This window comes from Bos mutus, chromosome 13 (assembly GCF_027580195.1).
Source record: "Bos mutus isolate GX-2022 chromosome 13, NWIPB_WYAK_1.1, whole genome shotgun sequence".
Taxonomy (NCBI): domain Eukaryota; kingdom Metazoa; phylum Chordata; class Mammalia; order Artiodactyla; family Bovidae; genus Bos; species Bos mutus.
The window spans coordinates 41,536,607-41,608,483 of NC_091629.1; the positions used below are offsets into that span (position 1 = coordinate 41,536,607).

The window sequence follows — 71,877 nt, forward strand, 5'->3', positions numbered from 1 at the left end:
CAGAGAGTGACAAACAGCCCAGCGCCTTGGGCAGGCCACATTAAATGTTCATGTCCTCATGCCTACTTTTTGTTCCTTATGTATTTGTTTAGATTACAACATAATCCCTGGAAAAGGTAAAAGGCCGTTACAGAATACATGTTTAAGATCCATTAGGAAAACCCTGCCGTATTCAAATGCAAAAACAGAACCTCAGTGAGTGACCTGCTTACCTGTGTTTATTTTATCTTGGTGTCCTAGGGTGTCAGTGTTGGTAGCAACCTGGATGGCCCTTTCCTTGTGTTTTACAGAGGAGGAAGCTGATGCTTTCTGGACAGTAGATTTGTCACTGTTAGATGGCATAAGCAAAGAGGGGAGGTGAAAGTGATCCATGAAGTAGTGGGTTATACTTGGAGATACAATAGGAAATTTCAGTAAACAGCTACCCTAGGTTTTCTAGCAGCTCAGCCACTGTCCATCAAGAGCCTGACACATAACAGGTATGTGCTAGGTGCTTGGAGGAGGGAGGTTTGGTGTTTGAAAGGCCTAATGTAGCCTCTGTCCATAATCTGTCCTTTGGTTTTCAAGGTCAAGTGTTACTATCTTCCCTTTTACCACAAGGAAAATGAGGCTCTGAAAACTTAAGTGACAACTGCCAAGAGGCAGGAGAAAACCTGACCTGACCTGAAGTCCATGCTCGTGACCTTGATGCCACACTTTTTTACAGGCCTGTCCATCTTTCTGGACACCATTCTCTCGCTTCTCTGCCTCGTGGGTAAGCAGAGTTATTATCGACATTACAATGGCAAAGTCAGGACTCACGAAGTCCTGAGGGTGGCAGTGGGTCCAGGCCAGGATTCAGGACTCACCTGCCCACACTCCCCTGAACTCCCCTTTGCTTGGCAGAGCTTTGATTTCCAGGGGCCATGTGGACACAGAAGAGCATTCACATCCATTGCCCTCAGTTGCACTTTCTAGAACTGTGAGCTCCTCCCAGCCGCGTGCTTCACCAAATGAGTTTTGCTGTTACTCCAATTAGTGCTGCTTTTGGAATCATTGTCTGTGTTGTGTTTCTCTCGCCTTAGTGCAGCCCAATATGTTCATTTCTATGAGCCAGAAGCCCCCACGCGGTGCTTAGAAACAGAGTCTGAGCTACAAACATGCCTGATGTTCTCTCACTGCTCAGCCTGGGAGACAAGGGCCACTGCAGAGACTCCGGGCCATGAGCAGTCAAGACGTGATGCTGCTTCTTTCTCTGGTAAGTTTTTTTTTAGGTTATTGAAACAAACCTCCTATTGACTCTGGTTCTGTTATTACAGGGACTGGCTCTACTGGAGCTGGAGTCTACACTCGGGACCCAGCATCCACCAGTTGTGTGATTCTGGGTTGTCACACAGTGACAGGTATCTCCTCTGTCTCCTGTACATCAGATAGCATTTGCTGCATAACAAACAAGCCCCAGACTTGCTCCCTCTGTGTCTACTTCCTCTCATCTTCCAGGAACACCATATCCCTAAATATGAATATGCATCTGGGCCTAAAGGTGGCCAGTGCCAGGAGGTCCTGGTGTTTGCCTTTACCTGATTGGTGGGCTACCAGCGGGCACTGAATTGCTCTCAACTTTCCATTGTTCACCGGGCCTGGGATGGACAACCTTGGGCTTATATGCCTGCACTACTGAGGGGTTTCTTCCTGGAGGTGAACCACCGAATCCAAGAATACACCAACTCCACGTCTTGGCCCCAGCCACTGATGACCCTCCAGAAAGGAGGCCATCACTCCGGCTTCTCCCAGCTGTGTATCAAGGTGTCTACCTCCTCACACTCTTTCCTACAGCATGCAGGCAACTTTCAAGACCCCTGGGATTTCGCCCCATGACTGACCTTTTGAACAGCCTAACCTGAATGCAACCAGTGCCTTGATAATGTGGAACAGGAAGGGGCTGAAGGTGTATGGAAATCCCCCAAGACTAACTCAGGCTCTGAGGCAGTGCCAGTGAAACAAAATATGAATCAGAAAGGCACATGCAAGTCTCAACCCTTGGGAGACCTTTGCCCACAGCCTGACCATGTCAGGCATGTCACAGCCCAGCAGGTCAGACCCACAGGGAGGGTGGGTGCTGGGGATGGGTCGGAAGAAAGGGGGCAGTGGGAGGCACTCTGCGGTCACCTTAGCCTCCCTAAGGCATGAGTTCTCAGCCAGATTGATTTTGCCCCCAGGGCACATCTGGCAGATCTGCAGACATTTTGGTTGTCACAAGTGTTGGGGGGTGCTACTGGCATCTCATGGGTAGAGGCCAGGGATGCTGCTAAACACCCTGCATACACAGACAGCCCTACGACGGGGAAGGACCCAAAACAAAACATCAGCTGCAGCGGAGCTGAGAAACCCTGGTCTACAGAAGTGGTTCAAGGTCCACAGTTCAATATTAGCCCCTACCCGTTCTCCTGAATCCCTCTCCTTTCCTGTTTCCTTGCCTATGAGACATAGATGGGCTTCCCAGGTGGTGCTAGTGGTAAAGAATCCACCTACCAATGCAGGAGACATAAGAGACGAGTTCGATCTGATGAAACAGGCAGCTGGGACCTTAGCCCAGAGCAAATGACGAGGACCCCCATCACCAAGACCCATGTCTCTGAGCAGATGCCCAAGGCTGTTCCTGGACAAATGTGCAGCTCACGCGGCAAAGTGAGAACAAGGCAGACTCAAAGCAGATGCCACTGCCCTGTGACCTCCCCAGGACACCTCGTCCCCATCTTTGGGGACAAGCATCTTGAGGCCACACTAAAGGCTGCCTTCTCCAGGAAGCTCTCCGGATGCCTTCCCCCAATCCCAGGGCAGAACAATAACAGGGAGCTTGTGCAAGTTTTCCAAACGCTAAGATTATTATCTCATTTAACCTTCACAAAAATCACAGATGAGGACACTAGCACAGAGAAGCTGAGTAACTTGCCCTAAGTCACAGAGCCAGTAAGTGGGGAGCCCAGCCGCCCATCAGATGGCGGTCACCATGCTGCCAGGCGGCATTTTCTTTGACAAAGGAACTCGGGGCTCTGGAGTTTTCTGGGAAAGAATCTGTATTCCACGTGCACCTGAGTTCAGCAGCAGCCAAGCTCCCTCCACATGGGATAGGCCAGGAGAGAGACACATCGCATTGTGACCCATGGACCTCTCTTGAGCAGACTTGGGAGCTTGCCAGCAGCCCCCCGCCTTTGTCACCTTGTACCCAGCTGGACTGTTGTCGCAGTGCCCTAGGGTCTCTGGGGCTCTGTCTAAACCCACCACCACTGGTGAGGAATCCCAAAACCGCCCCTTCTAGAGTGAACCTAACTTCTCTCCTCCCCGCTCCACTTTATGGCTGCCCAAGGAGGCTCATCCTTTGAGGCCTCACTACAGGCTGCCTTCCCACAATCCCAGGGCAGAGCAATAACAGGGAGCTTGTGCCAGGTTTCCAAACACTTAGATGTAGTACCTCATTTAACGCTCACAAAAACCACCAGCACAGAGACGCCGAGTAACTTGCCCTAAGTCAGAGAACCAGTAAGTGGGGAGCCCAAATTTACGCCCTGGCCATTAGGCTTTGGGCTTAGAGGCTTAACAACTGCCCTATACTGTGGTCTCCAGAATGCTCATCACCCTGCCCCCAAGTCCATTGCTGTCTCTTAAACTTTGATCACGCTCCCAATGGCTCCTGGATACTGCTGTGGGATTCTAGTAGGCAAGGCCCAGCCCCAGAGCCCCAGGGCCGAGCCCAGAGCCTGGCGCCCAGTCAGTTCTGAACTGTTTCCACCAGGCCCTCTGGTTTATGTGTGATTCTGAGTTGTTTGAAGGACAAGCTGGAAGACTCCCCTTTCATCCACATCCATCTCCCCAGCTGCTCCAAGGCAGGCACCCCAGCCTCACCACAAGGCTGAAGCAGCACACTGCCCTTTATGAGCGAACCCCAGCATCCCTCGAGTGAGCACCCTGCCTCCTGCTGGTCTTTCAACACATGACTCTTTGCAGAGATGACCAGTCAGGGATTCCTGGTCTGCCACGGTACACATTGTTCCCATAATCCAGATCAGGCTGGGGCTTACCGCGGCCAGAGGGAACTTCTCAGGCCACACAAGGTGGGCCACCAGATGATGGAGGGCTGCATGGCAGACACATAGAATGCTACGGGCACAGACCCCGGCACAGACCCTGCTAAGTGCTTACAAGCACCAGCTCCCATAGCCCTCATAACCATCTTACAAGGAAGTATCCTTACTGACTCCACTTTACAGATGGGGAAACTGAGGTAGAGAGCGGTCGAGGAGCTTGCAGTGGGCACCCAGAGATATGAGGAGACCAGGTTTCCAGTTCCGAGCCCTTGGACCTCCTGGGGTGCTGCTGATTAAGGTGATGCTCGGATGTTTGGGCTGCACCCCAGCCCAGCTTTTGACGGCAGGGCATCAATGCTGCCTCCTGGCTTCTGCCCCCACCTGCACAGGTAGAATTTCTCGGAGTCCCCACGGTCCTCTCAAGTTTTACAGACACAAGGCCATGCACAGCCTCTAGCAGGACACCGGCCCTGCTTCCTTTTCCTGAACTTCCAGGAGAAAATCCATCCTCAGAGAAAGACCTTGCTGAGCAGATGTTGAAGGTGCCCAGAACCACGTGATGGTTTTAGTGGGTCCCAGGCACTTTCTCCTTACTGGTCCCCTTCTTCTATAAAAAAGTATGGAATAGCGTATTTTACAACTGCGTTGGTGTAAGGATGAATGTAACCCAGGCGGGATGTGTTATTAGATACTTATTTTCCTAATGTTCATTTTTCTTCTGACTTGAAATGTCAGCATTGTCAAAGGGACCTGGAAGCCTTACATGCCCCTGCGCTCTGCTCACTGTGTCTAGTGGGGGTGCTGGCCCTGAACTCTGGGCTTGCAGCACAAATGGGGTAGAAGCCCTATCCTGAACCCTGGCCCCCGGGGCTGATTCCACAGTCTTGTGAAACTGCAGCTCGAGTCCACAGGGCAAGAGAAAGAGAGATCAGGGAGACCCCACAGAACCCTCCTGCCTTGTTTCTGCCCTACAGGAAAGCCTCTGTTGCCCCAAACTCTTTCACACACATCAACGTTATAGGGAACCCACAGCCCATCAACTCCCCAAACATGAGGCAATGCTTTAGATTCCAGCCTCAGCTTGGCCAGACCACCGTTTACCGCCCCCCTTCCCCCGTCCCCCAGCATTCCAGGATCTGGCAAGCCTGTGACTGCTTTGGCAACAGGGAGCCTCACCCCACGCTGGAATTGAAACCACAAGAGCACCCTCCCAGTGCACTGCTGCCAGCCTGACCTGAGCCTGTCTGGAGCCCTTATACCACCTCAGACGTCATTAGGCAAAACTGTTGTTCCTGATGGGTTATTCGTGAAAGGAATTTTCAATGCATTTTATATGTTTCCTAAGACACCAATCCAATACTCTGATTTCATTTCTATGAGCGTAAGTCGCTCGGTCAAGGAATCAGCTGATGGTGTGTGAGTGAACTCTGAATGGTAAAGGGGCCAGTGCATCTGCAGGAGGAACCCCTCTGAACATGGACAGTCACCTCCAAATGTCCATCCCCAAGATGACAACAGCCCAACCAGAAGACTACATCATGTTTTTTTTCTAACCCCACCGAAATCTTTGATAGCCATCATCAGATTCCTTGCTTCTTGCTAGAAAAATTTGGGGAATATTTCAAATTATGCAACAGGTTTTTTTCCCCTCAGGTTTTTTGCTATTTTGAGTAACATAGTGATGAATACCTTTGTGATCAAAGTTCAGGGTATGAACATTTGCAAGTTCTCCTATCATTTCGACAGACTGTTTACAGATGGATCGTTCCAGTTTGCACTTCTGCCAGGATGCGATGCAAATGGTAATTCCTCTGTATTCCTGTCAGGTTTGGTAATTGCCCAAGTCAGTTCTATACTCAGAAAACTGCTGTTTTGTTTTGTTTTCCAATTAGGGAGTAAAGGGGCTGAACCAGGCCAGAGACAGACATCTGTTGGAAAGTGTAGAACGAAATCCCCTCGATCTTGGGTTACCAGAAGAAATACAGGACACACAGTTCAGTTTGAATTTCAGATAAACAACCAGTAATTTTTCAGCATAGTATGTCCCAACGATTGTATGGAATAGACTTCTACTAAAAATGTATTGTTTATCTGAAATTCAAATTGCACTGGGTTTCCCACACTTTAGTTTGCTAAATCTAGCAACTCAATCCCCCATTTATCTGCTCTTTTCCTTCACACATCAGAGTGAAGCTCACTACCTCTAACATTTACACGCTCTTACACTATGCTAAGACCATCCTAAGCACTTCTCCAACATTGACTCATTTCATCCTCAGACTAACCCTATTGGTCAGTATTACTATTAGCAGTATTTTTTGGCTTACAGTAATTAAGCAGTTTATTATCTTAAAGTTTTTGGTTAAGAATCCACATTCTAATGCAGGAAACACAGGTTCCATCCCTGGTCAAGCCCCACATGGCTTGGACCAACTAAGCCTGAGAAATGCAACTAAGGCCCAATGCAGTCAAATAAATTAAAACTTTTTAGAAAAGCTTCTGGGAGTCAGGCATGTAGGAGGGCTTAGTTGAGTGGTTCCTGCTTGGGGGTCTTTCCTGAGGCTGCCATCAGGACTGGCCCTTGGCTGCAGGCTTCTGACTCGATGCTGGAGGATCCACCCCCAAAGTGGTCCTTCTGGCCAACCTGGCACATTGCTTATGACTGTTGGCAGGAGGCTCTATTACCCCCATTTTACAGGTGGAAAAGTTGAGGCTCAGAGACGGTAAGGACTCAACCAGGGCAGCAGGTAGCAGAACTGAGGCTGGAACCCAGGCCACCTGACTCTGGACATGAGCCCTAAATTCCTTATCAGCTTCACTGTGGATTTACTATTCCCAGTGCATCAAAAAGGAAACAGTTGTAATGAGCTACATCAAGTGCTTCTGTGTGTGACTCAAGGCACAACCAAAACCAAGAGCATGTCGCCCACCAGAATCCTGATCAACTTGGAAAAGACTCATCAGTAATTACCCTATTAATTTACGACACAGTAACAGATGTGCAGAAAGGGCATGGACTTTCTTTCTATAGGCACGTCCCATGCCATCAGGATTATGCTCTTAATTTGCTTTTTCACAGATAATTGGAAAATCCAATCCGTTCCCTACTAGAACAATTATAAACTTGAAATTTATGGAGCCCACATTACCCAGTGCGGGCCACACAATTCTGCAGGTGCAGAAAATCTGACATCAGGGGATGATTTAATTCAAACCTGAGTGCAAAATAGTGCAAATTCTCCTGTTCCGGACCTTATTGCTAATTAACCCTGAGGCTCTGGGAGGCTTGCAGGCTGAACACCCATCTCCCTAATCCTCTCAACATACAGTTGCTTTCCAGCTTCCTCTGTATTCCCCCACAACTCCCCAGTGGGAGATGGCAGGCCACTCCTCCCCAATGAGGTTGGGGTAAATGTGAGAACCAGAGCAGGTGGGCACCACTTGTGGTTGGCTCCAATTCCAGGCACACAGCTGCTGCCCAGCTGCAGGGAGCCAAGTCCCAAAGTTTTCTGAGGATTTTCCCAGCATTTGCGTTCAGGAACTCCCAGGCCTAGAAGCTTTCTCGTGAGCCAAAAGGGTCCAAGTGTCCCATTTCGGATGTAACCAGTGCCTTTCCCAGCCCATTCCTGACCCCATGAACATTTTAATCCTCTCCCACTAAAGCCCCCGGCCCCCGCCACCTCCCGTAGCAATGAGGCCCCATCTGTCCTTCAGCAAGGACTGTCCATCAGAAGACAGGCTTCTGCCCAGACCTTCATCTGTGCCTGGTTCAGAAAGAGCTTGGAACCTCTCCAGCAGTATTAGGTTACCCTTTGCTGTCACTGTGGTTTTACGTTCTATCAGAGAAAAGAAGAGCTGACTCATTGGAAAAGACCCTCTTGCTGGGAAAGATTGAGGGCAGGAGGAGAACAGGGTGACAAAGGTTGGATGGCATCATTGATTCAATGGATGTGAATTTAAACAAACTCTGGGAGATGGTGAAGGACAGGGAAGCCTGGTGCGCTGAAGTCCATGGGGTCATCAAGAGTCAGACATGACTGAGCGACTGAACAACAACAAGAGAAAAGCATCATCTCAGATTTCTCAGAAAAAGCCCTTTTCCCATCCTTCAGAAGCCTCGGGTTATTCACCCATTAGCTTTGTAGCAGTCCAGACATTCGACACACAACAGGGTACCAGGGTTCTGTGTCGTTCCTCAAGAGACCCCTGGAGCCTGGCCAACCGTCCTTGCCTTCTTTTTCTGGCCTGCACTCTATTGCTCTGCTCTTGAGGAGCAGGTCTCAAATCATTTGCTCATTCATGCAACAGACCTCCCCAGCCACAGACATGGTGCTGGGCTCCAGAGGGGGCCAGCAAAACAGCAAGAACAGTTATATTTATTGAAGACGTTAATGAGCATGTCAAGCCCTCAGCATATATCACCCAAGTCCACATGGCAGCCCTCTGAGGGAGACAACACTGCCACTCCATCTTGAAAACAACCGGAATTCAGAAGATCGATTCATTGGCTCAAAGGCAGATGGCTAGTGAACAGCAGAGGTACAAACCTCAGAGCCCAAGTCCTCTGCTAAGACTTCGGAACCAACATGAACGCTTGACCACCACGCCACTCGGTGCTGGCGAATGCACAGGTTGCATCTTTGCCACTTGACATAAGGTCCAGGCAACATAAATTGCATCATATGGGACAGACAGAATTGGGATAGAGTGAGGTTCCATTTCTTGCCAGAGCTAAAGGTTTTGTTGAAATATGAAACATGAATGAGGGATTTGCTGTCCATCTCTGATAAATACACAACTGTAACTCCAATTTCCCACCTCTCTCCATATCCACGCCCTTTGCAATAGGATTTTAGGGCCCCTAATATCCAGAAAGAGAGTTCGTTTCTGGACTCCTCGAATACAAGCCACCTTGTGCTTTGCTTTCAGAAGCTGATGCACCCCCAGACACCCAGCATCACCCCTCTCTTTCACACTCCTGCCTCCAGCAGGAGGCCAGCCTGTGGAAAGACGAGTGACCACATGGAGAGGAGCCAGGTCAGCTCAGCCAAGGCCATGCTGGCTCAGACAGCCCTGAGCCAGGCCACCAGCTGATGGCACATTATAAGCCAACCTGCGGACAGCAGCCAAGCCTGGTCAATAGAACCACACAGATGGTTCACAGACTTGTGGGGAAAATAACAAATGACTATTTTTTTAATCCACTAAATTTTAGGATGATCTGCTACAAAGTAGGCTTTCCTGGTTGCTCAGACAGTAAAGAATATGCCTGCAAGGTGGAAGACCCCCCCTAGGTTGGGAAGATCTCCTGGAAAAGGGAATGGCAACCCATTCCAGTATTCTTGCCTGGAAAATTCCATGGACAGAGAAGTCTGGTGGACTACAGTCCATGGGGGTTGCAAAGTAATGGCTAACTGAACTGTTCACAGAAGCTAACCCCCAACTTGAAGCATGTTGCTTTATTTCCAAAGACTGATCATTTGAATGTAGGCAGTTCTTGGAGCCGTAATAATTAAGAACCCAAGTAACAAAAAGATAAAGAAAAAAAGAACCCAAATGGCAATCTGGAGCCATTTTACCCTGAAGCACTTCCTTATAGGAACAAGGTTTTGGGTGAGAAAACTTCCAAGGGATCGCATTTCAAGGCTGGAAAAAAAAAAATCTACTGGCTCAAAAATACAAACAAACCTTGCAAAACAGAATTGATAAATGCTTCATTACATGCCTTCAAAACATAGCATTGTGTCAACTAGTAAGTACAACTCTACCATATCCGCACGTAACTGTGTGAATTAATTCAAATTCAACACGCCCAACCCAAATGAATAATTGCTTCTTAATAAAACACCCAAATGTTGAAAATCATGAGAGTTTGCATTGTGATCTTTTCCACCTTCACTGAACCTAATTCCAGATACCTGTCCAAAGAAAAACAAAGCTTTTGGGGAATTTTGCAGCCCCCGTAAAGTCATCCTGTGCGGCTGCCGGTGCACTTCCTGTAGTCGGTACATAGTAACCCGAGTCTGCTGACCATGACCGTGACTGAGGCCTGTGGAAGCCTATGAACAGCTCTGGGAAAGCATCCTCACTTCTCAGATGAAAAAAGTGAGAACTTGAGAGGCTAATTGCTCCTAAGGGGACATTAGCACTGATCTGAATCAATAAACATGCCAGAATGTGGGGACTCTTGGTGAGAGAGTGGAAGAGCCCCGCGGTTGGCAGGTACCTGTTAGGTGCCCCGGAGAAGAGGTCTGCTTGGCCCTTGCTCCTGTAGCATCCTACAGGTCACCGAGCTCCCAGGCTGATCATGCTCGGTCTGTTGGCTTGCTTTCTGCTGGATGGTGCACCCTGCAGGCAGGGACCAGGCGGTGCTTCCTGTGAGCGCTAAGTGGTGGGCTGAGTGCTGTGATCACGCCGTGAACACGGCAGACTTCAGCTCTACCTGATGAAGGCGACAATAAGCAAAGTGACAAAGGAAGTGTGTGCAGGGCAAAGTCCTCATGAATGAACAAGGAGGCCTGCACCCTCAACTTTACCTCTCCCTCTGGCTCCTTGACCGACCCGCCCCAAAGGGTGAACCCTTCACAGGCCAGCTCTCTGGGCCCTCTGGGGGGTGACCCTGGGGAGGGGCTCTCAGCTCACTGGAGATGTGGAGAAGGTGCGAGCAGGGGCAGGTGTGCGGGGAGATGCTCACAGGCATCCATCTGCTCAGTCTCCCTTCCCCACATCTGGGAGATTCAAGTAAAGGACTCAAGTCTTTCTGGTCACTGAGTTGTGCCTCTTTGTGGCTCCCTCCTGAGACAGGACCATGTGGATGAGGACTTGGTGTGCATAGTGAAGGTCACTAGGAGGAGAGGAATTCAGGAAGCTGCAAGGAGTCTTGTGTGGCTGGAGCATCAGGAGTAACTGGGCAAGATGAGGTTGTTATATTAATAGATAAATACCAGGTATTTGACTATAGGTCCCCAGGTATTGCACGGGGACCTACAGTCAATATCTTGTAATAACCTATAATGGAAAACGATCTGAGATTGTATACCTGAAACTAAGACCATGTATGTTGTCCATCAATGATAGTTAACTTTTAAAAATAATTAAAAAGATGAGATTGTGGATGAAGAAGGACCAGATCAAATATGGGCTCACAGCCACATGAAGGATCTGCACTGACTTTACCTTAAGAGTATCTGGTAAATAGTGCATTCTTAGGAACTGACCCCCCCCCGCAAATACTGACTTAATGTTTATAGAAACCAAGTCAAAAGTGAAACTGTTAGCTGTTCAGTCGTGTCCAACTCTTTGCAGCTTCATGAACTGTAGCCTGCCAGACTCCTCTAATCCATAGAATTCTCCAGGCAAGGATACTGGAATGGATTGCCATTCCCTTCTCCAGGGGATCTTCCTGACCCCAGGATCGAACCCAGGTCTCCTCCATTGCAGGCAGATTCTTTACCATCTGAGCCACCAGGGAAGACCAAGAGAAAAGGTAAAAACCTCTAGAACTCATCCTATCCCAGTTCTAAGCTGGGATCACAATTAAACTTCCTGAGCCAGTTGGAAGTCCCTCTGTTACCAAATAACTTTGAAGAAGATTCAAGAGTAATTCTGATTCATACTGCTGCTTTCTTATCTCTAACCTCTACCTGCATTTAGGACTCCTTGATCCCAAGTAAATCTATTAGTTACTAGGAAAATGTTTCCCCTGATTTTTGATTCAAGCAACTGAGTACACAAGTACTTAAAATATGAAAGGTTTGACTTTGAAACTTGACACTCTGACCCTGGGTATGACTTGGGTATGGCTGTAGGTGATAGTTTTTTGGGCGACCCTGTAAAGTTTCACACACACACACACACACACACTCATTGATCTCATTGCTGTTTGAGAGGCAGTCTCCTCTAATATACTTTTCTTAAAAAGAAGGCATATTTTCCCTTTGAGTTTTCTCTTTCCCCCAATTAAAGTCTAAGGGTCTTTCTTGGGTCACAGGGCATGGAGAGAAATAAAGATGGCACCAAGTCTCTTCTGATGAGAATTGCTAGAAGATGTGCCTAGAAAGAAGTCCCTGAATAGGATGGGGGACACATGTACACCCATGGCTGATGGATATCAATGTATGGCAAAAACCATGACAATATTGTAAAGTAACTAGCCTCCAATTAAAATAAATAAATTTTAAAAAATAATAAAAAAAAGTTCCTGAATATATCCGTCAAGATGCATTTCACATGGGCAGGCTGGAAATTGATGAAAACCATAGTTTCTCTTGCAAGCACTTAGTTCCCTTAATTCAAGGCAGACATGATGTCTTAATCAACACCCTTGGGTTACAGCCCCCTGTAATAGAGCCCTATGCATTTAGCTGCCCATATCTCATTTCCCTCACTTTCTGAGAAGAGCATCTACACTTCCTTTGGTCCATGAGCAGAGAGAGTATCAGAGCCCAGGCCAATTCTTATACTGTATCCTCTTGACCCAGTAACTGGTTCAGCTATAGACCAATGATCCAGTTTGGTCCAGTCCCAATGAATGCAAGACTTTATAGGAGCAATGGACTCAAACCTCTCTCTTTTCCCTTGGACTTGAAGCCATAAGAACTGGTAATTACTGGATCCTCTTTGGTAAGTTAGAGGAGGATGCCCACATTAGAACTTGTATCGCATTACATGAGCTTCAGGAACTGGAGGGATTTTTCTAAGAGAAGAACATGCTATTTTATGAAATCCAAGTGTAAAATACAGCCAACCAGCAATCACAACAAGTAGAGCCAGAGACAAAGCATCACCAAGAACCAGGCTTCATGCTCTCATGTCTCCTGGTAAGGACTTCATCTGAGGGAAAAAAAGGGGAGCCCATCTCGAGAATATCATAATTCAAGAAAATAAATGCACCAAAGAACTGATGGTTTTGAACTTTGGTGCTGGAAAAGACTCTTGAGAGTCCCTTGAACTGCAAGGAGATCAAACCAGTCAATCCTAAAGGAAATCAACCCTGAATATTCATTGGTAGGACTGGTGCTGAAGCTCCAATACTTTCACCACCTGATTTGAAGAGCTGACTCATTGGAAAATGCCCTGATGCTGGGAAAGATTGAGGGCAGGAGGACCAAAGAGGATGAGATGGTTAGATAGCATCACAGACTCAGTGGACATGAGTTTGAGCAAACTCCAGAGATAGTGAAGGAAAGAGAAGCTTGGCATGCTGCCGTCCGTGGGGTCACAAAGTATCAGATTCAACTTAGCAATTGAACAACAGCAACAACAATGGTCATAGCAGCACTATTTACAACAGCCAAGACATGCTGCTGCTGCTGCTAAGTCGCTTCAGTCGTGTCCGACTCTGTGCGACCCCATAGACGGCAGCCCACCAGGCTCCCCCGTCCCTGGGATTTTCCAGGCAAGAGTACTGGAGTGCGGTGCCATTGCCTTCTCCAATGCGTGAAAGTGAAAAGTAAAAGTGAAGTCGCTCAGTCGTGTCCGAGCCTCAGCGACCCCATGGACTGCAGCCTACCAGGCTCCCCCGTCCATGGGATTTTCCAGGCAGGAGTATCGGAGTGGGGTGCCATTGCCTTCTCCGAGCCAAGACATGAAAGCAACCTAAATGTCCATCGACAGAGGAATGGATAAAGGAGATGTGGTACATATACACAATGGAATATTACTCAGCCATAAAAAAGAATGAAATAATGCCATTTGCAGCAACATGGATGAACCTGGAAATTATCACACTAAGTCAGACAAAAACAAATATAGTATATATTTGTCTTACAGTATCATTTACATGTGGAATCTAAAAATCATGATACAAATGAACTAATATCCAAAACAGAAACAGACTCCCAGACTCTCTGAAAAAAAAAAACTTGTGGTTACCAAAGGAGAAAGGGAGGGAAAGGGTAAATTAGGAGTTCTGGATTAATGTATACGTACTACTATATATAAAATAGATAGCCAACAAGGATCTGCTGTATAGTACAAGGAACTATACTCAGTATTTTGTAATAACCTATAAGGGAAAGGAATCTGAAAAAGAAAATATCTATATCTATATATATAGATATGTGTATATAATGGACAACTCAATCATTTTACTATATACCTGAAACTGTACAACGCTGTAAATCAAACTATACTTTAATAAGAAATATACCTTAAAAATGAAATTCAATTAATAGGCACTCCTGAGAAACAGAATGGCAGAGCAGCAGTATTGGGGGCAGAGCAAAAAGCCTTCCAGAAACTTTTAAAATAGGAGATGGGTGGGAGAGATCCTCAGATTGAAAATAGATACCAAGTACTAATTGATACACACTGGAGGGAAAAAAAATAATCCCCAGCTAGACCCTTGCTACTGAAACTGCAAACCATCAAGGATAAGGAGAAAATTCCTAAATCAACAGAGAGAAGAGACAAATTATGCACACAAGAAAGGCACTCTTAGAAATTTTCCACCATTAATAACTGACACCAGGAGAGAATGAAATAACATTTTCAAGCAACTGAGGGAATACAGCTGTCAACCTAAAATTCTATCCCCAGCCAAACTATAATCTATAAATTCCAAAGTAAAGACATTTCAGATGGACAAGAACATAGAAAACTCACTCCTCATGGAGTACTCCAGTGCAAGCGTTGGCAAACTGCAGCTCACTGACTGTTTTGGCAAATGAAGCTTTATGGAACACAGCCAAACCATCTCATCCACTCACATACGTATTATCGAGGGTTGTTTTTCCAGTTAAAACAGCAGAGTAGCTGCAACAGACGTATATGGCCCAGATGGCCAAAGGTATTTACTATCTGGTCCTTTTCAGGAAAGTTTTGCTGATCCCTGCTCTGTAGGACTCATTATTTGCATGTGTATTTATTCATCCAACACATGTTAGATAAGCACCCGCCACGTGTGCCAGACCCAAACAGTGAGATGAAGGATGGCAGGTTCGTGGTCTAGACAGACAGAAGCTTAGCAAGGGCCGTGCTCAACAGCCACCCCTCTTTTCTGGGCGATGGTGCCAGGGAGCACCTGGGGAGGTGGAGCCCACAGAGGTGTCTGAAAACAGCAAAATAGAAACCTGTCTTGACCTAGACAACTCAGTCCCCTTTGAAGCTCATGTTTCAGACAGGGAGCTGGCACTCTGAGATAGCTCATGGGTCATGGAGGTGGTCATGAATTCCTCATCTCTCTCTCTTTCCAGCAACGTCTGCTCTCTCCCACCTCTCCCCAGTGCACAACAGGTGCTGGAACAGCCCAAGTTCCCTGGCCTTTTCCCAGCACAGTGCCCCACACGGACCTTCCCCAAGCCTCTGCTGAGGCTCTCCCCATCACTTGGGGCGCCCGTACTCCATTGCCTGGCTTGGCTTATTCTTGCTTATGTCCTCCCCAAGGAAGTTTTCCTCACCTGCAGACTGTCAATACCCACTTCTTCATCCCATTATATATTACATTATAAGCATCTCTGGTGGAGAAGGCAACGGCACCCCACTCCAGTACTCTTGCCTGGAAAATCCCATGGACGGAGGAGCCTGGAAGCTTGGACATGACTGAGCAACCTCACTTTCACTTTTCACTTTGATGCATTGGAGAAGGAAATGGCAACCCACTCCAGCGTTCTTGCCTGGAGAATCCCAGGGACGGGGGAGCCTGGTGGGCTGCCGTCTATGGGGTCGCACAAAGTCGGACACAACTGAAGTAACGTAGTAGTACTAGTAGTAAGCATCTCTGGAGTGCCTCTATTGCTTATCTCTGTGTCCAGGTGGGCTTTCTCTCCACCCACTTTCTGAGACTGATACATATCTAACACCACGATAGCCAAAGGGGACATTCACACTATGCAATCTACCATGGAGGAAGACGCGGAAAGCCTTTGCTGTGAGTACCTTACATGAGATGAACAGAAGTGTGCTAGAGAAAGTTCTAATGCTTCTGCAGATGGTACGAAATACACCCCCCACCACCATGCCAGCTCCCTCAGGTGGTGTTGAAGGGGAGCTGATACTGGGCACCAGACTTGACCTTGGTGGTTCTTGCCAATTGTATAGATATATAGGAATTGACATACTCCATAATGGAGGTCTGTTCAAAGATAAGAGAGGAGAAGGGAGGAAAGAAGAGAGGGGAGGTGATGAGCTCGTGTTCGATACACGACCTCCCCGATCCCACGGGGCTCTTTCCCCGTCACGAATTCTTGATCCCTCTGCCTCTTCCGTTTCTCGCCCACCTCTTGTCACTTAGAGCATCATTCTGGAATGCTGCAAGGATTAATGACACACGCCTGGCAGAAAGTTGCTTGCATTCATTCATTCCAGCCCCCCGCAGTTATTAATTCTTACAATTTCCCCGCACTCAATACCACTCAGATCTCAACAATTCTGAGCATTCCTGCCAGTGAAGAGAAAAGAAATCACATCTTCAGTGACAGAAGGACCCAAGTGGATTCATAATGGTGTGAATAACAGGTAACTTGATTTGCTTCAGCTTTGAGATACTTAAGAATTCATATAAAAGGATTTGGGGCTTTACAGAATACATGTCTTCCGGGGGTGGGGTGGGATGATTGACTATCCTGACAATTTCTATAAGTCCAATTCCATTACTTTGAAGAACATTCAAAGATACGCTTCCGTAAGAAACTTTTAAGTAAAAATAGGAGTGACTAAAGTTCAGGGCAAACTTTGAAGACTGTATCTTTTCCTTGTGTGAGATTAGGATTAAAAAAATAATTGTCTATGTACATCATTTCTTTCCATTCGGCCTCCTAATAAGGCTGATAGATAAGTGGTAGCCAGTAATCACATCCATTTATAAATGAGGAAACTGAGACTCAGTGTAAAGTTTGTTCCCTGTGGGGATTTAGCAGGCAGCAAAGGCAGGTCTCCAGCTCGAAAAGCCCCTTGTGCTGGATTTCCCAGGCCTGCAACCTGGCCAGGTGATGGACCCCATGCTCAGAAGGGCTCCTAGCTTGGTTCCACCATCGCCATCTTGAAATTCTCAGTAATTTTGAACTGTGTTTGTTCAGTGTTGCTGAACCAGTGTCCAACCCACAAGCCAAAATGCTAAGATGCAAAGATGTGCAGCAAAGAAAGGGTTTACTCACATGGCAGCCAGGTGAGGAGATGAGAGACCGACTCCCAGGCGACCCTTCCTGGAGGCAAGGGGTTTGGGTGTTTTCATGGGATAAAAAAAAAAGGGCAGTCTTAGGCGAGGGCAGCATGGGGAAAGCTGGTTGGAAAAAGGTGCAGTAACTGTCACCTACACAGTGTAACCAAGCCCCAGGCCGCTGCATGTTAACAAGCGGAGGTGGGCTTTTCAGCTTCCTGACATCACAAGGTCACCAGGCAGACACTCACACATGGCCAGTTGGAGGGGTGGTTGTCCCATCCAGTCTTAACCGACTTAGCTTGAACTAGACACAGCTGACTCCAAGTTCTCGGAACATATGCAAATATCTTGTTGTTTAGGTGCCCCTTGGAGGACAAGCAATGATTTAAATGACCTTGATGTGTGAAGGCAGGTTACAGGTGTAATGGATTTAACTAATGCGTACCCATGGTTTCACAAGGAGTCCTGCATGGGTGTTCTGCACTGGATCCTGCAAGCCTTGTAGCCCATCTCACACACAACTCCATGGACTCTCCTTCTAGACCTCCACACAGATCCCAGGAGCACTGGGACTCTCTGTCTCCTGGCTCCTGGCACTCCTTGACCCTTCTCCTCCTCTCTGGGTCTGCAGCAGCTATGAGGGCTCGAGCCCAGGAGGAGTGCTTCCCATGAACACTGGCAGCTCCTCCCGTGCTGCCAAACAGCCTGAAGGGTAAATCAGTACCCAATTCTATCAGTTCATCAAAGTCGAAACTCTCTAAAGTTTGTTTAATTAAAACAAGAAGTTCTTGGGCTTTCTCAGGTTAGATGTGCTCAAACCCCAGAATACTAGATTTCTCCTGGCTCTCTGGCTGAGTCTCTTAGTCCCATTCCCTGATGGTCTCCAATGCTCGACTCAAAAGAAAGAAGGAAGGGAGAAGAGCCTGGCACTCCCACCCCCCCAGATGTCTTGTAAGTCTCGGAGGCTTAAAAACATTGTAATTGATAGAGAAGATCAAGCAAACATGGTCACTTCTGGCTTTTAATTCTCAAGAATCGTGAGTAGCAGAGCAAAATAAAATGCTACTCAAGGATCATGAGTAGCAAGGCAAAATAAAATGCGAAGGTCCACTGTTGGCTACGACTGTCTTCTCCCTGGGATCCTGCTCAATACCTCTGTGCCTGTGGGGCCAGAAGACAAAGGTGTGCATCGCTACGAAGCCGACAAGGGTGGCACCAGGGGAAGGAGCCATCGTTCCCCCAAAAATATCTCTTCCCAACCACCTTGAATGTTTTATCTTCCTCAGACAGTCCCCCAGATCTGCTCCTTCCTTGCAATTCAAGCAGCCCCCTTGCTCATCTTGCTCCATAACTGACTTTAGATGAATCTGCTTCTGGAACTGGAACTGTTTTCCGTCCTCTCCCAGGGCCCACAGAAAGCTGATGTGAAACAATGTGTATCACACCAGCCAGAAAAACCCACAAATCAGAGCAAACTTTGAGATTTTTTTATTTTGCATTTGACAGTATTTTCTGAGTGTTAGCACAATGAATGCGTTTCCGAGATACCATCCTGCCACAGAGCCAAACGGTGCTTAGGCGTTTAACAAAAATATAATTCAAGCCCTAAGGAACACAAGCTGGGATTCAGAACAGAATTTAACATCTCTATGTACAGAGATTCTGCTGCGAACACATCCACCGAAAGGAGTTGATGTAGAGACCAGTTTCACAATAAATAATCGCTTCTCGAAACTGTATACCATCTCGCTGGTACATCAGTCCTTTCCATTTCCGTATGATGGATATTCACATTCGTACCTTATACTACTCATTGAGAATTTAGCATTTGGCCAAGGCTAACACCCCAGCATCCACCATTGCATTAGCACCTTGGCAGGGGAAGGGAGAGGGGATGGGCGGCCTCTCCCCATCCCTGCGGTTGAAAAACACCGTCTTCTTCAGCTGCTCAGTAATCTCAGCGTAGCCACTAGAGCGCAGCTGAAAGAGATTGCGAACTGTCAGGCGTTACAATTCCCAGTTATTGCCAATTATATAGATAAATAGAAATTTACATAATTTACAAAGCGCTTGTGTCTGTGGCTTATTTTGAAGCCATTCCCCAAAGATCCACATTTCTTCCTGAAAACAAATATCACTCTAAATAGCCTTGTGCTGGGGCTGCCTTCACAGCGGCTTCCAGGGAACCAGGTCTATGGTTCATCAGTGTGCCTGTTGGCAAAGGGCACAGAAGTCCCTCTGCTGCACGGCCTGGGGTTCAACACCTGAGGGTGTTCATTTCCTCCTTTTCTTATCACAAACATCAAGAATCCTTTCTTTCTTCCTTTCCTTTTCTTTTTTAGATGTATTCTTTTAGTGGGTACCAAACACAGCTGAAAATGTCTGTCTAAATCCCATAAGCTTCAAACTCATCAACTCCTGTAGAGCTGTGATCTGCTAGCTCACCCCTGGTGCCTGCCCCCTGTGATGGGTCGGACGTCGACATGCTCCGACGGAGCCTGCATCTGTTCCCAGATGGACATGGGTTTACATTTGCAAAGAGTTAGCTTGGGGTCCACTCACTCCCAGAGAGAAGTGGCTTTGCGACATGCCATACCTCTCCAAAAACAATTTCCTGAGTGAAACCGGAGCCTTGGGCTGCGGGCCCTGAGGCACAGCTGGGATCGTTTTACCCATTAGGGAAGCTGGGGTCTTTGGATGGGGCATTCTTGGGAAAGGGCTGTATTGTTAAGTGAGGACCCTTTGAGTGGGTTTTCTCCCCCAGGCAAAACTCATTTCTTTTCCTCAAAGAAGTGGAAATGTGAACCAAGGAGGAGCCATAACTGAGGTCTTCCTGCTGCAGGCCCTTCTCCCCAGGGAGCTCCCGAAAGGGCCAGTGGAGGGGCAGGCAGACCACGGGGCGGGGACGTCCACTTTGATGGAGGTCTAAAGCCTACTTGCTTTGTCTGGCCTTGACTTCAGCCTACCTCAGAAAAGGCGGAAGGGATATGCAAAAGAGAAGAAAGAAGCCTATAACAAAAGCCAAGCTCTCCACTACCTGAAAGGGAGCCACCCCATCCTTCTTCAGCCTATTCCTTGTTTTGAACAAGCTCCTTGGCAGAGCTTCTTGGCAATTTCAGAGCCTGCCATTCGCCTGAAGGTGTACACCCAGTCATCGCTGCCAACAGAGCCTTGGGAGCTCTCTCTCTATTGCAGCCTGGTCCCATCTTTGAGGATCACAAACTCAGGACCGTGGCAAGTCCCACTCTGAAAATGTCAAACTAGGGATGACTAACTCCAGTCTTGCAAGAAAGTCAGGACCATGCTTATAAGGAAAGACTTTTTCTTTCCAAGTAAAGCTTCTTACAGGAGCTTGACAAGCAACGTTGTAAAGCCTAGAAGCAGATCCTTTCCGGGCCCAGGTGGGACATCTGTGCCAATGTCCTCACCTCCTGAACATCAAGCCAGGACAATGACAACAGCACTGGCCTCCCCTGCCTTCCCAGAACGTGCCCAGCACAGCACGTTCCTACTGCAGGGCCTATGTGCTTACCCTCCTGTCTGACAGCCTCCCTTCCTCATCACTCTGGCTCACCCTGCCCCATTTCCTCTAGGTCTTTATGCCACTGTCACCTGGCCAGTGAGACCACCCCACCTGCAACCACCCCCAGTCCTCCCTACCCCCAGCCTGCTCCTGCTCTCCTTCACATGCCCTGCTCTGTGTTTTATGTACTGGTTTGCTATCTGCTCCTCCCACTATTTAAGTGCCAGGAAGGCTGAACTTTTGCCGTATTCTCAGTAGTGTCCCCAGCATTTAGGATGGTGCCCTGTACCTCACAGGTGCTCAATGAATCCTTGCTGAATTGAGTAAATGACATAATAGTTGGATGGTTTAATCACACTACTCCCTCACTGAGACTGGTTTGGGTTTGGGGTGAGGAAAAAGAGGCAAAGTGGGGACTGGTGGGGGCCTAACTCATCCTCTCTAGGGTCTGCCTCTGCCACTTCTCTGCGTTTTTATTGTGGATGCTGACAGAGTCCTCTCCAGATGACTCGAAGCAATCTGCTACCAATTTGGAATGTCTTGTATATATCCAGAACGGTTTAACCCTCCCTTGATCAAACCATGTAGGAACCCAAACCCCCTCCAGGCCACTGCTACGAACATAAATTACCATCCCATTGCAGATATGTAGACAACTCATTAATAATAATTTCTGATTGATAGAATGACAAATAAACCCAGTTGGGCTGCTGGAAGCCCTTGGGATCATACAAAAACCACAAACAGGTTAAAAAATTTTATAAAATGAACTGGAGGACTTGGAGGACCTGGTGCCCAGCTGCTGTAATTCATCTCTGTCCAGAATCAGCTGCTGAAAAGAAGAAATGATTCTTTTTCTAAAGATCACATTTTGCTATGGGAGCAGAAGCATAATGTGGGCCCCAGCAGATGAGCCTGCAGGGACTCCAAGAAGCAGTGGTTGGTGAGCTTGATCCAGACCTGGTGAAATCCAGGGCTGGACATCACTGCTCAAAAGCTACAGAGAATGCAGAGGTCAGCTCCTAAGACAGAGAGCAGGCTGTCCATAGCTTTTGGCTGCTCTGATCCCAGGGGACAAAGCAACCCCCCCACATGCAGTGGGGTTCCCGCTAGCCGCCTGCACAGACCAAATGTACCCCACATGTCCTCCATGCCACCCAAGGGGCAGCGACTCAGAAAGCAACTTCACCTCCTCGGACGCACGCCCCCCAGGGCACCACCAGTCTGCTTTCCCACTTCTTTGTCAGATGTTTCTGCCGACCTTGAATTCCTGTGGGGAGAGAGCCAGTTCAAATGAGTCAACCTACTTTCCATGTGGCTGGTTTTCCAGCATCCAGTAAGGCTTGTCTTTCCACCAGTATAAGCATGGTCCCGCAGGACTGCCTCTCGGGTAGTTTCCGAAGGCTGAGCACACGGGGGTGGAGTCCCACTAAAATCCAACCTCCACCCACACTCCTCAGTTATCCACTGGATATTAAGGAGCCAAGAAGAAAAATGTGGTTGTGCTGGGGGTTCCAGACAGCAAGCCCTGGGTGCCTGGTTGGGGTGGCACCTGCTGCATAAAGAGCCCCCCTGCTGGTGCTTACTTGCCCAGGAAGCACCTGGAGGTGCCATCCCACCAGCGACGGCTCTCAGAAGAGGCTCGGCAGGGTAGCTCTGCCTGGCGGGGTCTTGGCCCAAATTAATGAAAAACAGGAGCGAGGAGCATTAATAGGAATGGCTATTAGGTAAAACCCAACTTAAATGGCCATGACAGGGCAGACCTAGGGCCTGCTGATTTATCTGAGTCCACACTGACCCACAAGCTCCTCCAGTTGCTTGTAGGAGACTACAGGGTCTCCAACTCAGGGACAGGGGAGGCAGCCACAAAGTAAGACGATGAGGAACACAGGTGAATGGACGTTGCACATCTCACCCGTGGCCTTCACTCGGTACCAGCCTATCTGGCCATGAGGGCATGTGGGCTGGTGAGACCAGATGCTCCCATTTGTTACTTTCGAAGAAGCTAAAAATGTGCATTTGTAGGGGTGGTAGTGGTATTCTTTAACTTTTAAGAGTTAGCAACTTATTCAGATTTTGGCAAATTGCTATGCAATCCAGAAGAAATACCTCTGGAGACCAGACAAGGCCGCGGCTCTGCTCTGAAAGGCAGCAAGGGGATGGGATACCATGCCCACGGCCCTCCAGGAGCCGGGGCTCCACATCCCCTCTGCACGGTCCCCACCCTCACCGCACGTCAGATGGTATCCCCCAGGACAAGCCAAGCCCTCCTGTACCCACACTGCCTAGGGCAAGGATCTCTGGAAGTGCGGAAAGCCGGGGAAGGGGTCATACCCGCGGGCAGCCAGGGACCAGGTGCAGAACTGCAAGCAGGCGTCATCATCGCTCTCCGTGCAGGCGCAGCGCAGCGTCCCCTTCACCAGCTGTGGGCTCTGTGGGAACTGCCCAGCCGACCTCCTGCCCCTGCTTCCGCTGCCTCTGTAGCTGGACAGTCCATAGGGCGCAGTCCGTCTGCAAAGGAAAGAGCAACGTCAGGGCCACTCCTGGGCCTCCTCGCTCTTGGGCGCTGGCAGGTGTGGAGCTGGCGAAGGGGTGGGAGATGGTGGGCACAGGATGGGTGAGGCATGCGCTGCAGCCACGTCCCAGGATCTGGGATCCACACCCTCCCCAGGCTTTGAGCCTTGGAAAGCTTCTGGAGTGAACCCTTCACCCCTACTACCCCGACTCCCTGTCTCCTGCTCTCCCCTAAGCCCCAGGCAGTGCGCTGGAGCCTCAGGGTTGGAAAGATGGGAAGTCCCGGTGGAGGATGGAGGATGGCCTGTCTGCACCCTCCCAGCAGCCAGCCCTCTCTGGGCAGGAGCCAGCAATGCCAGGTGTGTGCGTGTGTGCATTTTCAGTCTTTTCAAGACCTAACCTCAGCAAGCACGCCTCCCATCCCGGATCCTTGCAGGGCAGTTCTGGTTTCCCCTTCCTGCATCCAAACCCCTGACATGGATATTCCTGCTGGCCCAAATGCTGATCCCAGTCTTCATCCTTCAGCCAGCAGCACCTGAGCCTGGTCATCCATACCAGTACGATGCCTTCCTACCCCGCAGCCCAAAGCCTGGTTTGTCCCTGCCCCGCCAGGCACTGAATTTCTTCTGTGCATACACCAAATGTGTAGTCTGTGCTAACTGGAATACAAATTCAATTCTGGCCGCTGAAACACACTGTGGCCTTGGAACAAGGCTTCCTTAAAGACGCAGACATGGACGCCTCTGTGCCCTGAGAGATACATAGCCAAAGACAGAAGTGGCTTTGGGAAAAGTCTTCTTATGAAGAAATAAATGCCTGAAACTATTTACCCATTTCATTTATGGTTGGAGCTGGCATGAGGGTGGTGGTGTCACTTGAAACAATAAATGTTTAATCTGTTTCTTATGCTCATGTCCATCCAAACCAGTGCTCTCCGGGGATGGGAGGACACTACCAAGCAATTCAGTGGGAAAAAGTTAAAAGCGGCTGCTTAATTCATTAGCACTACTGAATAGGATTTGGGGCAGATTAATAATAGCTAGAGGAAACACATGTGGCCAAAAGTTACTTTTCCAATAAATTCTGGCTTTCCTTCCAGTCCCCAGGATTAACCACCTTGGTTTCTGTGAGCCCCATGAAGTATCACCAATCAGCCACCTCAAAGGGGGTTCTGACATCCTCTGCATGCTTTCAAAATAACATCAAATTGAATTTCCTTTAATTTAAAACACATGCCATGGTGCCTTTTGGGGGTGGTGAGGACAAAGTGGGGGGTGCCTCATCCTGACCTGATGCTTGGGAGAAACCTGCTCCCTGCTGGACTGGAGACTGGAGCTGAGAACATAACCACCCCCACCCTCTTTCTCTTCCCCTCTCCCCACTCGCTCCTACCTGAGTTAGTTATGAAATGGTTCCTGGATCCAGGCAGGCCCAGTACGGAGCAGTCTGTGCTCACAGGATGGAGAAAGCAAGCAGGGGCCCTTCCCGTTCTGAGCTGTGCACGTGTTTTCAATCACTCAGACGTGTATGACTCTTTGCGACCCCATGGACTGGCCCACCAGGCTCCTCTGTCCATGGGATTCTCCAGGCAAGAATACTGTAGTGGGTTGCCATTTCCTTCTCCAGAGGATCTTCCCAACCCAGGGGCTGAACCCTAGTCTCCTGTGTCTCCTGGATTGGCAGGCAGATTCTTTACCACTGAGCTGCCTGGGAAGGCCCTATTCTGAGCGGAACCTTTGCTAAAACCTCATCTTTTCTCAGGAATGGGAAATGGTAGGGGTAGGGTAGCAAGACAATACCGACATTGTGAGGAGGCAGGATTTGGCTAAAGGTATAGATTTCTAGTAATAGGGCCACATTAAATCTCTAGGTGTTGACATTAAACCCAGGCCCCCATTTCTTGGTGAAAATTACACACAAGGATTAACAACCACGGCTCCCATTTTTCTATCAACAGCAAGACCTGCAATTTTGAAGTTGCTGTCAGCTGATTAGGCATTTGTGTGCTCAGAGCCAGTCAACTTCACAAACGAAGTGTTTTAAGTGAGGAAACAGGGCGACCCGGTATTCATTAACAGAACTGCTAAGCACGTTCCCAGCAGCCTAGTGGGAGGAGCTAGTATGCAAATGAGCCCTTGAAACTTTCCAGGAATGTTCATGGAGGGAGAAAACCCTGCTCCAAGCCTGGGTGTTCTAGGTGTGCACTCTGCTGGCTGACCTAGGAGCCGGTAGCAGGTGATGCAAGCTGAGAACCAAAGGACTTGGGAGATGGTCCTGCCCACCGAAGGCCCACCCTCCGCTCCGCACGGCACAATAGCAATTCCAGCTCCAACGAAGGCGCACTTCGAATAGGCTGAAAATTTAAAGGTTTTTAAAAATCTGATAAGCACTTAAATAAGAGTTTGGCTTCAGAATACCTTGGAAATCAGAACTTGATTTTAGGATTCTGGGGCTCCCTGGAGTCCTGTGTTGCAACATGGCAGCACTGGGAGATTCGGCACTTCAGCTTCCCATCCTGCTCGATCCCAAGTGCACCCCAAGCTCCACCCACCCCCACCCCCATCCTGCAAGCAGCTGCGCCTTGGCTGCCCTGTAGGCCTTGGGAGATGTGCCCTAAGCCCTGTTCTGTCCATGGACGTCAGACCCTGAAGTGGGCTCGGAGACACCTGAGGAGGGGGGATTCCAGGGTTATAAATACTCGGTACATGGTCTAGAAGAAGGGGCATATGGCTTTCAGTCCCATAGACTCCTTGCAGTGGGTAGGAGATAGGGCCAGAGGAGGGTCAGAGACGCCCTCTACCCCACAGAACCAAGGCAGGGGTCTTTCTTGTCCAGCTCTGAGAGTGGACACCAGCTCCAAGAGAGTAGGAGACAGGGCTCCGTCTTTTGCACCTGCTGTGGACCCAGCACAAAGCTGAGAAAATGAAGACTATTAATTAAGTAACTGGTTGTTGAGCGTGAGATAAACTAGACCAGTAAGACTGGATTCTCTCCAACCTACAATGTTCAACAACCACAAAATTCCTTACAAGGAATTTCTAACATTTGCCAAGCATCCACTATATCTGGGAATACCTTATTTTACTGCACTTCACAGATAATATGAATTTTACAAATTGAGGTTTTGTGGCCACATGCATTAGATGATGATTAGAATTTTTAGCAATAAAGTAGTTTTAAGGGATGTACATTTTTTAGATATGCTATTGCATACCTAATAGATGGCAGTATGGAATAAACAAAAGTTTCATAAGTGTTAAGAAACCAAAAAATTCGTGTGACTTGCTTTTTCACTTTGTTGAGGTAGCCTGGAACCACATGTGCAGTATTTCCAAGGTCTGCCTGTATCTCCCTGGGATTATGCCAAGTGTGATGAGGACGCAGAAAGGCCTTAGGGTATTCACATACTACTGGTGTAGTAAAACAGTACAGGATAAAGAAACCTCACCAGCCAATATGCACAGGTATGTACAAGGTACACAGAGCACAGAGAAAGGTTACCTGGATCCCGCTGTGTAGCACTTACATGATGATCACTCCACCCGCTCCAGTTTCCTGATTTACAAAAGTTGTTGGACTGAATGATACACTGCACTGCATGAAGAGTACTTAGCAAAGAGCTCCTAGCAGTGAATGAATGTGGCTACTGCTGTTGCTTTTTTAGTCTGGGAATTCAAGTGAGTTGTACCGGGCATAAAAAACCCTATCTACCAGCCCTGCATTTAAGATGTGTGACTAAGTAAGAAAGACAAGTAAGAAGGAACCAGAATGCCACCTGGCACAGCAGTGCCATTCTCTGTCAGGCTTCCTTTGGCTGGGCCATCTTTCTACATTGTCTGCCCAATAAGCACTCATGTTTTAGCTGTTGTCTTGGTACCTTTGTCATTTCTTGAATGATAAAGAAACGAATGTCTCTTGAACGGTGAATTGGAAGGAACTGATGAAAGAACTCTGAAAATGAAGTTAAATTGGCTGAGAACTTTGACCAGCACACCGTCTGACCTGTGGTTTAGCCTCCTGTTCTACAGTGGGGCTTACAGAACACAGTTCTTTATAAAAGTAGGCAGCATTTCAACCTGCTCATGTTCCAGTTATAATACAGAGCTCCAAACAAAAGAGAAGCAGGTAAGATCAGTCCAAATGCTCTTAGACAAAAGAAAACACCCCAAAACAATCACATTGGCAATGTCTAGTGTTGTGTGTCTTTGATATTAAATTGTCCTCAGCGTATGCTCAGAACATTCATTATTTGATCAGTGATGGTGATGCCAAGATCATACTTATCACAGTGTTCCTTATTTCCCATTTTCTCCCAGCTGTCATATATAAACGTTAGTAAATACTAAACTTTCAAATCTCCTGTATTCATTCTCCATCTGCATCATCACCCAGCCAGACTCTAAATTCTCAGCAAAGTCGATCGAATTGTCCTAGAAAGCCCAGTTTTCATAACCCCACCTACCCACCCCAAACTGAATAGTACTCAACAAATATTTGCAGAGTGGTTTCCAATGTACGGGCCTGGACTAGACTTCTGATGATTCATGACGGGCCCATGGCCCTGTACACACACAGTTTAATCTAGTGCAGAGGTTAGAAAATTGGCATTCCTGTAGGCTTCATCCAATCACAAGAGGGTGGTGTTTTTTTTTTTTTTTTTAACTTGAAAATTTCACACAAATATCCCAATTTCCATCTTCTCTCAGTTATACTCACTCCAGTCCCACACTCCAACATAGCAGCAGCTGTCTGCCGCTGAGTGGTACCATCAGAGCCTGGCTCAAACACTCTTGCTTGGCCCCAGTCCCTACTCCTGTGCTTTTCTTACCTGTCTGGCCTTCATGGGCATCTCAGGGTACAATCCCTGCTCTAGTGGCTTGTTCCATAAAGCAAAGCCAGACAGATCATGTGACATGGTGATAAAATTAGCACCAGCTACTATTTTTACAAACTGTTGTCATTTTCAATTTTAAAAAGCCCAGGTTCTGGTGAGTGTCTCCTCAACAAACAACATTTTCACTTCACACTCAGATGCCAAGATGATGCTGTCTCCTCCGCTTCACGTTTTCCTTCTGAAACGGAAGAGCAAGGTCAGGACCGTCTTTGGGACACATCGTACAGGAGGCACGACGCTGCTGACCGGTCCTGCAGCCGAAAGGAAGAGGAACAACTGTTTGCCAATGGCAGGCAGACGGCGGGGGCCCCCCAGCTGCCAGGCACCAGCGGTCATCAGATACTGCCCCTCACAGCTCCCCGGAGAATCAACTTCCAGACTCCAACAGGCTTTCTAACTAAGGCTCAATTTCAGATTTTATTAAATTTCTTCCTTAGAAGGTACCACTCAGTTGCTCTCTCAAGTTTTGAAACACCTTCTTGGGCAAGGAAGAAAACGTGGATCAGCTTCATTGACTGTCTTTGTAAAACTTAATCAGGAAAAAGTGTGAACTAGGAACTCTGTTAGAAGAATAAGACAGAATGAAGTAACTATAGAAAGTGACTGAATATTCAAAGACCTGTAAAAGCATCCATTAACTGCAAGAAACATCTAGTGGACTGCCCCTCCCCACTTCCACTGTGCACATAGTCATAGAGACAAGGAGGAAACAATAGCTCAGAGACAGAAACACCCGCCTTGAAAAACTTAAAAGCCCAGGATTCTCTAGAGCCTGAATTCAATGCTGGCTGTTTTCGTCTCCTGGAATCCAATCTCTTGTCTTTCCCCTGGGGAATGGTCCCTCTCTCCCTGTGTGAGGTCTTGATGAGACTGTCAATCACTGTATCTCGCCTTCCCACATCTCAAGACTCATCAGGTGACCCAAGCTGGCTCATGGCACCCTCTCCTTCCCAAGACACCTGAGCAAACCAATTCGAGGTCAGAAAATAGTTTGGATGGGAATTCCCTGGTGGTCCAGCAGTTGGGACTCTGAGCTTCCCCTGTAGTGGACACAGGTTCAATCCCTGGTCGGGGAACTAAGATCCCTCGTGCCACATAGTGCAACCAAGAATTAAAAAAAAAGAAAATAGTCTGGAGCTGCTACTAAGCATCCTGCATTGTCTGTCTGTGCCCTGGGACCCCCAGTCTTGTCCTGGTTTCTCTCTCTTTCTAAGCCTGGTCCTGCTTCTCCCTCCCTTCCAGGTGGTAGATCACACCATGTCCTTCCAGTAAACTCCTGTGCTGTGTGAGCTACATTTAAGTTTCTGTTGCTTGCAACCAGTGACCTCAAGCTGACCCTGGAACTCACTCTCTCAAGATGGATGCAACCATGATCTCTTGGGTTTCATAGAAAGACCAGGAGTCTCTGCAGCTGCCAAGGACAAGTAGAGATTTTCTTCATGCAACAAAATACAAAAGAATGTGTTCCAATTCAGGACAAAACACAGCCAACAAAGCTAGCTGGAGTCCTTTCTTCCCAGGTGTGCCCACTGTGAAATGTTTGGTTTGGATCACACTGTCCTTTGGACAGGTGGGAGCAAGCATACGACCTCATGATGCTCAGAGATACTTGGCTAACCACCTCAGGAGGCTTGTCCTCCAGTGAATTTACTCCTTGTCCACTCATCAAATGCCTGTGAAAGTTGGCTTGGGACAGGCCTCATGCCAGACAACCACTGGGTGCCCTTCCAACCTCTAGGAAAGAAAATAACCAGGAAATACATCTCCTCAGTGACCTCATTGTACAAGCAGAAACACATGCTTTCTGGTTCTAAAGAACACGACATGATCTTCCTGCTCACAAACAACATAAAGGGAACTGGCAATCTGCAGCTTTGCTTCTGCAGAAAATTGCCGCATCTCTAAGTGGGAGGCCCCCAAGGCAGACTGTTCCTCCACCACCCACGAAAGGAGGAAGTCCTCCTGCAGCCTCAGGAATAGCCAATGACCAGAATATTTAGAAATATCAAAAGAGTGAGCAACATGCTGTGGGTTGGTAGTTAACTTTTTTTTAAAGATATCCCCCCCATCCCCCACTCAAAGAAAGCAACCCACAACTCATGAGTTTATCCAGGACTTGGTTGTTGGGGAATTTTACCAGAATTACATGTATTTTCAAAGAGATCATTGACCCCCATCAGTCGGACCCAAGAAGAAGGGGTGTTTCCTCACCTGGGCTGCAGGTGTGGCTTCCTTCCTGTCCCCTGGGGTACGTAACAGCTGACCTCTGCCTGTCCACCTCAGCATCCAGGGCAGCCCAGGCAGTGCCTGGCTCAGAGCAGGTGCATAATAATACTGCTGCTGCTGCTAAGTCGCTTCAGTTGTATCTGACTCTGTGTGACCCCATAGACGGCAGCCCACCAGGCTCCCTTGTCCCTGGGATTCTCCAGGCAAGAACACTGGAGTGCGTTGCCATTTCCTTCTCCAATGCATGAAAGTAAAAAGTGAAAGTGGAGTCACTCAGTCATGTCCGACTCTTAACGACCCCATGGACTGCAGCGCACCAGGCTCCTCCGTCCATGGGATTTTCTAGGCAAGAGTACTGGAGTGGGTTGCATTGCCTTCTCCGATAATAATACTACAGCATCTCAATAGCAAGGGTCTGCTATGTGAAGAAAGGAGGGGAGGAAAGTGAAGTGAAAATTGCTCAGTTGTGTCCGACTCTTTGCGACTCCACGGACTAAACAGTCCATGGAATTCTCCAGGCCAGGATACTGGAGAGGGTAGCCTTTCTCTTCTCTAAGAGATCTTCCCAAACCAGAGACTGAACCCAGATCTCCCGCATTGCAGGCAGATTTTTTACCAGCTGAGCCACAAGGGAAGCCCAAGAATACTGGAGTGGATAGCCTATCCCTTCTCCAGGGGGTCTTCCCGACCCAGGAATTGAACAGGACTTCCCTGGTGGCTCAGAGGGTAAAGCGTCTGCCTGCAATGTGGGAGACCCAGGTTTGACCCCTGGGTTGGGAAGATCCCCTGGAGAAGGAAATGGCAACCCACTCCAGTACTCTTGCCTGGAAAATCCCATGGGTGGAGGGAATCTGGTAGGCTACAGTCCATGGGGTCGCAAAGAGTCAGAGACGATTGAGCATCTTCACTTTCACTTTCTCCTGCATTGCAGGTGGAAGGTATCAGGGAAGCTATCAGGGAAGGAGAGAGGGAAGGAGGTCTTAATTGGCCATTACTTCTCATTCCAAACCCAATCTCCCAAATGTTTAGAATTCTTAGCTGATGTATTGGATTTCTACTATCATTGTCCTGGAGGGAATATGGTCTCTAGATCACTTAAAATGGAAATACCACATCTTGATAGTAACTTCTGCAGACACATGAGGAAAAACCAGGCTGCCTGGAAGGATGAAGTCTCAGAGACAAAACCAGAGGCCTCCCTAGGCTGACAGACCTAGGATATTGGTCCAAATTGAAGACTAGCTCCCAGAGAGGCCCTGGCTGAGTGGTTTCTTTCTGGGGCTGAGAAATGAAAGGGCTGGATTTCTGAAGGCTCCGTCCAACTCCAAATTCCATGGAGAGATTCCCAAATGCCCTCACCGTTACACCTGAGCATCTCCGAATAGCGCAGATGCTAGAGTAGGGCTTCTCTCCAGCAATGAAACCACAATGAAATGTGGGGTCCCTACCTACCCCTAAGCGGAGAGAGTCCCAGGATCTTACCCACTGTTTTCAGAAAGCTTCATCCAAAGAGTAGGACTCTTCCACATCCTACCGCCATATAACTGAGCTTAGAAATAATCCCAAAGCCAAAGATTGAATCGTGCCATCAGGTCCCTCAACACAGTAGCCTCCTCCCCTCACACAGGCACACGGGCTCTGAATGAAGTCTATTTAGAGGAAGCACAAGTGGTCAAAGCCACAGAGAGTAACAGAAACATCCTTCTGTGTGTGCTGTGTGTGGGGTGGGATTTCTAAGAGTGACAGCTCAAAAAATAATCAAGAAGTTAGGGCAACAAATGCCTGCAATATTCGCAACTGAAGCCATTTAGGGAATCCAACAGGTTAGCTGGTTTCCCCCCTGTCTGCTATAACCCAAATGCATCCATGTGAGTGAGGTTAGTTTCCCTCTCCAACCCCCAGTGACCCTAACACATTCCAGGTCAAATGTAGGCATGAGCAATCCACGTCTGTCTGGCACAGGCTCATTATAACTTATGCAAAGCTGCAGACAGATGTGGCTCAAAATAGTTACCAGCAGTGGAAACAGAAGGAGTAAAATAAGGAGCAGGTATTTTTTTAAGGATGGGGGTATGTGTAGGGGGATTAAAAAAAAAAGTCCAGACGCCATCACACATCCCTTTAAACAACCCTCAGAAAGAAGAGCCTGGAGAAGGCAATGGCAACCCACTCCAGTACTCTTGCCTGGAAAATCCCATGGACAGAGGAGCCTGGTAGGCTGCAGTCCATAGGGTCGCTAAGAGTCAGGCACAACTGAGCGACTTCACTTTCACTTTTCACTTTCATGCATTGGAGAAGGAAATGGCAACCCACTCCAGTGTTCTTGCCTTTAGAATCCCAGGGACGGGGGAGCCTGGTAGGCTGCCGTCTCTGGGGTCGCACAGAGTCGGACATGACTGAAGCGACTTAGCAGCAGCAGCAGCAGAAAGAAGAGAAGACACCCTCACTAAGTTTCATAAGATTTCATCTTTAGAATGGAAAAACCTTACTGAATGAAGACATACTTGCCATGGCAACAAAAATAAAGACACCCATTTTCTTCCTAATCTAATTTTTTGCATTGTTGTGGTCACTCTGATCACTTGATTGCTTACCTCGAGCTAAGAAAACTTAAGTCCCTCTAGAGACACAGGCTCTATCCCAAAACAAGAACCAAGCAGAGTCAGATCCTGTCTTTATTAGAAATGTTGGTATTTGGTTGATTATGAAACTTCTGCACTCATTATCATTTTTAAAAAACATCGCATTCCCTTTCATTTAACTTTATGGCATCCCCTTCAAGTTTGCTCCTGAAAGAGTATGTCACGAGCCTCACCCTATCTTGCCACCCTACAAGAAATCTGTGGAAATCAGATGTAGAAAAACCCAGAAAAGCTACAGACACCTCTGCTCTCTCACGGACCTGCTTCTGGCTTTTGGCAAAGCTGTTCACTGTTCCCCAAGTTGTGGGTCATTCATGCCATCACCAAGCAGCACAGGACCGCAACACCTTGGCCACATCTGAGAGCCTCTGAGCCTTTCTCATAGGTGCATGAATCTGTTTCTGTTTTTTAAATTACTGAGCCAGGCACAGGGCTCGCTGGCTGCCGCATTCTAGAGTTACTGTTTATTAAGGCCTCCTGCTCAGTTGGCCCTAAGAGGTCATAAAATAAGGGAAGACCTGTGCCTCCAGGACTCTGAACACCGCTAGGTTCTCCAAATGCTCTTGGCTCTCCCGAGACTCCAAACTGGGGCAGACGAGAAAGGGTGGGGATGCCCTGTTCTGCCGTCCGTTCCTGGGGGCTTGGTGGGGCAGCAAGACTCTAGAAGCCCCTGGAACCTTGTCTGGACCAGCAGCTTATCTACATTGTGGCCGTTGCCTAGATTTATTTTCCTTCTAAATAAAATTGGTTCCTGTCCTAAATAGAGGGAAATTGTGTGTGCGCACGTGTGTGTCCCGTTTTAAGGAATTCTGTTTCCACCGAAACATGGCTTAGACTGAGAGGGTTATTTCCTTCTGTTAAACAGTAAATCTACTTCTAATGTACTCCAAAGCTGAGCGATGCTTACAGGGGACTACCTGGAGGGAGGAAGTGGAGCACAGGCAGCCCCCATCAAACTTGCTGAGATGCTGTGGATCCAAGACGGGATTGCGATCTGGCGCTACAAAGCCTGTGAGTTCCAACCGGCTGTGGGGCCCCCCTAAGGAAAGCACTGTTTGCTTCCCAGCTTCCTTTGTTTTAAATTCTTGCAGGAACAAACCACACCAGAGATGTCACAGCCTTTCATCTGCCTTCAAATTTAAGGCCAAGTTCCTAGTTGCAACATCCTCTTCGTCTAGCAAAAATCCAAGTTCTCCCTTCAGGGGCACACAGGGTCATGACCTCCTCGATGCAAATCAACCTGCTTTCCAGCCTCAAGTCTCTTTCTTATCCAGTCGGGATCAGCAGCATTTCAATGAACCCATCTTTGCCCCCAGACATCTCACCTCCTCACATCTATTCTGGGGTAGAAAAGAAGACGTTAGGTCCAACTGAACCCAACCAGGAGGTCACCTTGCGTGAGCTGACCTTGCCAATAAACTCTGAAATTTAGCCCCACGGCTATCAAACTTTAAAAATGCATCTTGCCGTGAAATGTTCTGAGCTGCTGCTACCCAAACTCAAAACTGGAATGTAAACATGTATAGATTTCTAAGCAGGAGAGGGTTACGTGGGAGGGAAATGACTCAGAGAGTAAAAACATGATCAGTCAGAAAACTGAGTTCAAGATCATTTCTAGTCTGGCTGATACTGTCTTCTCTTTTTATTATTTTGGCTGCACCCCACGATGTATAGGATCTTAGTTCCCTGACCAGGGATCAAATCTGCAACGCCTGAATTGAAAGCGGGAGTCTTAACCACTGGACCACCAGGCAAGTCCCAATACCATCTTTTTTTATGTGTTCTTATGTATTTACCATTTTTGGTAAACAGATTCTGTAGTTATTCCCTGGGATGCCTTCCTGGTGGCCCACACTCAGGTCTTGGGTCCTGAGACCCAGGTGCTGTGTACAATGAGAAATGACTGCAAGGCATTGTGTTTGCTCTGTTGGGACTCAGCCTTACTAAGATTTCATCATTTAACAAAGGGGTTCCAAGCAGATCATTCAAATTATCCTGACATGCCCGGTGGCTCAGACTGTAAAGAATCCACCTGCAATGCGGGAGACCTGGGTTCAATCCCTGGGTTGGGAAGATCCCCTGAAGGAGGGCATAGCAACCTATTCGAATATTCTGGCCTGGATAAAAGGAAGAGGAACCAGTGATCAAATTGCCAACATCTGCTGGATCATCGAAAAAGCAAGAGTGGTCCAGAAAAACATCTATTTCTGCTTTATCGACTATGCCAAAGCCTTTGACTGTGTGGATCACAATAAACTGTGGAAAATTCTGAAAGTGATGGGAATACCAGACCACCTGACCTGCCTCTTGAGAAACCTGTATGCAGGTCAGCAAGCAACAGTTAGAACTGGATGTGGAACAACAGACTGGTTCCAAATAGGAAAAGGAGTTCGTCAAGGCTGTATATTGTCACCCTGTTTATTTAACTTATATGCAGAGTACATCATGAGAAATGCTAGGCTGGAAGAAGCACAAGCTGGAATCAAGATTGCCAGGAGAAATATCAATAACCTCAGATAAGCAGATAACACCACCCTTATGGCAAAAAGTGAAAAAGAACTTAAGAGTCTCTTGATGAAAGTGTAAGAGGAGAGTGAAAAAGTTGGCTTAAAGCTCAACATTCAGAAAACTAAGATCATGGCATCCAGTCCCATCACTTCATGGCAAATAGATGGGGAAACAGTGGAAACAGTGGCTGACTTTATTTGGGGGGGCTCCAAAATCACTGCAGATGGTGATTGGTGATTGCAGCCATGAAATTAAAAGACGCTTACTCCTTGGAAGGAAAGTTATGACCAACCTGCTGCTAAGCTGCTAAGTCGCTTCAATCACGTCTGACTCTGTGCAACCCAATGGACAGCAGCCCACCAGGCTCACCCGTCCCTGGGATTCTCCAGGCAAGAACACTGGAGTGGGTTGCCATATCCTTCTCCAATGCATGAAAGTGAAAAGTCAAAGTGAAGTCGCTCAGTCGTATCCGACTCTTAGCGACCCCATGGACTGCAGCCTACCAGGCTCCTCTGTCCTTGGGATTTTCCAGGCAAGAGTACTGGAGTGGGGTGCCATTGCCTTCTCAGATGACCAACCTAGACAGCATATTAAAAAGCAGAGACATTACTTTGTCAACAAAGGTCCGTCTAGTCAAGGCTATTATTTTTCCAGTAGTCATGTATGGATGTGAGAGTTGGACTGTGAAGAAAGCTGAGCACCGAAGAATTGATGCTTTTGAACTGTGGTGTTGGAGAAGACTCTTGAGAGTCCCTTGGACTGCAAGGAGATCCAACCAGTCCATCCTGAAGGAGATCAGTCCTGGTTGTTCATTGGAAGGACTGATGTTGAAGCTGAAACTCCAGTACTTTGGCCACCTCATGCGAAGAGCTGACTCACTTGAAAAGACCTGATGCTGGGAAAGATTGAGGGCAGGAGGAGAAGGGGACAACAGAGGATGAGATGGCCGGATGGCATCACCGACTCAATGGATGTGAGTTTGGGTAAACTCCGGGATTTGGTGATGGACAGGGAGGCCTGGCATGCTGCAGTTCATGGGGTCGCAAAGAGTTGGACATGACTGAGAGACTGAACTGAACTGGAGAATCCCCATGGCAGAGGAGCCTGAAAGGCTACAACCTCAGACACGACTGAACGACTGAGCACAGCACAGCCAGACCCTACCACGCTGCCACATCACCCCAGCCCTCCCCGCCCCACCCCCATTGTTACTGTACCCACCTGCTTATTTAGCAATGCCTTCAGAGAACACCATGCCCCTTTCCCCAAACATTCCAATTATTCACCAGGGAAGCAAACAACAAAGGAGGGGCAGAAAAGGGCAGGACCAAATCTCATCAAGCTTGGACAACCTTTGGCCACCAGGGTGCTTATCAAGCTGCTTATCAGCAGGGCAGTCAGCCAGACACACCTTTTCCCAGGGTCTGTAAACCTGATGCAGAACAAATGCTAAGCGATCACCCAAGAGGCATGGTGTAGGGAGGAACTGGGGTACCCAGGTGCAAGCTCCTCAGTGTTACTGCAGGAAGCTGGGTAAGACCATGGTTTAAGGGTCCAAGGAAGCTGACTTCGGCAGGACTTGAGCTTCTTCGTCCCAGGCTCCTCCAATCACAGACTGTGTGGAGTGGCAGGGAAGGTTATGCAGCCCCCAGGGTTGTACACTTATCCACATGGTCCTGCGATCTTGAGATATGGAGCCCACTAGAGTTCAGAGACTGTGCTGAGCACACTCCGCACACTCTCTCGTGTCATCCTCACATGTCGTTACTCACAGGAGTCATGGCCAACATCAGTGTGGACCATTGCCTGCAAGATCATGATCATGCTCAAAAGACTATCCCTCTGCCTCAAAAGCTGTATCTCCAGCAACAGTACTCCCAGTCCTGACTTTTGGGTCACATGATTGTTACTGGGATCCCTGTGATCACACAGTGGGTGGACAGCCATTCCCACATCAGCGGGAGGCTGGAGAACCAGATCCATCCATTCCACTGGGATGTTCTCAAACTTAAAATGTCCCCTCCCTAGAAATATGTGGCATACCTCTCTTGAACAACAGGAGGGGCAAAGATGACTCTGTCGAATTGTTGCCTTTCTGTGGGAGAATATATTGAATAATTATGATTATTTTTACACCTCTTCTTTGGGGAAAAATATCGTTCCTGCTGGCTGAGTCAGTGTGGCCAGGCTGGTCACCTTGTTAGGTCACCATCCTAGAGTCACACTGATGTCTGCACCTTACCTGGGGACACGGGGAGAGGGTGTACCATCCCCAGGCCATGCAGCGAATCACAAACAGGACACCGGGCAGAGCTCCTGGGGCTGGAGTCTTCTCACGAGTCTACAGAGCCCAGATTTCCACCACAGCCGTGATTCCAAGCATCCTGCACTGCTCTTTCCAGAAATACATTCCTGCTTGTCAGACCATGTGGCTCAGATTTTTGTTTGGAAACACTGTCACGGTCACAGCATCACAGTGCCTCTGTCATTGCATCCTTGGAGGGATTAACAGATGGCAGGTCCACTCAGTTCTCAGGAACGAAGTGGGAGAGACTGAGCGGGGCTCCTTGCTGGGGCCCTGCGGCTTCATCGGCTGTCAGAGCTAGTGGTCTCACTCTGCGGCCAGGTGGATCGATGGTAGCAGGTGCAGAGGGGCTGCCCTGCTGTGGAGTATGGTTAGCACTGAGAGCTCTGTGATGGTTAATTGTATATGTCAACTTGACTGGGCCACAGTACCCAGATCTGTGACCAAAAACCAGTCTAGATGTTGCCAGGAAGGTATATTTTAGATGCAATTAACATTTAAATCAGTAGATGTTGAGTAAAGCAGATTACCCTTCATAATGTGGGTGGGCCTCATCTAATCAGGTGAAGGCTCTGACAGAGAGAAGTGAGATGCCCTGAGTAGGAAGGGAATTCAGCCTTCAGGATGCCTCAGACTGCAGACTGAAACATCAGTTCCTCTGTGTGTGTGTGTAGTGTGTTTATATACACATAGAGATCTATATATACACATCCTATTAGTTCCGTCTTTCTGGAAACCCCAACAAAGACAATCCCTCACCATGTCACAGGACACTCCTGTTTTTGAAGTATTCTTGTGGAACAGCCCCGAGTGCATAGGGATGTAAGTATGTGGCCTGCTGCTGATGCTAAGTCACTTCAGTCGTGTCTGACTCTGTGCGACCCCATAGACGGCAGCCCACCAGGCTCCCCCGTCCCTAGATTCTCCAGGCAAGAACACTGGAGTGGGTTGCCATTTCCTCCTCCAATGCATGAAAGCGAAAACTGAAAGTGAAGTCACTCAGTTGTCTCTGACTCTTAGCGTCCCATGGACTACAGCATACCAGGCTCCTCCATCCATGGGATTTTCTAGGCAAGAGTACTGGAGTGGGGTGCCATTGCCTTCTCCAGTATGTGGCCTTCTTGTCCCTATTTCTCTCCTTATGATCTTATTCTTGGCATATTTTCCATGACCATGAGATGAGATGAGTATTTCCTCTGAGGTGGGGTTTTGTTTTCGTTGGCAATGGTGGGTTTGCTGGGGGTAGGGGCAGGCACGGTGGCTTCCTAACAGGGCCAAGGAGAGCCATGAACATCCCTCGCCTTGTGGGCGGGCAGCCGTCTCCGCACCTCCCCAGGTCTAAGAAGGCAGCTGCCCGGGATGCAGTTGGCTCATTTCTCTTCGGGGCCTGAGATCTTCTGGAGGAAACAATGGAAGCTATGAGCAATAGCCCCAGAAAAATCCACATTCCTGCACATGTCTCTAGGGATGTGAGACCTCTGGGACAGGACACCTCATTTGTGGGAGAAAGTCCTGCAGATAGAACCTCAGTGACAGCAAAGACCAGCATTACTAAGCATCTACTATGTGCTGGGTGCAGATCAAGCTCAGATCTGGAAGAGCTAAGTGCTTAGAAGGATGTGGGGAAACCAGAGAACGTGGATCTCATGCCTGGAAAACACCTCTGGGAGCAGCCGCTCTCTAGAACCTTAACTTTCCACATGAGATGCAAGAACAACATCCCCCCTTAAGCAGCTTGCAGGTCCTTAAATGCAGCTGAAATGACCTTCTCCAAGAAGGCCTTGCAACTTCCCAAGCATCATTCTGAGATAAAGCAGGATTTACCTCTACCTCCGTGCAACTGGAAGGCAGTAGAAGGAAAGACACTGGAAGCTGAAAATCACCCAAAGTTCCAGACTCTCAATTTAGGCATGAAGACCCAGACTCCTGTGGTCTCCCAGCACAGCCAGTGGTGGGGACAGGATGCAAATCACACCTGGAGAAGTCCCAGGAGATGAAGAAGGTCTGCTGAAGAAGAGGGGTGACAGCTAAGAGAGAGGAGCCCTCGACATAGGGTTCTGATGGTAGGTTGGGGAGGGAGTGGGAAGCAGACTCAGTCCTCAGTGTGCGTCACCCTGCCCTTTAGTTCACTCCAGTCATTTTCAGATGCTTCCATTTCTCTGAAAGCCCAAGTTCCCTAAAGCCCACTCTCTCACTTTGCAATCTTGTCCAAGATGTTTTAAAGTTTGCCAGTGAAGTTGCCCATACAGCAACAGACAATTTTCAGAAGGAAGGAAAGAGCAAAGGAGGGAGAACAGGAAAGAAAGGAAGGCAGAGAAAGACCATCTGGGAACATCTTCCGTGTAAAGGTTATGTTGCTTGTCTGACTTTACAATGCTCAAGTCTGGCTATTGTCACTTCTTGTTTCCCAGGGTAGCTCATGAAACTCCCAAACACCATATTTAATCCTTCCCTCTAGTGTTTAAAATGAATCAGGGTCTGGGAAGAAGGGAAGAGGTAAATCAAGTTGTGAGGGGAACATTAGCAAGTTGGATATCCTGGGAAAAGCCAAAGACCCATGGCTTCATCTCAGGTCACACATGACAGCTCAGAAGGGGAAGACAGGATTCCTACCAGGTCATGGGGATGGGGTGAGTGCTTCCATGCAGCGAGTGCTCAGAGCTTGGCAACAGGCAGAGAACTAAGGTGGTCTCCCAATATCCTCTCCTTTCTCCCCTCCTATCCTCTGCAAAGTCCCTTTCCCCTAACTGGCTTTGCTTTCTTCTTTCTCCTTCTAGAACCACAGCCGGGGATTCCTGCCAAGGTTGCCCTGGGTTCTGCGAAGCTAATTTAGTCAGAGGACGATGCCAAGAGGATAAGAATCAGAGAGGATAAATGTCAGGGTGATGGAGACCGCAGGAGGAGGTGACGCTGACAGCTGTCTGGGAATAGAAGGCTGTCAGTGGCAGCCTGTCCAGGAGTCCCTCCCCAGCACACCTCTCTTTAAGATCTGGCCTGGTCATCCCTCCCTCTGTGTGCCGACCAGACATAACCCAGCAAGCAAGTTCTGGCATTGGGGTCAGCTCTCTATTGGATGGCCTGGGATAAAATGAAAATGTAGAGCCCTTGCTTCAAAGAATATTAAGCATTTCATTGTGTTGTACACCTGAAACTAACACAATACTGTACATCAACTATACTTGAATGTAAAAAGTATTAAGCATTTCAAGACATCAACAATACACTTTAGACTGTGAGGGTCCTTCTGAGCCCGGACCTTGTACACGTGTCCAGGCTCCTGAGTGGAGCCAGTCCTGCCTGCCATGCAGGACAGCAAGGTGACTTTCTAGACCAGATGTACTCAGAGGACTCACGACCTGGTTTTGAAAGATATCCGACCCCCTAGGTTCAGTCTCCTTTGCACTTCATCCTTGGGGTATCGGTAAAACAAGGTAGGTATGTGCGGCCCATCAAGCTGTCACCCAGGGTGCTCAGAGGTCACATGGCTCGGGGACAAAGGAACCCCTGGATCAAGGGGACCCAAACACTGAAGCAAAGTTGCCTGTCCAGGCCCAGGGCTCTGGAAAGGCTAAGCAGGATGCCCAAGGTATCCCAAGAATACCCAGAGACACCTAGAGACGTCTGGTCCAAGTCCTGGATTTTAGAGACCAGGAAAGCAAATTCCAAAGGCTGGTGACCAGATTGAGGTCAAGCCCTCTTCACAGTTTGCAGGAGGATATTTCTTTAGAAGGGGTTCCTGAGCTGAGTCATTACCCACAGCCTCGGGAGAGGGGCGACTTTACATTAAGGAGACTCCAGGAGGGTCTCAGGTGGCACTGTCTCAGTTTTGCAGTAAGAGAGTTCTTACGGACTGGAGGAGAGAAGGGGAGCTGTCGGGTGCAGGGGTGACATGGGAAAGAGGAGGAACTGTGGGCTCACCACCCAGGAGGTAAGGAGCCTGAATTCCATGGAATGTCACCCTGTGGGGGAGGTTTCACTAGGCCCTGCCTAGCCCACCCCTGCACTCCCTAGAGAACAGGCTGCTTTCAAGGAATTTGAAACTCCTCGGAGCCTGGCAGGGTCAGCAGAGGGGCAGGACCCACATGGCCCGGGGGCAGGAGTAACTTTCGGGGCTTCCTCCCCCCAGAGGGATTTCTCAGGTGTCTAATCCCTCTGGCTGGCTCATTTCATTCACCCCTCGACCAGATCAGACACTCTGGGCTTGGGTTTCTCCCAGGCCAGGCCCTCAGAGGAGATGAGAGTCACACCCTTGACCTGCAGAGCTGACCTGGGTTGGCAGGAGGGCTGAAGGCTGTGCCAAGTGGGCTGTGGGCTGCCTGGGCTCAGAAGGAACTAGGTCCTCCTTCAGTGTGAAGAGAGGGTCCTAGCCAGGAGCACCCCTCCCCTCCCCCGGGCCAACTCCCCCCAGGGCTGACTCACTCAGGGGTGTTGATCCAGATGATGTCCAGATGGCAGTAGTAGACGCACTCTCTGTCCTTGTAGGTAAAACATGTGCAGCGCCGGGCTCGGTGGTGCACAGGGACCCCCTCGGCCCCCTGCTTCCCGAACTGACTTGGTCCCTGCTCCCGCCAAGGGCTTCTGGGGCTTGGACCCCAGGCTGCCATGGTGGCCACAGTCTCCTTGGTGTCCCCCTCCGATGTGGCTGCAGAGGAGGCCCGGGGCATGCTGCTCCTGCCAGCATCCCCAGACTGGGGGTGAGGCACCCATCCTGCAGGAGGCAGATGGAGGGGCTCCTGAGTTCCTAGGAATGCAGACCCTTACACCCACCATCCCGTAGAACCTGGGGAAGGGGACTATCAAACTTTCTGCCAAGTCTGCAAGCTAAGGATACTTTTTTGTTAAGTCTCCTAGCTACTCCCAATGTTCGGAAAATTTTGCAAAGCTATGTGCAGCAGTTTCTGAAAAGCTTGCAAGTTGTGTGCACACTTTGTGACAATCTGGGGAGCTCTTCTCACTTACTGCACAGCGTGCAAGCCATCTGCACCCACTGAAAACGTGCAAGCATTGTGCAGGCTTTCTGAACACTTTGCAGTCATTTTGCACAGTTTCTGAATCGTTTGCAAACTTTTGGAAAAGTTCCCGACTTCATGAAAAATTGACCAACTCGGGCCCGGGCCCCAGGTCTCCTGCCTGCGTGTGGGCTGCAACCTCCCGGGCCCGCGGGGTGGTCCGTGCCCTCAGCTTCTGCCCTCTAGCCGGCCTCCAGGCCGCTCCCCCGGCGAGGCACCCTCCCCGCGCCCCCGATCCGGGGTCCTTTTGTGTGTGCGCTCGCTCCAGGAGACGCGCGCCTCCCGGCCCGCTTACCTGCGGCGGAGGTCACAGCGAGCCCGAAAAGGAAGCACAGCCCCAGCTCCATGAACCCCGATCGGGGGCGGGCGCACCGCGCCGGAGGACGGGCGCCTGTGGCCGCCAAAGGGCGCTCGGGCCGGGCACAGTGGGCCTCACCCTCCAACTGCAGATGCTTCGAGGCCGGCCGCTGGCTCGCCGCGTCCCGGGCTGCGGCCAGGAGTCGGCTGCGACCGTCACAAACTTCAGAGCGCGCTGCCCATCCCGGCTCAGGGCTGCCGGCTGTGGGTTAGGGCTTTTCTGGCTCCCGCACCACCCCTTTCGCCTCCCCGCCCCCCGGAGGGGCTGGAGCTGCAGCGCGGGGGCCTTTGAACCCCGGGCGCACGGGGGTCGCCTCCCAGGCGCTGGGGAACCGGCTAGTCGCGCAGCGGCCCGCGGCGCACCCAGCACGGCGAGGGGTGGGGGCGGCGCGCAGGGCCGGGTTTGATGGGTGGGGTGGGGTGGGGTGGGGGCCGGGACAGCTGCCGGAAGGCCACGCGCGCGCACACACGCACATGCACACACGCACACGCGCGCACTCCCGCTCGCACCCCCACCTCGCTGCCTGGCTGCCCCGCTGCCCGGGGACCTGCAGCTCCCACCCCAGCACAGTGGGAGAGATAAAAGACTGCACGGGAAGCCTATCTTTTATCTCCAGGGTTCGAGAAAGCAGCATTTGTCAGCGTTCACCTAATGACACCTTACCCTTGCACAGACCTGCCTGCCAAGGCCCTGGGCGTACTTTACACTCGTGACTCACGGGCACCGGTAGAGTCTCCCAGCCTCTCCCAGGAGCTCAAAGCCGGTGGGTGTGGGCAGCAATCAAGAGCAAAGTCAACCGAGAAGTAGGGTTAGCGGTCCTGGGGTGTCCCAGCTCGCTCACAGCCCCTTCCTTGTGCAGGGGAAGTGGCTCCAGTGATAGGCAGGTTCCTCTCCTCATCGCCCAAGGTGGTCTTCTGAGCTTCACGTGTAGGGTATTCTCCCAGCTTCCCTGAGACTGGTCCCCTGGGCTGAGCAGCACAGGCGAGAGGGTCGGTTAATCTGTTTAACACCCTTTTTGCTGAGAAGGGCGCTTGGAAACTATGCTCAAGAAAGATTTGTGGATGAATGAATGAATGAACCAATGAATGCTTCCTGTGGACTCCGCCCTGGACTACTGACCTCTGAGCACATCAGGAAGCCCTTAGAGCCCCTCCCTGGCCAGAGTTCCCCCAGCAGAGGGAAGAGAGGCAGCACTCCAGGCGGCATCAGGCACTTCCCTTTTAGCTGCTGGCTGTTCCATCTGCTTGACTGATTTGGAGTTTGCTTTCCCTGGGAACCTGGGGCAGGGCAGGGAGTCGCAGGCCACACAGGGGAAGAAAAACAGGTCTGAAGTCATGAAATCACTTCTCATATCTCAGGACACTTGTGGTGACTTGACAATGTCCACCAATCCTTTAACACTCCTCCCCCAGAAGATAAAGTTGAATATCACCCCACTCCCCTTTAGCCTGAATGACCCACTTGGGAAAAAGTAGAAAGTAGCAGAAGTGACTTGAGTGCCTTTGGAAGCAGAGTTGTGCAAGTTGATACAGCATCCACGTGCTCTCTCTCTCGGGATCCCCGTTCTCTGATACAGCCTCCATGTTGGGAGGAAGCCCATGCAAGCCTACAGAAAGAGAGTCCATAAGAGAAACTGAGGCCTTGCAGCCAACAGCCAATACCAACCTCTATGTGAGTGAATGAGCCTTGAGGTGACTGGCGCCTCCAACCTTGAAGATGTCCAACTGGGGACTAGCTGTTCTCCCCATGCCCTGTCTGAATTCTGACCCACAGAACCCATGGGCATAACGCATGGTTATTCTACACCACTCTTCAGTTCAGTTCAGTTGCTCAATCGTGTCCAACTCTTTGTGACACCATGGACTGCAGCACGCCAGGCTTCCCTATCACCAACTCACCTACACCACTATATTTGGGGTAATTTGTTACAGAGCTGCAGTAACTAGAAAAGTACCCAACCACCCAGAACTGAGCTGATGCTTAAATTTCTCCATCACCCTATCTTCCTTTCATTCTACCTAGTCCCTGAGTTCAAGTCAGGGTGTGGAGAGGGAAAGACATCATCATTTAGGATCGTGTGTGCGTGCTAACTCACTTCAGTAGTATCCAACTCTTTGTAACCCTATGGACTGTAGCCCACCAGGCTCCTCTGTTCATGGGATTCTCGAGGCAAGAATACTGGTGTGGGTTGCCAGGCCCTCCTCCAGGGGATCTTCCCGACCTAGGGACTGAACCCATGTCTCTATGTCTCCTGCACTGGCACGAGGGTTCCTTACCTCTAGCACCTACCTGGAAAGCCCCTCTTTTAGGGTCATTTGTCACCAAACAAGGCAAATACTCTGTAGGGGCCTCTGCTTCATTTTCTGTGTTCCACACTTTGAAAATTAGAAAAGCCCAAGACTAGGATTATCTTCTGCTCCTACCAGGCTAGGATCTGGATCACCTCATTATATCTCTCTCCTTGGACTTAGAATATCCATCACCTACAAAATAAAAAAATCTTGGATTGTAGGATGGCTGGAGAAATAGAAAATATATTAATCGGCCAAAAAAGAGAAAAGAGGTAGAAGGTGGTTTCCTGGTATGTTCAGACACAGGAGCTCTTGGACCACTCACTGGGTCTGCTGCCTTCCACAACTTGGACTAAAACTAACACACCCTGGGTGCCTGCCAGGCACGTGCAAGCTACAGAACACTAGCATGGTGCCGGCCCTGCCCTCAGAGTCCTGTAATCTAGTTGAGAGAGGAAGTCCAGGGATAAGAGGGCCAAGGACACAGGGCTAAGACTAGGAGTCATCACCCAAGTTGAGAGAAGTATGATCAGATGGAGGGTCAGAAGAGGCAGGTCCTTCAGCAGCAGAGGACTGTGATGCAGTGTGCCCACCGTGACGCTCCACAGCATCCCCTCCAGGTGAGGAAGGTCTTCCTTCCTCTACTCCTTCAGTCCTACTGACTATACCGAGGACACTCCACAGTTGGGTGTGTCTTTAACATTCTATCTCTCATTTTCATGCTTAGAGTCTTGGGCAGGCCACAGAATCTAGATAGGACTTTTTCCCCAGATTTTTTCTTAATTGGGGTAAAATATGCATAACATAAAATCTACCATCTTATCCACTTTTCAGTACACAGTTTAGTGGCATGAAATATATTCATAAGTTTGGGCAACCATCACTAACACCCATTTCCATAACTCTTTTCATCTTAGACTAAAACTTGATCCCCATTAGACATTAACTCCTCATCCTCCCCTCCACAAGCCCCTGGAAACCATCATTCTCTAATGAAGCTGTCTCTATGATTTTGACTACTCTAAGTTCCTCATATAAGTGGAATCATACAATGTTGGTCCTTTTGTGATTGGCCTATTGCACATAGCATAATGTCTTTAAGTTTCAGCCATGTTGTAGCAGGTATCAGAATTTCCTTCCCTATTAAGGCTGCATGATATTCTATTATATGGTTAGACTGCTTATCCATTCATCCTTTAGTAGACACTTGGATTCCATGTTTCAGGCAATGTGAATAAAGCTGCTATGAACATGGTGTACAGACGTCTCTTTGAGACCCGGCTTTCACTTCTTTTGGGTGCATACACAAAAATAGAACTGCTGGATTATTATGTAATTCAATTTTAAATTTTCTGGTGGTGATGGTGGTTTAGTGCTAAGTCATGTCCAACTCTTGCGACCCCATGGATTGTAGCCCGCCAGGCTCCTCTGACCATGGGATTTCCCAGGCAAGAATATTGGAGTGGCTTGCCATTTCCTTCTTGGGGGGCTCTTCCTGACCCAGGGATCAAACCCACATTTCTTTCCTTGTAGGCAGTCTCCTGCATTGCAGGCAGATTCTTTACCACTGAGCCACTGAGTAACTACCATATCATTTTCCACAATGGCTATACCATCTTAGACTCCCACTAACAGTGCACAAGAGTTCCAATTCCTTCATATTCTCCCCGACATTTGCTAGTTTTTGTTTGTTTTTTTGAACAGTAGCCATCTGAATGGTTATGAAATGGTCCCATAAGATAATATGGAAAAACCCAAATCAATTTTTGGCCAGCCCAAGAGTTTTGACTTGCATTTCTTTAATGATTATTGATGCTTAGCATCTTTTCATGTGCTTATTATTTGTAAGTATATATCTTCTTTGGAGAAATGTCTGTTCAAGTCCTATGCCCATTTTTTAATTGGGTTGTTTGAGGGCTTTTTTGTTGTTGTGCTTAGGATTTTGTGACATTGCTTTCATTGCATTTAATTTAATTATTTATCTTTTGTTTTTGGCACATGTGGTAGCAATATAAATTTCTCTCTAAATTATTTTAAATTAAAAATTGGAGTCAAGAGCTGGAGAAGTTGGGTGGTGATCTGATTTGAGCCCCTGGATCCAACTGGGCCTAAGATCCACACCATCCCTGTACTTTTCATTTGTAAATAGCTCGCAGTTTCTTGTTTTTTTTTTAAAGTTTATTTGGGATTCTGTTGCTTTCAACTGAAAAAACTCCGGGCTGGACACCACCAGTCTTCCTGGGCTCCAGGCTACACTGTTTGCAAAGGAAACATAATTCACAAACTGGTGGTGAGGGCTTTAATTATTGTTTTGCCTAATGCTGACTTGTAAACGCTAATGCTAATTTGTACCATCGTTAATCCTCCTTTTGCAGATTAAAAATGAAGGCTCAGAAAGGTTAAAGTGAATGTTTCACAGTCACACAGCTGTTAATTGAAAGAATCAGGATTCACATGCAGTTCTATCCAGTTCTGGGGACAGAGTTCATAACCAGGCAGCACTGCCTCTAGAGCTCATACCATGCATACCCCAGGCTTATAATCATACTCATTTCCTTCTGTGTGTCATCAGCAAGTCACTGCCTCTCCAGTCAACTTGTTGCTTTATTCCCATCATCTCTGATGAAAGGTCATGGAAGGAGTGGTGATCATGTGCTTCCCCTGCAGAGGACATTGAGGAAGGGTCCTTCTCCCTTTCTCAAGTTCCCAACCCTCCTTGGCCATCCTTTGCTGTCTCTGCCATCAGATGCGCTTCTAAGAGAAGTGATCTGTCCAGACACTTCTGAGCCACGGCCAACTACATGGCTAAGGTCCTTTAGTTTATTTTTCGGCTTTTTCCAAGCTGGTAGATGTGCAGCTAGATCTTTGAGACTACCTCTCACTTAAATTTTGACTCGAAATCCAGCTGCTAAGAATATTGTGATTTATCTAGATAAGCCTCCCCTCAAGATGCCTCTTCATGTGCTTTATGACTCTTTTGAAGATTGTTTTCCCTTAAAATTATGGGATTTAACTGAGAGTAACATAATATGTTATGTAGTTTTCCACTATCCTGGACTTTCTTCCTTTTGCCTGACCTCACCAGCGGAAACCTTGAACTTGCCCAGAAGTCAGACAATTAAGTGCTTTTTCATGCTGTCCAAGTCTTAGCTGTGTACCGCCTCAGCTTCACATGGTCACTGAGACCCACTGGTGAAGATACCAAGCTCTAAATTTCTTGCTTTAAAAGTGACATAAAGTTCTCAGTGAAATAAATTGATCACAATGAATTCCAAACTTCAGCACTGCCAACTTTATGGGCTAAAAGGAATCTGATGGCAAGTCTTACAAAAACTTGTTCAAAAGAGCACCAGAGTCTTTCCTTTGTTTCCTATTATGGACGCTTGCTGTTGCAGCCCCTTGGGCATCCCGTCCCTCAGCTCTGGTTCAGACTACATCTTCCCCTGGAAAACAGCCCCTCCAACATTATATGGTTTGGGTGGGGCTTCAAGGCCAGGCTTGTGTCTCTAGATCAACCAATGAGGGCATCACATCATGTTTGAGACAGGCAGATCTCCAGAATTATAAGATCATAAACTTGCTTTTTAAAAAGCCACTCCATCTGAGGTAATTTGCTATAGCAGCAAGAGGAAATTAACTCTTAAAATACAGAGATTGGTTCAGATACAGGCCCATGAGGTAAACCCAGTCCTATCAGAGTCAGTGAGATTCAGTTCTGGGACTTTGGGTGGGAAACTCTTCTCTTTTTCCATGGACTTGCTTAAGAGGACCAGATGGAAGCTGGGAGGTGCTGGCAGCCATCTTGTCACCATGAAGGGGGGGAAAAAAATCTGTCCAAGAACAGAGCCAATACAAAGAGAGAAGAAGTACAAAGCAGAAGTAGGGAGATAAGACTAAGTCTTAAAAAAAAAAAAAAAAAAAAAGACTAAGTCTTGAGCCCCTGGATCCAACATGACACCCTGGACTTTCACCTACATCAGCCACTACATTCCCATCTTTGTAAAGCCAGTTCAAATTAGATTTCTGCCACTCGTAGTCATAAGCACCCTGATATGGTTTGTCTCAAGTCATTGTGACATTGGAGTAAGTTGTCAAGACAATTGGTACAGGGGTGGGGGTCAGGGAGTAGCAGCTGGTGATAGATATGGCTACTGGTGGTTGTCTCAAGAAAGAGTAGCATATATATATAATGAATAATCATCAAGGACCTACTATATAGCACAGGGAACTCTGCTCAGTGTTATGTGGCAGTCTGAATGAGAGGGGAGTTTAGGGGAGAATGAGTACATGTATATGTATGGCTGAGTCCCTTTGCTGTCCATCTGAAACTATCACAGCATTGTTAATTGGCTATACCCCAATACAAAATAAAAAAAATTTTAAACTTAAAAAAAAGAACGTAGAAGAACATCATGTTAGTTGACTGGTTGGGGACAAGAAGAACTATCAAAATAAATATTTAAAGCTTTTCTAGAACTCCTGAGGTTCCATACTTCCCACAGGCAAAAGACATGAGTGCCTACTCAAAATCCAGACACTACACAGGATGGGGCGGGGGAACTATATGAACCATGAAGCAGCATGATATATAACCGTAAAATGCAAAGCCAACCCAGAGCTTCGTGGTTGCCTGGCACAAGCGTCAAGTTGTAGAGGGACTATTGCCTGATGGAAGGGTACAGAGACTCCACCCTCTCCAGCATCTTCTCGGCAGAAGTAGATTTAGTCTGGGAGTGTCTGCTCAACATTTCAGTTCCTATTTTCCTTCAGCAATGCCTCCAACTCATGCCTTTCCCACCCTCTCCTAGAGCCCCTACTCAGACCACTCACATACACACACCCACTCTCATCTTATCTCCAGTACCTTACCTAAATGTGGGAATTTCAGGCATCCCAGCAGATTAATGGGAGAAAGACTTTTGAGCAAGTTAAGTCAACATGCCACAAACACACCTGCTCCTTTTACTTACCTTGAAGTAGCCTTGACTCTTATCAGAGGAATTTCTCACAAACTGTATCCTTCTAAAGCTCAGATAGGGGCAAGTTCCCGTGTCCAGCAAAGGCAACCAACCACTGCATTTGGGAAACTTGATTCCAGCAGCTGTCAGAATGCCTCGATCTGTTTGCAGAATAAAAACACTCACAAAACAGTCACGAATCCTGCCCAAAGCCACTTCAAAGCCCAAATGTTGCCCCTTCTAGAAAGTTCTGATTTGCTTGTTTAAAGGGAGTACCTTCCAACTCTTTTAGAGCTGCTGAAATACTTAGACCTGCAGTTAAGAAAACTTGCAGCACTGTGGGCTTGGGGTTGAACGAAACTGAATTGAAATCCTGACTCCTCCTAACCTTGCCTAGCTGTGTGACCTCGGCCAGTTCACTCCATCTCTCTGAGTCTCAGCTTCCATATCTTTGAAATGGGAATAGGAGTAGTAGCTACTTAGTGGATTCAGTGAGACTATAGGTGAAGTATTGAATAATAGGCTTGAGCAAAATAAATAAGCATTTAATACATGCTATCCAGCCATGGAGTAGTTATAATGGTTACAGTTGTGTGCAGAATTTTCTTTCCTGAGCCATTATAAGTCCTTTGAGGGTGGATTTTTCATTATCTAGTTATACAATAGTATGCATAACAAACATCCCCCATACTGTAACACTCATTGGCCAAGCAGCTCTGCAATCTTATTGGGCTCACTCATCTATCTGGGGGTCATCTGATTGCTGGGGAGCCAGCTTGACTTTGACTGAGACAACAAAAATGACTCAGCTCTGTTCTCATAATCCTTAACACCAGCAGACCAGCCCCAGCAGGTCCTTCCCACAGCGGTAGACAGGATACCAGAGAGAGAAAACCCAACACACTGAGCCTTCTCAAGCCTCTGTTGATGCCATGTCTGTGAGCATCTCATTGGCCAAAGCAACTCCCTTGGCCAAACCCCAGGACTGGGGAGGAGGACACAGCAAGATCACAGGGTCAAGGGCGTGAAATTGGGCCCATCTGCAACCAACAGCAGACAAGAACTTAAACCCTCTAACATGCTTAAAATGGTAGGTAAAACTGACCCTGAGAAATCAGCAAATGTTGGCTGAGTTGATCACAAATTTGGGCTCCAAACCCAAGTTACCAATATTGCCAAGCATCAGAATCGGCAATTAAAAGTACAGGAATTTAGAATACAGGATTCCTAGTGGCTCAGAGGGTAAAGAGTCTGCCTGCAGTGCAGAAACCTGGGTTCAATCCCTGCGTCGGGAAGATCTCCTGGAGAAGGAAATGGCAACCCACTCCAGTACTCTTGCCTGGAAAATCCCATGGACAGAGAAGCCTGGTAGGCTACAGTCCATGGGGTCGCAAAGAGTCGGACACGACTGTGTGATTTCACTTTCTTTCTTTTTTTTATAGAGTATAGGTGAGTCACTGTTACTGAGGTTTGGATTTTTTTTCCTCCCACAAACAGCTGACTTTATTTCCTTCCATGGGACTCTTTAAACTTTTGTTCCCAGGGTGAGAGGGAAAAAAAGACACATTCCAGTTGCCTAAATTCCCTGATTTGTCACACACTTTTCTTCTCATCTAGGTCTCCCGCACACCTGGGGAATGGTCCAGACTCTCAAGAGAAGTAAGGAGATCAAGGGTGAGAGGGATGTGAAAACAAACTGGGGGGAAGAAGAAATTTTGGTTGGGGAGAGGGGGTCGCCTGATTCTGGAACTTTCCAAAGTTAGAATAAAGAAGGGACTCTACAGAACCCCTCAGGTTATGGCATGGATGCATTTTCTTCTGAAAGACATTTCACAATCATATTTTTAATGAGCTCCATATTTTCTCCTATAAAAATGATTTCCTTCTAAAAGACTAGAGAAAGCCGCCTCAGCAGGACACCAGTTTAACAAAAGAGTTATGAATTGAGTCTCGAAGTCGTAAGCCAAGTTCAGAAATCCAGAGAGGCCAGGATTTGAGCTGATACTTTCTCAGAGCCAGGGAGCCCTGAGTGGCAGCAAACTCTCCCATAGGAAAGGGGTGATGGATTAGGGGAGGAAAAAGAAATAGTTTGCCTTAAAAAAAAAAAAAAAAAACCTTTAGGATTAAACTCTTAGTCTCCAGAGAGGTCCACAGGCACTACAATGCAATTGCATTTAAAAGGGTCCTGAGTGTGTTTCTTTATTCATTCAACAACCATTCATGAAGAACCTGTCAGGAGCCAGACACTATTCTATTAGGTACTAATATTAGGACTTGAATGAGATGGATGCTTCCATGGTGCCTGCAGGCTATTGGTGAGAAAGACAATAACCAAGACATAAGAGACAATTAATCCATATGATGTGGGGTTGGGATAAGTGCCATGAAGAAAAAGGCATAGCCGAAAGAGTAAGAGTGACAAAGAGCATAGGGAGTGGGCCCTGATTCTTTTATTCTTTTTTATTAAAAAAAAATTTTAAGTATAGCGGATTTACAATATTGTGTTAATTTCTGCTGTACAGCAAAGTGACTCAGTGATACATACATATATTCTTTTCCATTATGGTTTATCAGAGGGGCCCCTGTTTTGAGCAGAGTAGAAAGGGAGGTTGTTCTGAGGATGGGACTTTTGAGCAGAGACCCAGAGCTAAAGGAGAAAGCCAGGCCATGCAGAGACACGGGAGAACATTACAGACACAAGGAACGGCAGGGCAGGAAGGAACATGGCTCTTTCTGGGAAAAGCAGCAAGACCAGTCTGTTAGTTGCTTCCCATAGCATCATCTGATCTACCTTCTGATCCCAGATTGACGGTGGTCAACCTCCCTGCCTTCTCAGGCTGGGTGGGGGTCTCCCTTTCCTGCTGCTCCTGGGGAGACCTCAGGTTTGTCCCTCTTAGTGTTTTTCAGAGCTGTGACCACATGCCTGTTTCTGTGACGATCTGGTGAGTGATTGTTGCCCCCGCGACATTACTAGAAGACATGGACCACATGTCCTTATTTGCTGCTGGGGCTTCAAAGCCTACTCCAGGGCCTTCTGACAGTTAGTGGCATCTTCGCAAATGCATTCAGCTCCTTCTGTGCATTCTCTCCTTTAATCCTAACAACAACTCTTCCAAGTGGATACTGCTGTTCCCCATTTCAAAGATGAGGAAACTGAAGACAGAATGGGGAAGTGACTTGCCAAGGCTCTCATGGTAGCAGGGGAGAGGGGGCATCAGGATTTTAATCCAGGTCTGTTTGACTTTAAAACCCAAACATTGCAGTCCCACCCTCTGGTTGGGTGCTAAGCTCAGGGATGGGCACGGGACCCCAAGCAGAGACAGTGATAAGCTGGGCAACACTGCTGGGGCTTCTGGAGAAGAGAAGCCACCTCCATGGAAGACAGGATGGGGCCATGAAGAGAAGCAGGTCCACGGTGACTTCTGAGGCCCTGGGTTAGCCTGACCTGAATCAGACCTGCCCCTGGACGGCCAAGACTTCCTGTTCTGAGGCAGCGTGTCTGTGTCTTCACTCGCAATATCAATGTTTACTAATTGGTGAAACATTGCAGCAACAGTCATCACCATCCCTACTGGAGTTATTATTCTATAGAAGAAATAAGATACAAATACATACTTATTTTACCAGAGCTGGTCACACATCGAGTTTTCTAGCAAGGCTGCTTCCCTCCCATGCAGTCTAACCTCAGCAGCTCAAATTTCCCCATGGCAGACCAGCTGTCCCCACTCCCTGCTGTGGCCACCACAGACTTAGAAGGAATGAGATCTCTGGAGAGTCTGATGGTAAGAAAATCCTGAGCCCTGTCTGCCTTTTCCTCAATACCATGAATAAATGATTAATTTGTGTCAAACGCTGAAGTCAGGTACAGTCATGTGATCGCCGTTAAGCCCACAAGAGATGAATCCATCAATCACCTGGCAACTCAGGACCATTGTGCTCGGGCCCAGGGGCAGGCAGGAGTGTGACACAGTCTCTGCACTTTAAAAGCCAGTGATTTGCCAGGGAGATGAAGGAAAAGACGGGGAATTGTTTGAGCACAATGCAAGACAGATGCAATCAGGGCTGAGTGGTGTCCTATGGTCTGCACGGGGGATGGGCATTCAGAGGAGGCAAAACCAGTTCTCGGGGCTGTCACACAAACTCTTCCACCACGGTTCTCCCCTATCATACCTACCCTACCGTTATTCACTTCCGCTCTTCCTTTTTCCCTGTAACTTTTTTTCCTCATAATTTTTATTCTAGAAAGAGATGGCATTAGCTACATGGACACCAGTCTCATGAGCCATCAAGAGAAAAAGAACTATAAAATTAAACCTAACGAAAGCACAAAACAGCATCATCCAACATCTAACCAGACCTCCTGGTCTTGTGCCAAAGACCCTCAGCTCTTTGGCTGGCCCTCTCTTTCAGAAAAAACAAACAAACAACAACAACAGGAAGTGAGAGAGTGCTAGGGAGGTGCTCAAGCTATGCTGTTGGTAGCGAGAGATTGACTGTCCTGGAGGCAATCAGGATTGACATAGAACTCGGGCGTGTCCTTATCGTGAGGTGATCGGTGTTTCTGTTGTGTTCCTCGCACCGTCTGCACTGCCTGGGACACCTGCAGGGAAAGGGTGTCAGCACCCCAGCTCTAGTGAAGATGCCATCCCAAGTGCTGGTGCTGCTAAGCCCCCTGACCTGTGTCATCCTTGAAAAAACTGAGATAAGAATGACCCCTAAGTGGTTCACATAATGATCAGGAGGACTTTATGTGAGGTGACTTATGTGCAACGATAACACAGCACAACTCGACAACTCTAAGCTGCTTTATTTTTGCTGAGATGATGGTGGTGGTGGTAACACTGGGACCCACAGCCTGCCTGCCAGGACAAGTGGCTCAAAGTTGATTTATCCACCATTCATTCTCTGCAGACACTGTCCCTTTCCCCCTAGAGTTTAGACTTCAGTGGGGCAGGCAGTACCGGTCCCACAAAAGCAAAATGACAACTTTGATGACAGCAGCCCGAGGTGCTGGAACAGAGTAAACCAACCTGGTCTGGGGAGTCAGAGCTGATCTCCTGGGAAAGCACCAGTGCTGGTGAGGGGAAAACAGGTGAGAGGGAACACCCCTGCCATGCAAATGAGCAGGTCCAGGCAGCCAATGGGAGAGCAGCTCCAAGCACCTGGCTGAGACAGATGGCTCTGGGAATTTCCACCCAGAGTCTCTCTGGGCAAAGGCCACACTGGCTTCACCAGGAGCCGATTGATCCTGGATGAGGGTGTAGCTGGGAGGCCTGCAATGTGTCCATTCCAAAGGGCTGCCTGGGTGTTGTCTGGCTGCTGCTGGGGTGAAGTCCTGCCACCAGCCTTCATTCCCATCACCCAGCGAACCTTGCCTCCTCACAAGAGCTCCTCGCCGACCACCTAGCAATGGAACCTGAGCCAAGCACACCCAGATATCAGTGCAAAGTAACGCAGGAATCACTCCTTTTGCAAAGTACAGGAATTATTTATAAAGTTGGAAATTTTGATGTATCTTGTCTGCTTACAGGAGACCTAGGAACACCTCCAGGAAAACTAGGGACATCCCCAGGAGATCTAAGGGTACTTCCAGAGACCTACGGGCACCTCCAGAGACCTAGGGGCACCTCCAGAAACTTAGGGGCACCTCCAGAGACCTAAGGGCACTTCCAGAAACCTAGGGGCACCTCCAGAGACATAGGGCACTTCCAGAGACCTATGGGCACCTTTAGAAGACCTAGGGACACCTCCAAGAGACCTAGGGGCACTTCCAAAAACCTAAGGGCACCTCCAAAGACTTAGGGACACCCCTAAGAGACCTAGGGGCACCTCAAGAGACCTAGGGGCACCTCCAGAGACCTAAGGGCACCTCCAGAGACATAGAGGCACCTCCAGAGACCTAAAGTCACCTCCAGAGCCTAGGGGCACCTCCAAAGACCTAAGGACACCTCCAAGAGACATAGGGACACCTCAAGGAGACCTAGGGGCACCTCTAGGAGACCTAGGGACACCTCCAGAGACATACGGCATCTCCAGAGACAGGGGCACTTCTAGAGATCTAGGAGCACCCCTAGACCTAGGGACACCTCCAGGAGATCTAGGGGCACTTCCAAAGACCTAGGGGCACCTCCAAGAGACCTAGGGGCACCTCCAAGAGACCTAAGGACACCTCCAGAGACCTAGAGGCACCTCCAGAAACATAGGGGTATCTCCAGAGATATAGGGGTACCTCAGAGACAGTCTGGAGAAGGCAATGGTAACCCACTCCAGTACTCTTGCCTGGAAAATCCCATGGACGGAGGAACCTGGTAGGCTGCAGTCCATGGAGTCACTAAGAGTCAGACACAACTGAGCGACTTCACTTTTACTTTTCACTTTCATGCACTGGAGAAGGAAATGGCAACCCACTCCAGTGTTCTTGCCTGGAGAATCCCAGGGACGGGGGAGCCTGGTGGGCTGCCATCTATGGGGTCGCACAGAGTCAGAAACGACTGAAGCAACTTAGCAGCAGCAGCAGCAGCAGCAGCAAAGACAGTCTGGAGACAACTCCAGAAGACAGGCAATTTCAAAACCAAGAATTCTACTTTGCTCCCAAAATGCAACTCCAGAGCAACCTTCAACCACAGTGATGCTGAGTTTTATGCAAGCAGGAGAGGGGATACAGTTTACCCTCTGCATGGCCAGACACAAAACCCGGGAGGTGGGTTTCTATGCCCTGGAGAAGGAAATGGCAACCCACTGCAGTACTCTTGCCTGAAAATCCCATGCATGAAGGAGCCTGGTAGGCTACAGTCCATGGGTTTCTATGAAGTTGAGTATGAACCATAACTTATTAGGATTAAAAGCTATTGCTTAGAGTCTCTGCTATGTGCCAGTCACTACACTAAGCTCTTCCCATATCTCATCTCACTTAATCTTGACATCAGTCATGGGATAGGTATCCTTATGATGCTCTTCTCACCATCCAGAAAACTGGAGTACAGAAAGATCAAGTAACTGGCATTAGGTCAGAAAGCTAAAAAAGAAAAAAAAAATAGAGGCACCGGGGCCAGAGTTCAAGTCTGCTGCTGCTGCTAAGTCACTTCAGTCGTGTCCGACTCTGTGTGACCCCATAGACGGCAGCCCACCAGGCTCCCCCATCCCTGGGATTCTCCAGGCAAGAACACTGGAGTGGGTTGCCATTTCTTTCTCCAATTCATGAAAGTGAAGTCGTTCAGTTGTGTCCAACTCTTTACGACCCCGTGGACTGCAGCCTACCAGGCTCCTCCATCCATGGGATTTTCCAGACAAGAGTACTGGAGTAGGTTGCCATTGCCTTCTCCGAGAGTTCAAGTCTATCTGACACCAAATCCAGACTTTTCTTGACATCCTCATGCTCCCTTCTCGGTAGTATCGCTCTTGCCCGGCATGTCACCCCTGATGGAATGGAAGCTCCTTGGGATGAAGACCATGCCATCATCACCTTCATGGTTGCAGCATCTCACAATACCTGGTAGGTGTTGGCATCCAGCAAAGCTCATCAGGTGTGTTTGTAGAACTGAGCTGACATCAGTTCAGTTCAGTTGCTCAGTCGTGTCCGACTCTTTGCAACCCCATGAATCGCAGCACGCCAGGCCTCCCTGTCCATCACCAACTCCCAGAGTTCACTCAGACTCATGTCCATCAAGTCAGTGATGCCATCCAACCATCTCATCCTCTGTCGCCATCCCCTTCTCCTTCTGCCCTCAATCCCTCCCAGCATCAGAGTCTTTTCCAATGAGTCAACTCTTCGCATGAGGTGGCCCAAGTACTGGAGTTTCAGCTTCAGCATCATTCCCTCCAAAGACATCCCAGGGCTGATCTCCTTCAGAATGGACTGGTTGGATCTCCTTGCAGTCCAAGGGACTCTCAAGAGTCTTCTCCAACACCACAGTTCAAAAGCATCAATTCTTCGGCGCTCAGCCTTCTTCACAGTCCAACTCTCACATCCATACATGACCACAGGAAAAACCATAGCCTTGACTAGACGGACCTTTGTTGGCAAAGAAATGTCTCTGCTTTTGAATATGCTATCTAGGTTGGTCATAATTTTCCTTCCAAGGAGTAAGAGTCTTTTAATCTCATGGCTTCAGTCACCATCTGCAGTGATTTTGGAGCCCAGAAAAATAAAGTCTGACACTGTTTCCACTGTTTCCCCATCTATTTGCCATGAAGTGATGGGACCGGATGCCATGATCTTCGTTTTCTGAATGTTGAGCTTTAAGCCAACTTTTTCACTCTCCACTTTCACTTTCATCAAGAGGCTTTTTAGTTCCTCTTCACTTTCTGCCATAAGGGTGGTGTCATCTGCATATCTGAGGTTATTGATATTTCTCCCAGCAATCTTGATTCCAGCTTGTGCTTCTTCCAGTCCAGCATTTCTCATGATGTACTCTGCATAGAAGTTAAATAAGCAGGGTGACAATATACAGCCTTGACGTACTCCTTTTCCTATTTGGAACCAGTCTGTTGTTCCATGTCCAGTTCTAACTGTTACTTCCTGACCTGCATACAGATTTCTCAAGAGGCAGGTCAGGTGGTCTGGTATTTCCATCTCTTTCAGAATTTTCCACAGTTTATTGTGATCCACACAGTCAAAGGCTTTGGCATAGTCAATAAAGCAGAAATACATGTTTTTCTGGAACTCTCTTGCTTTTTCCTTGATCCAGCAGATGTTGGCAATTTGATCTCTGGTTCTTCTGCCTTTTCTAAAACCAGCTTGAACATCTGGAAGTTCACAGTTCGCGTATTGCTGAAGCCTAACTTGGAGAATTTTGAGCATTACTTTACTAGCATGTGAAATGAGTGCAATTGTGAGGTAGTTTGAGCATTCTTTGGCATTGCCTTTCTTTGGGATTGGAATGAAAACTGACCTTTTCCAGTCCTGTGGCCACTGCTGAGTTTTCCAAATTTTCTGGCATATTGAGTGCAGCACTTTCACAGCATCATCTTTCAGGATTTGAAATAGTTCCACTGGAATTCCATCACCTCCACTAGCTTTGTTCGTAGTGATGCTTTCTAAGGCCCACTTGACTTCACATTCCAGGATGTCTGGCTCTAGGTGAGTGATCACACCATCGTGATTATCTGGGTCGTGAAGATCTTTTTTGTACAGTTCTTCTGTGTGTTCTTGCCACCTCTTCTTAATATCTTCTGCTTCTGTTAGGTCCATACCATTTCTGTCCTTTATTGAGCCCATCTTTGCATGAAATGTTCCCTTGGTATCTCTAATTTTCTTGAAGAGATCTCTAGTCTTTCCCATTCTGTTGTTTTCCTCTATTTCTTTGCATTGATCGCTGAAGAAGGCTTTCTTATCTCTCCTTGCTATTCTTTGGAACTCTGCATTCAGATGCTTATATCTTTCCTTTTTTCTCCTTTGCTTTTTACTTCTCTTCTTTTCACAGCTATTTGTAAGGCCTCCCCAGACAGCCATTTTGCTTTTTTGCATTTCTTTTCCATGGGGAGGGTCTTGATCCCTGTCTCCTGTACAATGTCACGAACCTCATTCCATAGTTCATCAGGCACTCTATCTATCAGATCTAGGCCCTTAAATCTATTTCTCACTTCCACTGTTTAATCATAAGGGATTTGATTTAGGTCATACCTGAATGGTCTAGTGGTTTTCCCTACTTTCTTCAATTTAAGTCTGAATCTGGTAATCAGGAGTTCATGATCTGAGACACAGTTAGCTCCTGGTCTTGTTTTTGTTGACTGTATAGAGCTTCTCCATTATTGGCTGCAAAGAATATAATCAATCTGATTTCGGTGTTGACCATCTGGTGATGTCCGTGTGTAGAGTCTTCTCTTGTGTTGTTGGAAGAGGGTGTTTGCTATGACCAGTGCATTTTCTTGGCAAAACTCTATTAGCCTTTGCCCTGCTTCATTTCGTTTTCCAAGGCCAAATTGCCTGTTACTCCAGGTGTTTCTTGACTTCCTATTTTTGCATTCCAGTCCGCTCTAATGAAAAGGACATCTTTTTTGGGTGTTAGTTCTAAAAGGTCTTGTAGGTCTTCATAGAACCGTTCAACTTCAGCTTCTTCAGTGTTACTGGTTGGGGCATAGACTTGGATTACTGTGATATTGAATGGTTTGCCTTGGAAATGAACAGAGATCATTCTGTCGTTTTTGAGATTGCATCCAAGTACTGCATTTCGGACTCTTTTGTTGACCATGATGGCCACTCCATTTCTTCTGAGTGATTCCTGCCCACAGTAGTAGATATAATGGTCATCTGAGTTAAATTCACCCATTCCAGTCCGTTTAGTTCGCTGATTCCTAGGATGTCGACATTCACTCTTGCCATCTCTTGTTTGACCACTTCCAATGTGCCTTGATTCATGGACCTGACTTTCCAGGTTCCTTTGAAATATTGCTCTTTACAGCATCAGACCTTGCTTCTATCACCAGTCACATCCACAGCTGGGTATTGTTTTTGCTTTGGCTCCATCCCTTCATTCTTTCTGGAGTTATTTCTCCACTGATCTCCAGTAGCATATTGGGCACCTACTGACCTGGGGAGTTCCTCTTTCAGTATCCTATCATTTTGCCTTTTCATACTGTTCATGGGGTTCTCAAGGCAAAAATACTGAAGTGGTTTGCCATTCCCTTCTCCAGAAACCCAAGTAAGATGGTTGGTGTTGCAAGAGGACATCAAAGGGCAGACACACTGAAACCATACTCACAGAAAACTAGTCAATCTAATAACACTAGGACCACAGCCTTGTCTAACTCTAAGAAACTAAGCCATGCCCATGGGGCAACCGAAGACGGGCGGGTCATGGTGGAGAGATCTGACAGACTGTGGTCCACTGGAGCTGACATCACAAACTTGCAAATGAGGAGTGGTTGGTGTCAACCAAGTGGTTGGTGCTCTAATGTTTGGGGTTTATGTTAGAGATAAACTGACCCAGCTCTTCTCTGGAGGAGAAGGCGGGAGTTCCCTGGCCTTGGGCACCTGTGTGCCTGTTTCAACCCACAGCTGACTCAAGTGGACACTGTCTTGGGAGCAGAGGCTGGGAACATGCAAAATGGGATCAGTAAGACCCCATGACAATGCCAGAAGACATTAAGAGGTTTGTTTCAGCCACCACCCACTTCTCAATTTCCCAGGTCCAGTTGCTCAGAAGCAAAGCAGACCTGCAAAGACCAGCAAGGGTGGAATCAAGCCTCTGCAAAGGACACTTGACATTGGACTTAGGGCCACCCTAATCCAGAATGATCTCGTCTCTTAATTATAAATGCGAAGATTCGTTTTCCAAAGGAGGTCACTCTCACAGGTTCCATGAGGACATGTCTTTTGTGGAGGATCACCATTGAACTCCCTACATTTTGGCCTCTGCCTCCCAAAAGTCACATCCATCCGATGTGCAAAGTGCATTCTCCACAATCCCAATTCCCCCCAAATCTCAAATCATTACATTATCAACTCAAAAGTCTCAAATCTTGTCATCTAAATCAGCAACAGATGAGACATTGCTTATGATCCATCCCTCGGTAAAATTATTTTCCACCTGTTTATCTGTGCACTAGGAAACAAGTTATCTGCTCCCAGAATGCAATAGTAGGACAAGTATGTGCTTTGCTGTGCTAAGTCGCTTCAGTTGTGTCTAACTCTTTGTGATTCCCATGGACTATAGCCCACCAGGTGCCTCTGTCCAGGGATTCTCCAGGCAAGAATAATGGAGTGGGTTGCCATTTCCTCCTCTGTCCAGAATACAATAGTGGGACAGGTATGTGATAGTCACTACCATTCTGAAAGGGAGGAACAAGTGGGAAGTAAAGGGATCACTGGCCCCAAGCAAGTTAGACATCCAGCAGGGCACATTCCATTAGGTTTCCAGTGAGTGTGCTCAAGCGCTCAGTCCTGTCCAACTCTTTTCTACCCCATGGACAATAGCCCACAGGGTCCTTTGTCCTTGCAATCTTCCAGGTAAGGTTTCCAGGCCTGAGAATAATCCTCTGTGGTTCTTGGCCCCACCCACTGTACCTGTGGGCTCTGCCCCTAGGCCCTCTGCTGCTGCTAAGTCGCTTCAGTTGTGTCTGACCCTGTGAGACCCCATAGATGGCAGCCCACCAGGCTCCCCCATCCCTGGGATTCTCTAAGCAAGAATACTGGAGTGGGTTGCCATTTTCTTCTCTAATGCATGAAAGTGAAAAGTCAGAGTGAAGTCGCTCAGTCGTGTCCAACTCTTAGCTACCCCATGGACTGCAGACTACCAGGCTCCTCTGTCCATGGGATTTTCCATGCAAGAACACTGGAGTGGGGTGCCATGCTGCTGCTGCTGCTGCTAAGTCTCTTCTGTCGTGTCCGACTCTGTGTGACCCCATAGATGGCAGCCCACCAGGCTCCCCCATCCCTGAGATTCTCCAGGCAAGAATACTGGAGTGGATTGCCATTTCCTTCTCCAATGAATGTAAGTGAAAAGCCAGTAAAGACTGCATTGTGGATTTCAAGGACAGAAGCATGAAGCCCAGTCAGGAGGCTTGCACAGACCAAACAGGAGATGCTGGTGCTTTAATCTTGGATCATGGTGGTAGGAGTAGGGAATCATGGTCAGATCAGATTCAGAAAATATTCTGGGTGCAGAGCCAACTGGATTTTGTGATATTGAACTTGGGAAGCAAGAAAAGAGTGATAGAAAGAACTCAAAACGCCCTCGAGGATTTTGGCCTGAAACTTAGAAAGGCAGACAGATGCAGGCGTGTTTTGGAATGTGTGGAATTCTGTCTGAGTAAAGAGGATTTTTCACACCCTTTCAGAAACTGAAACTAGGAGGTGGCCAGCCCCTACACCCCAAGGTTAGAAGGTCACCCCCCAAAGGCCTTTCCCTTAGCGCTCAATTAGTTTTATTCCAACCCTCATCCCCACTTCAGATTCAAAGCAGCTTTCCCACAGAAGAGTTTTGGGGTGTGAGAAAGAGAAAAGCGTTATCTTGGAGGCCAGTCCCACAACCCAGAGTGCTGGAACACCTCTCTCCAATTCTGGGGCCTCCTACCCATCCCCCTCACACCCACTGCTGGGGACACTGTGCTTGGCTGTACCACCCCAGCCCACATCTGTCAGCCCAGCAAACAGACCCCAGGAACAGGTTAAGTGAAGGGTCTTGTGACCCGCTCATTCTCACCAAGCCACGCCCCCTCTCAACACCACAGTCATTTGCATCTCATAATAATCTTGGTATCTTACCATCCCTGCTCTCAACTGCTTGAAGACAAAAGGAAGTGACAAATGAAAACCCTTTGGGAAAACAGATTGACAAGGAAAAGAACAAACAGCATGAAGCAGCACACACTGAAGCCATCAAGGCTGGCTTTAGCTGTCTGCCCTGCACGCAGACTTTAAGAACAGCCAAGAGATGCTAGGATCTACAGTGTTTTAATTATTGCTTTCAATTTTTTCCCCAAATATTTATTAATTAACGAATGTCTGATCATAGAAGTGATCTTGGGGCCTTCCTACAGCTGAAACTTAATAGTGTGAAAGTCGCTCAGTCATGTCCAGCTCTTTGTGACCATGGACTGTAGCCAGACAGGCTCCTCTGTCCATGGAATTCTCTGGGCCAGAATACTAGAGTGGGTAGCTGTTCCCTTCTCCAGGGGATCTTCCTGATCCAGGGATCGAACCCAGCTCTCCCGCATTGCAGGTGGTTTCTTTACCATTTGAGCCACCAGGGAGGCCCTAACCTTAATAAGATAAGCTTAAAATAATGCTTACTACCTGCTGGGTGCCCCATATTAACTTACAATATGTATAATACACAGCAGCAAGGAAGGTCATTTTATTTCTGTTTAACAGATGAAGAAACTGAGGCTCAGAAAGGCTCAGAGACTCAACCACAGTCTGGAGGTTGAATTTGGGAGTTGTCCCCAGCAGGATTTCCCACAAAGATTTTGGGATAAGCTCACTGTGGAAATAAATGTGGATCAAGAAGACTTCTGGAGGGCTTCCTTGGTGACTCAGTGGTAAAAATCTGCCTGCCAGTGCAGGAGACAATCCCTGATCCAGGAAGATCCCACATGTCACATGGCAACTAGGCTCGTGTGCCACCGCTGTTGAGCCTGTGCTCTAGAGCCCAGGAGCCACAACTACTGAGCCCACACGCTGCAAATACTGAAGCCCACGCACCCTAGAGCCTGTGCTCCGCAACAAGAAAAGCCACTACAATGAGAAGACCGTGCACCACAACTGGAGAGTAACCCCTACTTGCTGCAACTAGAGAAAAGCCCAAATAGCAATGACGACCCAGCACAGCCAAAAATAAAAATAAATAAAATATTTTTTAATGTGATCTATTTTTTAAAAAGGAGATATCTAGAGATTGAGAACTGGGGAGAGCCAAAGTTTAGAGCTAGAAAGGTTCAGGAAAGGGGACAGAAAAGAGAATCCAGCTGTGATTCAACCCAACTGGCACACTGCCCTGCACTGGTAATGGAGGGAGGGTACCAACCCACACATCTGTGGTCTCCCCTGTATTTCCAACGCCGTTTATGCACTGGCTCATCTGCTTACTCAAAAGTACTTCTTGAGACATGAACAATGGAGAGGGTATTGTCAAGATGCTCACTGGTTGGAAGACAGGACTGATGGTACAAAATCGTTAGAATTCTGCATAAGTTATCTATGAAATGCCCAGGGTGGGGATGAGTAGGGATCCATGGGGACCCACCCACCAGCTCACTTAGGTCAATATGTGCATCTGACTACACTGATCCAATCCATCTCTTTAAATGAAAAAGAGGGCAGTAGGCAATACCAAGATACAAAATAATGAGAAAATCTAGGCGCCACTGTTAAACAGGTTATAAGATCCAGTGGAACAACTAGATAGGAACCAAGATCATGCAATTGCTGTGAAAACATGGCAGATTCAAATAACGCATAAATACAGTAAAAGTTATGAGTGAAAGAACAGAAGAAAACCCTTGCACACATATGCAGATGATTTTCTTCCCAGCCATGCCGCAAGGCACGCTGCTTGCAGAATCTTAGTTCCCCTACCAGGGACTGAACCCACGTCCCCTGCAGTGGAAGCACGGAGTCCTAACCTCTGGACCACCAGAGAAATTCCCCAAAATAATTTTCAACAAGGGTGCCAAGGCCATTCAATGGGGGAAGAATCAGCCTTTTCAACGAATGGTACCAGGAAAACTGGAAATCCACATACAAAAAAATAGTTATGTAACACCATATACCAAAAGTCATATACAGAAATGGTATGAACCTAACAGAAGCAGAAGATATTAAGAAGAGGTGGCAAGAATACACAGAAGAACTGTACAAAAAAGAGCTTCACGACCCAGATAATCACCATGGTGTGGTCATTCACCTAGAGCCAGACATCCTGAAATGTGAAGTCAAGTGGGCCTTAGAAAGCATCACTATGAACAAAGTTAGTGAAGGTGATGGAATTCCAGTGGAGCTATTTCAAATCCTGAAAGATGATGCTGTAAAAGTGTTGCACTCAATATGCCAGCAAATTTGGAAAACTCAGCAGTGGCCACAGGACTGGAAAAGGTCAGTTTTCATTCCAATCACAAAGAAAGGCAATGCCAAAGAATGCTCAAACTATCTCACAATTGCACTCATCTCACACACTAGTAAAGTAATGCTCAAAATTTAGAAAAGGCAGAGAAACCAGAGATCAAACTGCCAACATTTGCTAGATCATTGAAAAAGCAAGAGAGTTCCAGAAAAACATCCATTTATGCTTTATTGACTATGCCAAGGCCTTTGACTGTGTGGATCACAATAAACTGTGGAAAATTCTGAAAGACATAGGAATACCAGACCACCTGACCTGCCTCTTGAGAAACCTATATACAGGTCAGGAAGCAACCGGACATGGAACAACAGACTGGTTCCAAATAGGAAAAGGAGTACGTCAAGGCTATATATTGTCATCCTGCTTATTTAACTTATATGCAGAGTACATCATGAGAAACGCTGGACTGGATGAAGCACAAGCTGGAATCAAGATTGCTGGGAGAAATATCAATAACCTCAGATATGCAGATGACACCACCCTTATGGCAGAAAGTAAAGAGGAACTAAAAAGCCTCTTGATGAAAGTGAAAGAGGAGAGTGAAAAGTTGCCTTAAAGCTCAACATTCAGAAAACGAAGATCATGGCATCTGGTCCCATCACTTCATGGCAAATAGATGGGGAAACAGTGGAAACGGTGTCAGACTTCACTTTGGGGGCTCCAAAATCACTGCAGATGGTGATTGCAGCCATGAAATTAAAAGACACTAACTCCTTGGAAGGAAAGTTATGACCAACCTAGATAGCATATTCAAAAGCAGAGACATTACTTTGCCAACAAAGGTCCGTCTAGTCAAGGCTATGGTTTTTCCAGTGGTCATGTATGGATATGAGAGTTGGACTGTGAAGAAAGCTTTACGCCAAAGAATTGATACTTTTGAACTGTGGTGTTGGAGAAGATTCTTGAGAGTCCCTTGGACTGCAAGGAGATCCAACCAGTCCATCCTAAAGGAGATCAGCCCTGGGATTTCTTTGGAAGGACTGATGCTGAAGCTGAAACTCCAATACTTTGGCCACCTCATGTGAAGACTTGACTCATTGGAAAAGACCCTGATGCTGGGAGAGATTGGGGGCAGAAGGAGAAGGGGACGACAGAGGATGAGACGGCTGGATGGCATCACTGACTCAATGGACGTGAGTCTGAGTGAACTCCGGGAGTTGGTGATGGACAGGGAGGCCTGGCGTGCTGCGATTCATGGGGTCGCAAAGAGTCGGACATGACTGAGCAACTGAACTGAACTGAACTGATACAAAAATTCACTCAAAATGGTTCAAAGACCTAAACCTAAGAACTAAAACTATAAAACTCTTAGAAGAAAACTAGGGGAAAAACTTCATTACACTGAATTTTGCAATGATTTCTTGGATACAACACCAAAGTACAGAAAGAACAGAAAGAAGAAGCATACTGTTCCCCATAGTAGCTGCACCAATTTACATTCCCACCAGTAGTATACGAGGGTCCCCTTTTCTCTGCATCCTTGCCAATGTGTGTTGTTTCTTGTCTTTTTAGATAGTTATCATTCTGACAGGTGTGATGTGCTATCTCATTGTGGGTCAAAGCTAAAAGTTACAAGTACTGTATGATCCAGCAATTCCACTTCTGGGCATTTTCTTCAAAGAAAAGAAAAAAAAAAAAACTAATTTAAAAAGACATATGCACCCCAGTGTTCATCGCAGCATTATTTACAATCACCAACACACAGAGCAACGTAAGTGTCCATCTATAGGTGAATGGATAAAAAGATGTGGTCTATATATACAGTGGAATATTACTCAGCCATAAACATGAAATCTTGGCTGGAGTGAACACATGGATGGGTCTGGATAATATTATGCTAAGTGGAATAAGTCAGAGAAAAAGCAAATACTGTATGATTTCTCTTACATGTGAAATCTAAAAAGCAAAACAGAAATAGACTCATAATGCAGGGAATTAACTGGTGGTTGTCAGAGAGGAGGGGACTGGGGGAATGGACAAAATAGGTGAAGTTGATTAAGAGGTACAAACTCCCAGCTAAAAAATAAATGAGGATATAATGGGGATATAATGGACACCTAGGGAATACAGTCAATAATATTGCAACAGCTTTGTATGGTAATTGATGGTGAATGGTCTACTGCAGTGATCATTTCATAATATATAAAAATGTATTCAAAATGTATAAAAATATCAAAACACTATGTTATATACCTGAAACTAATATATATGATATTGTATATTAATTATAAGTCAATAAAATGCAAACAATTTGGATTTCATCAAAATCAAAAACATCTGTGCATCAAAGATCACTATCAACAGAGCAAAAAGGCAACATGCAGAATGGGAGAAAATATTTGCAAAGCACATATCTGATAAGGAATTAACATCTAAAATATGTAGTGAATACTAAAACTCAACAAAGAAACAGATTCAAAAGTGGCAAAGGGCTTGAATAGACATTTCTCCAAAGAAAATGTACAAATGATCAATCAGCACATGAAGGAGGAGCAGAATCACTAATCACTGTCGCTAGTTGTTTAGTTGCTAAGTCATGGCCGACTCTTTTGCGACCCCATGGACTGTAGCCTGCCAGGCTCCTCTGTCCTTGGGATTTCTCAGGCAAGTATCCTGGAGTGGGTTGCCATTTCCTTCTGCACCCTAATTATTAGAGAAATGCAAATCAAAACCACCATGAGATAGCAATTTCTACACCCCTGTTTATAGCAGCATTATTCACAATAACCAAAAAGTTAAAGCAACCCAAATGCCCATCAAACTTACGGTTACCAAAGTAGAAAGGGGAGGGGAAGGGATAAATTAAGAGTTTGAGATTAATACATACCTATCACTATATATAAAATAAACAACAAAGACCTACTGTATAACACCAGGAATTATATTCACTATCTTGTAATAATTATAATGGAAAAGAGTTTGAAAAGAATCTAAAATGGAATCACTTTGCTATACACTAGGAACTAACACAGCATTGTAGACCAATTATCCTTCAATTAAAAAAAACAAGTCCCAGGCTTCACAGGCGGCTCAGTGGTAAAGCATCTGCCTGCCAAGGCAGAAGGCAAATGAGAGGCAGGTTTGAGCCCTGGATCAGGAAGATCCCTTGAAGTAGGAAATGGTAACCCACTCCAGTATTCTTGCCTGGAGAATCCTATGGACAGAGAATCCTGGTGGGCTACAGTCCATGGCGTCGCAAAGAGTCGGACACAATCAGCAACTAAACAACAAAAAAATGTTCCAGTGGTGGTGGTGATGGTTGAGCAGTGATAAGAATTTTACTTAATGCCACAAAACTGTACACTAAAAATGGATTAAAACGTTAAATACTATGTTATGTAGATATGGCAAAATGGTAAATCTTGTGTGTGTGTGTGTGTGTGTGTATATATATATATAAAACCACAATTAAAAAATTAAATTAAAAGGGGGTGGAAATCCTCCCATACACCCCCAAAGTTACTGATGACGTGCATGCTTAGTTACATTCAGTCGTGTCTCACTCTTTGCAACCCCATGGACTGTAGCCCGCCAGGGTCCTCTGTCCATGGGATTCTCCAGGCAAGACTACTGGCGTGGGTTGCCATGCCCTCCTCCAGGGGATCTTCCCAACCCAGGGATCGAACCCAGGTCTCCTCCATTGCAGGAGGAATCTTAACAGCGGAGCTACCAGGGGTGCCCAACTGATGACAGTAATGGCCAAGTAAGTTGTTATATTCTTTTTTTTTTTTTTTTTCAGAGCTCTTTAGTCCACGGACAGAGGGTTATTAGTCTTTGAAAGAGTAATTGGGGCAAATCATTTCTAACCCCTCTCAGCTCCTCTACAAAGCATAGCTGGTCTGCAGTGACCGCTCAGCATATTGCTCCCACCATGTCTTGAAGGGGGAGGTGAAGGAGAGCATGTGATTCAGAAAGGGGCCCCTGAAATTCGATCCTCATCTTACTGCTGCTGTAAATCTGTCCCTCCATGCCCAGCACCTGGCGAGGCACTCGGAATGTGATACATTGCTGGACTGACTTCCAGGCTTCTCTGTAGTTTCTATAAAGGCAGGGTAGCCTCCAATTAAAATTTTAAAAATAATAATAAATTTAAATAAATAAATAAATAAAGGCAGGGTGGCAGTGGGGACTTGAAAGATAATACAAGTTTCAAACGAAAGAGATGTTCCAGATCTCTTATTAAAAAAAAAAAAATGTCAGGAGAAAGGTCAGGGAAGAAAGGTTACATGGTAATGAAGGGGGAGGGCACAAATCCCAAGGTGGCCTTGACTTTTTAATTTAAATCCAGGGCCCATCACTAGCTGTGGCTCCTCATGAATGATAAGCAGAGACTGTCCAGATGTGGCTGCCACCCGGGGCGATCAAACCACACGAAGTTGCTTTAGAATAATACATTACTCTGGATGAAACGTTTCAACAGGTGCTGATTTCCTAGGCGGAATGGTCTCTTTCCCCGAGGCAAGAAAATACTTCTTTTGCATACCCTGCCCTTAGAAACAGTAAAAGCCCCTTGGCCTCTGTGTGATGCTGATTTCCCTGGTAGGTGTCACCTCCTTTGTTTTGGGGTCACTTGAATTATAATTTTTGAACTAGTCTGGCCTTTGGCCGGAAACAAGCTCTCTTTGAGCACTTTCTCTGGAGGGGAATTTTACTTTTAAATACCAATAGGTATACAAATGAAGGCTTCCATGCTAGCTTGGGCATTGTTTGAAAGAGAAACATTATTTCATAACATTTTGGAAAATATTTCAAGTGAATGGATTCCTTTGATGTTCAAACAAATTAAAGGTTAAATCACTTCATGGAGTTGTGAGGGACAGGAAACAAGATTATTTGCTGTGTGCATGGCTTTTTTGTTTGCCTTAAATACTTATTTGGTACCCGTCCCTTAGAGTTCCTTGAAAAATTAGTGTTTAAACATACGCTATGTGGGTTCTTCCAAGCAAGACCTCTGGGTCATCCATTGATCTCATCAAATGTGTTTAAAAATCTGGCATATTTGTCCATGGGTCTTGCTGGGGGCTTTTTGTTTTTGTTTCCCTGCGCTGGCTATTTAAGTTAATTTAAATTCATTCTTTTCATGTGTCATTGAGAAACACATGATCTTTCCTGCTGACTGCCCAATGTATTCTCTGGAGCTCAACCCTGCCCATGCTTCTATAAAGTGTGTGTGTTCAGGATGGGAAAGAGATGGCGAAAGTCCCTGGGAAGTTGTGTCAGTAGATTAAAAAAAAAAATCTGGGCAAAGCAGGGGTAATGAAATTAAATACTAACATGTAAAGTACACAGCTGGCTCTAAGATTTTCAGATTTGGTTTTCACCACGGGTGCTTTTCCACAACACAGAGATGCTGACGCTTTCTCTGGGAAACAGAGAAGCATTGTGGGGAGTGATCGGGCAAGGGGTGGTGATGCTTCTAGCTTCTGAGGAGGTTTTACAGCCCTGGTGCGTTTGTTCTGTCTCACAATAGACTTACGAATAAGATTTCATGGTTAGAAGTAGCCTCAGACACCCAGGGAAGGAAGGCAGGGCCTTGGGAGAACATCCTTACATCAACCAAAACCTAGGGCAGAGGTTGTCTAAACAAGCTTTGAGAAATAACAATTCTGCACAAAGCAGAGCCCAGTTCTGTGCTGTAGTGAAAGTTCAAAGCTATCCAGATTCAGCAGAGGCGATGGCTGTGTGCAAAGGGAAATGTGCCCAGCATCAAAAGCCACTGCGGTGACCTAGATGGGTGGGGTAGGGGCAGTGGGAAGGAGATTCAAGAGGGAGGGGATATATGTATATGCTATGCTATGCTAAGTCACTTCAGTCGTGTCTGACTCTGTGCGACCCCATAGACGGCAGCCCACCAGGCTCCCCCGTCCCTGGGATTCTCCAGGCAAGAACACTGGAGTGGGTTGCCATTTCCTTCTCCAATGCATGA

At 47.4% G+C, this 71,877-nt stretch overlaps 1 protein-coding gene across 2 annotated transcripts; it reads right to left on the bottom strand.

The window, feature by feature from the left end:
• Window positions 1-18,635: 18,635 nt before the first annotated feature.
• Window positions 18,636-43,824, bottom strand: EDN3 (endothelin 3). 2 transcript variants are annotated; one of them, XM_005910818.3, is made up of 6 exons: window positions 43,806-43,824; window positions 43,080-43,343; window positions 42,195-42,483; window positions 23,021-23,197; window positions 21,876-21,956; window positions 18,636-19,143 (listed from the first exon to the last, which is right to left on the bottom strand). In XM_005910818.3, the coding sequence occupies exons 2-6, from the start codon at window positions 43,129-43,131 to the stop codon at window positions 19,104-19,106; spliced, it is 639 nt and encodes a 212-aa protein (XP_005910880.2). In that variant the 5' UTR covers window positions 43,132-43,343; window positions 43,806-43,824; the 3' UTR covers window positions 18,636-19,103. The 2 variants fall into 2 exon arrangements, with proteins under 2 accessions (XP_005910880.2, XP_070237575.1); XM_070381474.1 differs by lacking the exon at window positions 43,806-43,824 and having other exon boundaries at window positions 18,636-21,518; window positions 43,080-43,768.
• Between the last annotated feature and the right edge of the window lie 28,053 nt (window positions 43,825-71,877).

Excerpts from the sequence above, each read along its gene's own strand:
- EDN3 (XM_005910818.3), bottom strand. The coding sequence starts at position 43,131 with ATGGAGCTGGGGCTGTGCTTCCTTTTCGGGCTCGCTGTGACCTCCGCC. Across the intron at positions 23,198-42,194 it reads ATCTGGATCAACACCCCTGA|ACGGACTGCGCCCTATGGAC; the intron begins GTGAGTCAGCCC and ends TTTCCTTTGCAG. Across the intron at positions 21,957-23,020 it reads TGGTCCCTGGCTGCCCGCGG|GAATTCAAGGTCGGCAGAAA; the intron begins GTATGACCCCTT and ends CTCTCCCCACAG.